The sequence below is a fragment of the Notothenia rossii genome, assembly GCF_949606895.1.
Source record: "Notothenia rossii genome assembly, chromosome: 1".
NCBI lineage: Eukaryota > Metazoa > Chordata > Actinopteri > Perciformes > Nototheniidae > Notothenia > Notothenia rossii.
The window spans coordinates 12,764,775-12,825,722 of NC_136912.1; the positions used below are offsets into that span (position 1 = coordinate 12,764,775).

Here is a 60,948-nt window from a genome sequence, read left to right on the forward strand (position 1 = left end):
TGCATTTAATATAACCACAAATGATCTGTTAGTGGATTTTATTCCGATGATGGCCGTGTTATGAGCATCTGCAGGGTTTGTATTGGAGCTGAAGGCGCTAATGTGTTCATGAACAAACTGGGTCACTGCAGGAAGACCTTGCATCCCAATATCAGGACAGCAACTTATCCGTGGGACCTCAATTATAGCTGAAAGATGTGTCTGCTGCCCTGATTCCCTCCAGAATCAGAAGCTAGGGATAGATAGGGAGTGTTTACACTTTGAAATGTTGCAGTGACATCCAAAATAGTGAATAATGAGTAAAAAAAGGATTAGGTTAAATATTTTCCACTGAAAATTATCTAAAAGTAACCTCAAACATGGAGATCTCCAGATTATCACTCAGCTGTGTAAAAGAACAGCCTCTCATAAACTTGAATTAGGAAAGGATAAAGTCAATTATTTACCCTTATGCACAGACTTAAGTACATTTTAGCAATTACATAAACCCAACAATACAAAAGACATAGGTAGACATGATGCATTGTTTCTCCCTCCATATTTGAAACCACAGATAAACACCAGTTTTTCCATTAAGTTCTTGCACCGCGTGTTTCCCAACAGCACGTCTTCTCGGCCAGAGTATAGTATCATTAGTTTCAAAATCTCAGCGTGAGTCAAGGGGACCCCGGGCTGTGACAGGGGGCTCCTGCTGCTCCAATCGTCTTTAATTTCATCTTCTGACACAGCCTGGGAGTTTCCTTGCTAAGTGGTAACGCTCGAGAGATTACCATGTTGCCACTAAACTGGGTATCAGAGCTGAGCTGTCATGAAGATATTTATTTAATCACCAACGTTTCTACAGCACATATAAATAACCAAATGGAAACATGACTGTTCACTTTAATGTTAAGTTATTATGTTTTTTTCAATTTTACATCGTGACATTCACATGTTTTGGAGATATAATGTAGAGTGCTAATGGAGAGGTGGAGCTACAGTGGATCACTAAGAAATCACTGAGGCAAAACACTGGCAGTCAGTTTGTATGCAAGGTAACCTCTGTACTTGTAAAGTGAAAATGTACATTTGTCTTCTGGCATTCAGTCTGGAGGAAAGCTTCTTTTTTTTTTAATGGGTCCTGTGATTGGAATAACATTTATTTAACAGTACATGAAAAACAGACCTAAATTCCTCTTATATAGAGGCCCTATTATGCACATTTTCAGGTTCATATTTGCATTTTGTGCCTCTACATGTGACAGGTCTCCAAGCTTTAATGTTCAAAATGTTTTCTCATACTGCCTGTGCTGCAGCACCTCTTTTCACCCTCTGTTTGAAACCAGAGCCCGGTCTGCTCTGATTGGTGAGCTGGCCGGCTCTGTTGTGATTGGTCAACCGTTGAGAGAGTTGGAGCTCTAGCTAATACAAGCGCCATGGTTACATAGTGACGTCATTATGTTACAGAAGTAAATGATAGATTCCAATGGAAGCGTTTCAGGCAGAGGGGGGAGTGTGTGGGAGAGAAACTCCCTCTGGGGGGGACTTTGGGATTTTAGCCTTTGCAGACTATTCACATACGCAAAGACATAAACCCCCCAAAAAGCATAATAGGGCCTCTATAATATAATTGACCATGCAGTCTTGTATGGGAACATCATTTTTCAGGGAACAAGCTGCTAATTATTGAACTAAACTCTCCACAATAGAGCAAATCAATACATTTTCTAAAATGTAGCCACTTCGAGCAAAGGACTAACATAATGTTGTTTTTGGTCATACAGGATTTGTTTACTATAAACAATGAATCATTCTGTTTTTGACCGACCTGCCTGTTACATTTCTGATTTACAGTGGTAAGTCAGAAATGTAACAGGCAGGTCTGTCAAAAACAGAATGATTCTGTTGTGTCTCGTCAAATGTGTTAGTTATGTTTATGTATGTTGTCTGTCATTTCCTGTTTTATTTTGTACTTACCTCGTCTTTCATTTCAGGCCCTGTTTCTTCCTCCCCCTGTGTGTTTTTCCCGCCATCATCAGCGTCTGCCCCGCCCCTGATTGTTTCCACCTGTTCCCACTCACTCCATGTTTAAATATTCCTGTCTCTCCCCTGTCCTGTGTCAGTTCGTCTTGTTTGTTTGTGCCAAGCCTCAGCTCTGAAAGGATCGCTTTCTCTCATGTCAGGTTTTGTTATTTTGTTGATTTTTGTAGGCTTACGGTTTTTCTTAAATTCTCCTTTTGTTATGCCTAGTTTTTTCCTCCTTGTGAGCGCTTTTTGTTTATTCCAGCACCTACTCTGTTAAGAGGCATTACCTGATCATTGGAATTAATAAATACTTGTTATTACATTCAAGACTTTGTCTCTGGGTCGTGCATAAGTTTGTGTCGAGGTCCTGACAGATTCATTGTTTATGGTAAACAAATCAACAGTATGCTCCATTGAGAATACACAATGTGCAGCTATGTGTCTAAGGTATGTGATAATTAAAATACCGATGGCATGGAGCACAGCCACCGAGGTGAATATTGAAAGCAAGTGTCCTCTGGTAGATAGAGCAGTGGGAGGTATCATACATGTCCATATGCCTTTCAAATCCCTCTCCAGGTCCCCCGTCTTTGAAACAAATCTCCCCCTGTGCTAACCGCCGCCTGTGGCCGAATCTAATCTGCACTTCCAAATGCGGCCCGGGCAGAAAGGCACGGTGAAAAAGCGGCTATTAAAGATTGAAACAGAAGCCAATTAAAGCTCGGGTGAAAGAATCTGGTGGCAGAAAGGGACGGAGTGGATGAGTAAAGGACAAAAAAAGCTCAGGATGAGGAGGGAGACACATCAATCCACCTGAGGCTGGATGTATTCAATATGACTCCACAGATTAGTGATGTCAGTTTGGCACACTTCCACCAGCTCTGTAGGTTGACACATGTATTAAATAAGAGTACTTAAAGAGGTCACTTTCAACATTTTCAGCATCTCTTTCTGACACAATATGTGAGCAGACAGAATGAGACATCCGTACAATGTCTCAGTATTATCAGTGTCCTCTGATCCTGGTGGATGAAAAAAGGCTTAAAGATTAGGGACTTCAGTCCACGATACTCTTTAGAGGTTGTGACAGAGGGTGTTTCTCTATGTCGAGGACGCTTGCTTTGTACCACATGTCTTCCGAGTCAATTGCTTCAGAAGTGAGGCAAGAATCCTTCCTAGCCTCGGAAAACGAAAAATTGTGGAACAGGCTAACAGGTGTGCGTCATATGCGAGGCCCCGCCTTAAATGGAGCGTGATTTCCACCAAAGATTTGGAAATTGGTCTGTGCGCAAAGCATTGTGGGGATTTTAAGACCGCAGAGTCTACACATGTGCAGCCTCGAAATTTCCCGCTACGAAGTACACCGGCCTCGGTAGAATTCCAAGTATGCTGGACATTGGAACAGTCCTTCGGCGGCACTCGATGACGTAGTATGCTTGAAATAGTGGCTCTGGAGCAGCCTTCCTCGACAATGAGAAACACCCAGTGACTACGAATACAGAGGACTTTTCTCCCATGCTATCACATCCTGATACTAACAGGAAGTGACATGCTTGTTAAGACAATAACAGCAGTCGCTTGAAATCAGCGTTTCACCGAACAGAAGAGTACATTTACTCCGAAAGGAAGTGTTCACCATAAAAAATAAAGGGTTTCTGGAAATATTCCTCAAAATATGAAGTGACTCAGTCTAAGCAAAGCTATATGAAAACGATGATATAACATTACAATGTAATCATCATGCTGTTACAGTGAACAATGGCGGCTGGAAATCCCATGACAAGAGCCCTAGTACTAACCTGGAAACTTTAATTAAATTAGATGAGCTCAGACTGAGATTGTGTTCAATTACATTTGTGTTGGGTCTGGGGATTCAAGTGACAACTACATTTTATTAGCAAATCATCTGTTGACTTTCTTTCTTTGAGGAATACATTTATTGTTTGGAGGATGGAACATCAGAAAATGGTTCATCACATTTTCCTGCTCAATTTTAAATTATCAAATGTAGTGTTTTGTAAAACAGTCTAAAAATAAAATATTACATTTACTATCATCTAATGACAAGCAACACAACCCCACATTTAAAAAAAAAAAATGGTAACCATCATTGAAAATGTGCCTAAGGATTAATCATTTGTCGAAATAGATGCTGTTTGTTTTGGGCCGATTGACTTATTGATCAAATTGTTTCAGCTCTAATTGCACCTTTGTTTGTATTCCACCTTTGTTCGAAGCACTATAAAATGTATATACATATATGACTACATATAATACAGAGTTTCCCTCTGCAGCTTTGCAAAATGGGCAAAAGACAATTCTTCTGTTCAATGCAGATAAAACTGCCCATTTCAGACCTTAGGCATTAAATTACCGATTCTCAGGCCTCTTCTCCGTCTCTGACTACGCACTGCTTCCAAATGATATGCTCATAATTGTATCTTAAATTCAGACTTACAGCAGGACAAAGCGATACATCTTGTTCTTAGAAACATGTACAAGATCTAGTCCCTGCTGTCCTTCTCTGACCTATAAAACACTTCTGCAGAAAAGTCTTCTCTGGCTGACTGAACCCTGTACATCTTCTGTTCACAACAAGAAGGCAATGCTAAATGGTGGATTTATGACTTGCATGCATATCTTGGTGTAAATCAAAAGGGAAATAGTTAGGAGCAAACTGTCCTTTGAACAGACTTCATGCCCTCGATGGGGATCACAAACTGGCTCATTAAGTTTGACATTAATTTATCAAGCGCTGTCTAAAACATACGGTACCTCTTCTCTCAGCTGCAGTCTGTCACTCTATTACCACACACACACACACACACACACACACACACACACACACACACACACACACACACACACACACACACACACACACACACACACACACACACACACACACACACACACACACACACACACACACACACACACACACACACACACACACACACACACACACAGTTATTGATGTTCTTGATTTATCTTGATTTTATTCTGTTAATTTAAGATCGACAACAATCAGGACATTGGTGCGAAATGAAGAGTATGCAAAGCTCAACTTAGTTTTGTGTTGTTTTAATAGAAAACCAAAGAAGAACAGAGATTAAACAGCGCATGTTTGCATACAGTCCCTTTTTTGCACAACATAATCACTTAATAAAGATAAATGTGCATGAAAGGAAAATACAACAATCTTATAAATATAGGGCCCGAAAGAAACACCTCAAAAACATATACCAAATGCACCAAATGCAATGAGATGTTGGTTATAGTTGCACAAATATTTAGTAATATGTCTACCCTGCGCTCCGTGCCTTTCCCTGTGAAGGTCTGCACTTCACTTTAGGTCACACAATCCTAACTTTTACATGCGTTCCTCTATTATTGCCTCTGTTAGTTAAAGTTCTCTCTTTTTATCATATCTATTTCTATAAAATAAATCTTGGGTTGTTCATAGTATATTTCTATTTTCTACCTTCTTCACAAACATCACAAATAGTTTGACTTTTTATGCTACAACAGTCCAGTCTACTTACTCACTGACTTGCTTACTCATTAATGCTCTCCCTTGGCATTGCAATCATGTAGACGGAGGACAAACATTTCAACACAGTCTCACGGCATTTCGTGTTCACCAACACGATTTTTAATCTATTGATTCGTGTTCACCAACACGATTTTCCCCTTTTTTTTCGTGTCAAACAGAACAATTTTAAAAGCAATGTAAATGATAACAAATTAGAAGGAAAAATAGATTTAAAAAAATACAGATTTCAGTATTCTGACACAGAACGATTTTGGAAGCAGTGTATTTCTCTTGGTAACAACATGTTTCGCGCCTGCACCAAATAATAACGAATTAGAAGGAAAAAAATATTTCAAAAAATACAGATTTCAGTATTATGATGCTCTGAGCCATTTCTTTTCCTCGTGCACGGCAAAAAAACTCAGACATTATACAATTTAAAATAAAAGGGATAGGGTTAGGCTTAGGGTAAGATATCGAGTAAGAATATGTTTTTATGAACCACACAGCTTCTGGTATTCCAAGACCCGACCGGACAAAAAGACGTGGTGCACACGAAACATGCTACCAATAGAAATGCATTGCTTTTAAAATCGTGCTGTGTGACACGAAAAAAATACGAAAATCGTGTTGGTGAACACTAATCAATAGATTAAATTAATTTCGTGACTATAAAACGAAACGCCGTGAGACTGGGCTGAACATTTTGACCTCTAGGAAAAAGGGAAGAGTTTGACATTTTCTACCTCTGGCGCTTCGCTACTCGAGGACGGAGGAGGAAGGGGGATTCACGCAGCAGTTTGGCCGTCTGACATTTTGCAGCATTGACCTGAAAATGTTCTGCTGCCTCCTTTTGTTCTTCTTGCCGTGGGCCGGCGAGTCCGCACCAGAGTCCGACTTCCTGATGGAGGTCTGCACCACCAGTTTCCTCTCTTGCTCCTTGATTTTGCACTGCAAGTGGCTCTGAATGGCAAAACCAAGGGATTCTGGGTCCACCGACGCCCCGTAGACCTCCCAGGTCATGCCCTGTTCATCCCAGACGACATCATGGATGCCCTTTTCCCTCAGCTCGTCCTCTTCTTTCTTCCTCTCTTGTTCCATCTTCTGTTTGCTTGACTTTGTCTCCTTCTTCGAGGCTTTACCGCTAGCTTTAGCCTTCTGTTTCGGACTTGCAGCTTTTACTTTCCTTGGTTCTGGCTTGGATGCTGTTTTTGTTGCTGTTGGCGGGGCCTGAGTTGGCTTGGTGTTAACAGCAGCCTGAGACAACGCAGCTTTGTTACTGTCAGCAGATCCAGCCTTGGAAGCACCGGCTGTCTCTTGGGTTTTTCCTGATATAAGAGAGGGAGCCTCAGCAGTGGCTGTTTTGGCTGTAGACTTCTGAACACTTGTTTCATTCTGCTCCTTGGGGTTGCTGTGTTCAATATTGATCTGATAAACTGGCTGTGTGTTGCAGAGAGCCGAGTCTTTAGGCTTTGCTCCGAGCCTTTTGTCCTGCTGCTGGGACACCGTTTCTAAAGGAAAAACCACACCGACGTTTTGGTTGGGGCACATCTCCGCCTCAACCGTGAGTCTCTCTGACCTTGGATCAGTAGGTAGAGGACTCATGCTGATCTGATGTATTCCCACACCCCCGTCGGCCTGGTAGACGACAGCCAGTCTCTGCGCTGCCTCCCTGGGGATCGCTCCATCGTTGCGAGGGACAGAGAAAGGCAGCAGGCTTGGACTTGTGGACACGGCCTTGCTGCACGTGTTTGCAACCGCCTGAACCTCCATATCATGAAGCTGCTTGACTGGGGTGGGGAACGGGGATAAAGTCATCGTTGAAGCCTCCTTGAACAGCTTGCCGAGCTGCTGCTGCCCTTCAGAGACAGATGTGTTGATCTGGGTGGCTTCCTCCGACGCATCTGCCTTCATGATTTGTGACGCCTGGGGCAGAGTGGAGGAATCCTTCTGTGAAGATGCTGGATGATGTTTATCTGAGGAGACATGAGGTTTCTTTTCTGGAGGCATGTTCTCTGGATGTGTTGAACTTGAAGTCGTATCAGTACACCTAAGCTCTGCATCCTTGTTCTTCGACGGAGGTGTAGTTGAGCAATGAGAAGCTGCAGTAGTTTCTATGCTTTGTTTAGCTTTGGGAGTCTCCTTGGGATCATCCAGCGTGGATAAGTCCTTCTGAGAAGACGCTGGTTGATGTTTATCTGAAGAGACTTGTGCTTTCTTTACTGGGGGCAAGTCCTCCTCTGGATGTGATGAACTTGAAGTCTTATCAGCACACCAAACCTCTACATCATTGCTCTTAGACGGAGGTGTAGTTGAGCAATGAGAAGCTGCAGTAGTTTCTATGCGTTGTTGAGCTTTGGGAGTCTCTTTCGGACTGACAGAGCTTTGTGAGCTGCTACACATATGATCCGGCTCTTGAAGTTTTTGTGGTACAGCTGTGTCCTTATTTTTTGGAGCTGTACTGCCCCCTTTATTATCGTGTGGTGGCTCAGATGCTGTATGCCTTAATTCACACGGGTCGTTGAGATTTGTATTACTTGAAGGTACATTTTTATTACTGTCCTCTCGTGAGGAGGATGCCAACTTTGCACATTCCTCCTCTGCTGCACTTGGCCCCTTTATTCTGCAATCATTGTTCTGCATGTCGATCTTTGAGGCTGTTAGAGCTGTGTCTGCCTTACAGATATCCTTTTTATCAGCCTGGCTAAACATTTTAATATTAGCGTTTGAATCCCTCTGGTCTCGTCCTGCTTCACCCACACTTTGGCTTGTTAGAGACAGGTCTTCAATCTGTTGATCTCCTCCTGTCACAGGTTCTGTTTTCGTCTGGTTTCCATTAGTCGGTACTGGTTTGTCTGACACAGCGCTGCAGACTGGTTCTCCTCCCTTTGAAGCAGTTTGGGGGATTTGTGTGATATCGGGAGCGGCAGTCAGAGATGAGTTATCCTGTGTGTGATCGGGAGATGTGAGGGTTGTTTTTGGACAAACCTGAGAGAGTTGGAGGTTGGGCTCGTTCGCCCAGTTGGCATTCGGCTCCTTATTGCCCAGCGTGTCTATCACAGCCAGCTGAGGCACCATCTGGACTGTCACTGTCCTTTTTGGGTTGGTTCCCATGCTGGATTCACTGTTTCAGTCTTTAAATATTGTTGTAATCCAAAGATGAAAACAGATGGGGCCTTTGTGTGAGTCCCTAAAGGAGGAAAATAGAAATTGGCTTAGTTTTGATTTTAAATGTTTGAGATAAAAAAAACGTATCAGACCAGACTCACATGGAAGTCCAGGCCAAGATTATGTAAGCATTAGGTCAAATGCAGTCCAGGTCCCTGGTCCACTAACACACATTCAAATAATCATTGTTTGAATAAAGGCAAACAATCAATGTCTCTAATTCAACTACTGCTTGGAATTCAGATGAATGTACCGTAGTGTGTTTTCCCCCTTAAAGTTGCTTGTGAACTTCAATCAAAGTATGATTCAAATGATTATATAAACCATTATAGTTTGAATGTCTTATACACTGAAATTGGAGATTTATTTTCTTGCATTTACTGCAGAAATACATGGGTTCAATTGAGACAATAAATGGACCACTGTACTGCATTCCTTGTCAATAACTCTTTTATTTGAGGCTCTTATAAGTGGTTTGCTATAAAAGCCAGCACAACACTAGTGAAAATAGCTTCAGGTTAAATTCAATTGAGGAGAAAGCCAATTGTACAACTAATACAAAACATAATTACTTGGGGTTATCCTGAAGAAGTGTGCAGAAAATCTTATCTCTCTTATCTTATTCCTAAATTCAATTAATAAATACCGATAATAATCAGTGTTACAGTACAAGGAGTGTCAGTATAACAAAGCTGACCAAAACGCTTATTTATGCTCACAGAAGGGAGTCCTGTCATCTTGTTGTTGGATCTGTTAAATTGTTCACTATACTGTGTTCTTTTATAAATTTCATAGCCCTGTTAGCATCAAGTGTAAATCAATGATTATTTGAAATGACATAAGAATTTAGAAACACCTAAAGTGTTGCTGGAAACAGTTTAACTCCTCTTTTCTCTCAGGTCACATTAAGTGAAGCATAAACAGAAAAGGTTTGAACGCTTAGAATAATGTGTATTTGATCTTATAATCAATATATTACTAAGCATTTGACTTCCACAAATCTCTTGATCCCAGACCTGATGAGTGACTTCAGCTCAGCCTGTCTCCTAAAGTGTAAAAGCATCTGAGCCACTTCAACTGATGTGCCAGCACTCAGCAAACATCTGAAGTATCCGATAGTTTGGAGTCAGTCAAAAATAATTGCAAGTTGAGCGAGCCTTCCTTTAATCTTACAAAACCATCAATAGGCTTCATACAAAAAGGAGAAAGAACCACCATTGATAATTCACTGTTCCACAGGGAGCAAGTTGGCTATCTCCATTTCAGTGACATTACTGATTTTGATCTGCATAATGTGACGCTCGTGAAAGTAAGGTTAAACCCAGCCTTGTCATTTAGGTTATTCCTATACTCACAAAAACAAGCATCGTCACAAGTCTACACTACAACACACATTATATATTTACAGATCTGGTCACATTAATGTCTAGATAACTAAATAATAACTAAAAATATCTCTTGATGTACGAAAAATAATAATTTGTAACTTGAATAAAACACCTGCTGTGCTGGGTCCTGTGCAGGTATAGCTCATTAGTGCTCTCTCACTATGCATCTGCATGTCTGTTTTCAAAGTTCAAATATTTGTGGGGAGCATAAATCCTGTGTGTTTATTCAACAGTTAAAACGCCCCGGTGTATTTAGCCTGCAGCAGTTTAGGAATAACAGAAAGTGTGTGCTGAATGTGAAATCGAGGTACATAAATTAAAGTGCTGCACACGACCACTCGGGCCAATTAAGATATATGTCATGTACTGTAGCCCACATCTAGAGTCCTGCCCAAGCCCAATATCATAGAGGCCACTGATATCTGCTGATATGATATGACCTTGCGGACAATTTCTACATCTGATACGCATGAAACCCGTGTAATGAGAAGAGGAGGGGGGCTTCTTACCTTGAGAGACGCTGTATGTCCCGCTCGCTCCTTTTGGGGGTGCGTCCGTGCCAGTGAGATGAGGCAAAACCAAAACCCTAAAAATGAATATGGAAAAGCAGCCCTGATGTCGGTGACACCAAGCCACGCCTTCCACCACGATATTAGATGTATCGATCTTCCACACCGAAGCGTAAAAATGCACCCCCCTGTCTGCCCGTGCGCAATGAGTCACCGTCCGACCGAGGGATGCTCTTGTTGCGTCGGGGGGGAAAGTGCACCCTTTTCAAAATGGACCTCTCATGGTGTGTGACTGAAGAGGTCCAGCGCAGGAGACGTGGTGCAGCAGAGTGAACCTATGAATGGATGAATGGGGGGGTGAGGGTGGAGGCAGTGCTGTATCAGCCGCAGGCATCCAGCGTCACTTGCACTTGAAATGGATTACTCTTAGATCCAGGCAGCATGGTTTTGTTGCTAAGGCAGCCTGTTATATTATATATTATAGACAGAGGATATGTTTTTTTGTGTCTTTTTGAATTATTCCTATATGAATTTGCAACTCATTCTCTTCAATCTGCGTATAAATAACATCACTTTGCACTGCAGTGAGTTTGAAAGTGTAAAGTTGTATTATGTGTAAACAGATTGAAGACACTGGACTAAGGTGATTTGAAACAAATATGTTGATGTTTTTCCTTTGTAGATGATAAAGCTTTGAAAAAGGTTTTATGAGGATAAAAATATTGCAAAAATACATTTAACTAAGATGATAAAATAAACATGTAGGTTTCAATAAATTATTCCCAAAACAAATTTTGACTTTAAATCATGTTGTAGATAAGTTTCAGTGGAATATTAATTTGAATGTCCTTTTTTAACAAACCAAAGAAAGTGTGTCACAAAAAAACGTGTTCTCTCTCTAATCACTTTCTACCATATATCCTGGAAAGTAATGGTTTCTCATCAGGTTTGCAGTGTGAGTGATTGAGACTTCATTTGACATACTCGCATTGGTTTTCTGTTTGTTTGGTCCTCCTTTCAACCATGTCATCCTGGTGGCACCCAAAGGATGAGTCCCTGTGGGTGAAGAAGAGACACACAATCAAATTCAAAATCTGATACATTTCCTTTTTAGTATTTTTCAGTTATATTTGTGATACAATAACATTGACCTTCTGTCAAGTCATCAGTGCTTTATTAACTGATATCAATATCAGCATTACTGGCTTCCTGCTTGGACTGCAGGCTACTTTGTTCCTTATTGTTTAAAAATAGCCTGGACCTGAGATAGGAGCTCCTCTTGAAATGCAGTAATTGTATGGGATAGACCTCTTGCGTTTAAAAAGCCCAGAGGGGCTGATTAGGTGAGAAGCTAGACTCTGAATTAATTACAGTGGAGGGCACCATTGGTGAGCGACTCAGGACATACTGTAGGAAATGCTGAGAGGCCAGACTTGCTGCTTCAGGCTGACGACAGCCTGTTTGGAATATAGGACACAGTTGGTGAGAAGAAATGTAATTTATTGATAAAGCAATATGTCTGCAACCATTTTGTATATGGCCAAGATATGATGATACACAATGTGCAAAACTCCCTATTAATGGAATTTGTGTGGAATACATAAAGGAAAAAATAATTGGTCTATTTTTTTGTAGACTATTAACTTAATCCTGACACAGTCAATTGGTGGATCTAGCATCATCTTGTGGTTGAATTTGGAAAGGCAAATGATTGGCTAGACTGGTTCTATTAGCTGAAACCGACTTTATATGCAGACAATAATTTCAAGACAACTACAGTGAGCTTTGGTATGTCTGAAATAGTGACTTTTAGTCAAGCTGGGGGGAAAAGCACATTTGAAAACAACAAGATTTGACCCAAATTGCTTTACACAATTGATTCAAAAGCCGTAAGAAGACATTACAAATAAGTTAAGATGATTTGACAAAATCCTTTGGGGAGCCACATTCAAAACTAAAAATAATCAAAAAAAGGTTGGGTACTTCATCAAACATTTGCAATCGTGGAACAGCTTCAATGCAGAGAACGCCAGCTGCAACAGAATAAACTGCCACCTCTATTAAGTTGCTAGGTTGACTTGAGTGAGTGTGTACTGTGTAGTATATGGAGTTCGCAGGTCAGTATTGTAAAGCTTATCACTTTGAAGCTTTAGAACAGATTGTAAGATTGTTCCTGTTAACACTCCACTTATCTGGATTTACGTTCGAGATAATGCTTGGAATACATAACATTTATATGAAAGGTTGTATGTCTCTTTAGCTTTGGTGCACACATCAGTTTGGACAGTAGATGGCGCTGAAGCGTTGTGTCACTGAAAGGCTGTCGGGTTATGGCTAGAAAGGATCCGTCTAGTGTAAATATGACGTCACGTTCTCGTTGTAATCGGAGCGGCTCGGAAACACATCTACAGCAGTAACATGATGCAACATACACATTAATGCAGCAGCAATATTAATAGAGAAACATCAGACATAATAGTAAAACACTGCAAGTGAACATTTTATTGCAACCAGGAGCTATCTTGGGACTTTTACTGCGACAACGTTGACTTGCCTGTGAATAAAAAATAAACCAGTGTTGTTGATCTACAGTGTTGTCATTCTTCTTTGAACACCAGCAAGACCGCTAACACCCTATTTCAACAATCACACTCCCTGTAATTGACATAATTAATAGATAGTTTAGCTTCTCATCATCATTTGCTGTGGCCCACTGATGTTAACGATCGTAACTGAAAGGCTGCCTGCCAAACGTAAACATTCAGCCATGTGACATTCAGCCAAACTCTCGCGAGAGTTTTACACAAGACGGATCCTTTCTAGCTAACCAGGCTGTCGTGGCGTGTGGTGTGTTCAAAGAATCCAGAAAAGTAGCATACAAGGAAAGTCGAAGTGTTTCCGCTATTTTTTACAAATGTTGCAAAACACCCGTTCCCATAAAAAGAAAACAAGTATGTCATGTTAAAATCTGAGTATACTTGCCATTAAATATCGGCAATTTCCCAACTGCGTCTAATGCTTGCGTGTGAACGGCCGTATGTCTGGGCAGAGCCTGAACGCATCAGAGCCAGACTGTTGTCAAGAGAAACGTAGCTAACATTTACTCACCAGCCCCTCAGCTAACAGCAGCAAGTGGAGACAAGTTTGGATATATATTGGTCTCTTCGGCAGAAAGGGTAAGATTAACTTCTGCCTTTTGTTCGTCATATATACTATACACTAACAACAATGCATCTGACGCAACCTAATCTAGGATAACACAGCTAACGTGTGCTAACAGTTTGGCGAATACAATGACAACCTGTTGTGTGAACCTGTCACCTGGGAGTTGTTCAGCTAGTTAGCTCAATTAGTTGATTAAAGTCACAGGTAACTAGCTCTCAGTTTGCTAACACGTAGGTGGAGTGTTTCTAAAGCGCAACTAAACCCGCCGTATGTTTGTAGCTTGACAAACGGAATAGGTTCGTTTGAATAAAGTTAGCTTTAGCACTAATGCTAGCTACCACAATGGAATTGTTTTGCCTGTTGGGCTAAAGGATAATTTCACATAATCCAGTTTTATTGTACATTATATACTTGTAGTTGTATAGATTTGAATGTTCAGTTGAATCTCAGACATGTTATCATGGACTATTACCTGGTTTGAAACGCAGAATATTTTGTCCACAACTCTGAACTGTGGCCATTGTCATGATGACACAGTCACCAGTGTGTCCCATTCATACTGAAGGCATTGTGCTAAGTCTCGTTAGGCAGTGGTGGAAAGTGCAGACACTCAAACACTGAACTTAAATACGTTTGGGAGGTAGATATAGTAGACTATTGACATTTTTACTTTCAGATGAATGATGCTTGTCAAAGTGTGCATTTTAAAGTTCAACATTTCCATTTGTATAAAAAAGTTTTAAGCTAGTAAATTATTTGATAAGTAGATTGAAACATGCCAAATGATTGATGGTTCCAATTTCTCATTTGTGAGTTTAATGTTTTCCTTTCTTGCTGTAGGCTTTAGTAAATGGTATATTTTAGTGGTTTGGACAACACAAGATATGATGACGAGTGGGAATGGATGTTTTGAAGTGTTTTTTCTATTATTTTATGACAAAGATCAATGAATAACACTACCAAAAAAGCTGCTAGTTATTCTATTCATTAGTTCAGCTCCAGCTGGACCAGGGCCTAACCACAGGTTGCAGTGACATTTAGTGCACTCTTGAACAGTTGAAGGGGTGCTACTCCGATACAGGATTTCAATTGTTCTGCTTCATTGTCATTGTTCATATTGTTCTTTCTATTCTCTGTCCATGTTATAGAAGATGCTTGGGTATATCTGGCAGTATGTCTACACGTCCTTCCTGAGATATTGGCTGAAGTGGTTCATCCGACAGGCCACAGGGACATGTGAGCTGCAGCGAATATGCTCCGGAAACAAGCCTGGGGCAACAAGGACATCCAAAGCAGGTCAGTGAATTCACTCCAAATCTTGTTTACTTTTACTGCATAGTTTTAAGTTTACTAAATTATTTTAATCTGTGTCTTGTCGTGTCTTGTTGCAGAATATTCTCTCCGCTCATCAAAGAACAAGGTAATACAATGTTGACTGTGTGTTAGATCATGTGTTACAGGGATATTTTCTTTATGTACAAAAGATTGCTCCTTGTTCATTTCCAGTATTTGTGTTTTAGGAATATATTTTATTATAAATATTTTTATTGTTTTATGCTCAAGTTGAAGTTTCCTTTTATATAGCTGAAAAACAAACTCCCCTTTTTTGCACGGACTTGATGAAAACAGCAAAACTACCGATAATCGTTTTTTGTTTTGAAAATATTACTTTGGGATCTTGAAGTTTTTTAAAATTTGGTTAGCATTATACATTGTTGGAATTGTATTAACTAAATGATGAACCCACTTTCATAACAGAAGGTTTGAATGGAACTGCCATATACATGTTTTCGAGTCTCCATTGTGATGAGTGTTTGAGTGTAAACTATTGGATGGCTGGGAATCTTTGTTGGGTTGACCTGAGGCCCTTAACAATGTTAATAGGGTCAGAATTTCAGAAACATTATATGAGCAACCCTTTTGGTGCTTTTGAGACAAACAGTGTGTGTAGGGAGCCAATAGAAAGTCGCTGGATTGGGTTTTTTGATTTTTTGTTGTTGTTGTTGATCTGGATAATAATCTCACTTAAATTGATGTCTAAGCTATGTAAGCCTACAAAGGAGTGAAAAGAATACACATCATGTTTAGCAACAGAGCTGTTAGTCATCTGGTATGCTGTTGTATGTGAACTCATGTAAAGTCATATCCTGTGCTCTTAATCAGTTCTTATCTTTCAAAACACTTGCCCAGCCTAGATGCAGCTGGATAAGCATTTTCCGACCAACAGTCCATTCAATGACGAGACAGAAGTGCTTTGTCATCTTTTACTTTGTTTTTGAGGTCGACTTTGAAAGGTTTTTTTTCTTTTCTCGTGGCTGACAGCTTAGATTATACAGCTGCCACTGTGTGGTCACTCCCCGTATGTTTTCTTCTCTGTAAACCACTCTCCTGTGCTTTCATCCCTTGTAGGTTTTAAGAGGAGCTTTGGAAGCCAGCAAGGATCAGTTAGAAAAATGTGCGGACCAAATTATGAAAGAGAAGAATGTCAAACCCCAGAAAGATCCGCTGTAAGTTCTTATCTGATACTTTCAGGTTTCTGCATCCTACTAAGTTTCATTTTGTAAACTTTTAATTATTTATTTGAACTCTCTACCTGTTTAGGTTCAAGGAAAGCCTACACATCTGTCTGTTACAGATAACAGGAAACAACAGCCTGTACGTATCTGTGGAAAACATGAGAAAGGAAGTGTTCAGCTCAGAGAACCAAGAACATGAGGCCATGCTCCTAAAGGTGTGTGTTCCTGCTTCTGGATTCAGTTCTACATATATTTATAATTAGGATAATATCTTGAACTAACATGCCCCGTCTGCATCGACGCAGTTGAGGCTTTAAAAGTTGAAACTATTTATATAATTAGAGAAAGACGGCACAATGAAACAGCATGGTTTTGATCAAAGTATAGAAAGATTTGATTATTGTTCCAACATTTTGAATACAAATGAATTTGACCTGAAATACTTAACCCCAGAATAATTTACCTCTCAGCTGTGGGACCTGCTGATGCCGACGGTCAAACTGGATTCGAGGATAACCAAACAGTGGGGAGACATCGGATTTCAGGGCGACGATCCAAAAACTGACTTCAGAGGAATGGGACTGCTAGGCCTTATCAACCTTGTGTAAGTCCCTTAAACTAATTACAATTACACATTTATTAACTTTGTAATAAATAGCAACACATCAGTATTGCCACTTACCATCTACTGTTCTCTGTAAACTATCACCTCTTTAACATTAAGACACAATAACATAAAGAAGTGTTATTGTTAGTATAACATATTTTGTCACATATACAGTTTTATAAAGGCTTCTTCTGTGCAGTCGTGCCTAACTAACCTTGTTTCAAAGCACAGTAAAAAATGATTTAAGAAAGACACACGTAACGAAAGCTGCCCAAGCACAACACATTTATTTTTAAGCTATCTATAGATGAGAGTAACACATGCGTCGCTTCCGGGCAAAAAGTACGGCCCCGCCCACTTTTGGGGAAACAAAGCTGTCACTTGAATGGCGATCGAGCCTGAAGCCACAGAGCTCTTCTGTTGCGGTCCTTTCTTCTTAGAGGAAGTACAGAAACACTGAATTCTGGATTAGTTTTAATGTTTGAGGTGCAATAAACGAAACGGCAGCTTGTTGGCATGACAAAACTATTATTTTCCGCCTCGCTCATGAGAGTAACATCTGGTGAAAATTACAGCCTCGCCTACTGATTTTAATTTAACCATATATCGAGCCCGATTGTCGATTTCCAATGATTTCATGTAATTGTTTGCCTGACTGGCCATCGTAACTGGGCTCTTTGAAGATCCAAAAATCCATGTTTTTTTACATTTCTGATCGGATTGGCAAAAAGTTCAGAATTTGTATTGACCGCCATTCAAATGACAGCGTTGTTTTCCCCCAAAAGTGGGCGGGGCCCTAATTTTCGCCCGTTAGTGACGTAGGTGTTACTCTCATCTATCAATATAAACCTGGAAGTTCAATCCTAAATCCAGCTGCAGCTCCATTTCACATTTATACCTGCCATAAAACCAACTCAAAACTGCTGCAAATGTTATTACAAATATTATTAACACAAGAGACATTAACATTTTCAACATCATTATGTGTTTCCAAATGCAAATTCAAATCATTATCTATTTTCTTTGTTTAAATTATGTACACAAGTTTCATGTTTCGAGCCATATTCTTGGAAAAAGCTGTGTTTTCGAACATTGTCTAATAATTAAACTGAGCACATGCTGTAGACGGTGAGTCTTCACAGATCCCTGTTAATGATTCATCTGTGTGGAGTCATGCATGTGTGTCCACACCTCTCAGTCTAGTAGCCTGTTCTGTAACATAATGTCATTATTCTAATAAATGGAAGCTGTGGCAGAATATTGCTCAGTGATTCAGGTGTTACAGGGTGTCCGCGGGGTCTTAAAAGCTGATAAATCAATTTAGCGAACATTAAGGCTATTAAAAATTATTAAACATTTTGTAGCTTGTTTTCAGTAAGTATATAAATAGTCCAAAGAGGTTGTATTCTACAGTCTGCCTGAATGTAATCATTGCGTAGGTGTGTAGTGTGATTCTGCGTAGTTTATTTATGCAATCCTGTTGGATTTGACGTCATCTGAACGGGACATCGCACGCTCACTGTTTGATGGCGCGCGAAGGTCCGTTTACGCCGTTTGTTAAACAACATCGTTATGGGGAAATGCAAGTTTACGTCCAAATGGTCAAAAGATAAGGAGGAAGGACAATCAATACTGTATATAATCAATGTGAGGTGAAGTGTGTCGCCAATGTAACCGGTTAGAACTCAAAGTGGCGATGAGGTCTTAAAATGTATAGAAAGGGTCTTAAAAAAGGTCTTACACTTGACTTCAGGTTTCCCGCTAATGTAGCCACAAGCAGAGATGAGGTCATCACATAGAGGTCATGAAAGATCGCTACTTTCTGACTCCACGTTCTTTAGCCCACATCTTTTCCATCACTTTTGCAATAATTATTATAATGAGTTGATTTTGTTTCAGTTTTTTCAGTGAAAACTACACAGAGGAGGCTCGTCAGGTGTTGTCTCACGCAAACCATCCTAAACTAGGGTAAGAGACATTCATACATTTATTAATATCTTTGCTTTGTTTTCAGTTTTGTGTCAAAGGCCTTATCTCTTATTTCAGGTATTCCTATGCCATTGTTGGGATCAACTTGACGGAGATGGCGTACAGCCTCCTGAAGAGCGGTGAATTGAAACCTCATTTCTACAACACGGTACCGGGCACTCCTGAGCTCCGGCAATTCCATCAGCTATACTGTGAGTACAAATACATCAAATAACTCTCCTGTTTTTCAACATCTCTGATTATTTCCATTTGCTAGAAAAAAAATACAAAATGTAATCTTTGTAAGAAGTCTCTAAAATGTGTTTTTCTTCCAGGTTATCTGGCGTATGAATTTGATAAATTCTGGGTGGCAGAAGAACCAGAAAGCATCATGCAGTTCAATCAGTACAGAGAGAAGTTCCACACCATAGTTAAGACCAATCTACAGGACCCTGATGTAAACCTCACATTGACTGCCTGCTCTAAAAACTAATGTATTAATCCAAACAAGTTTTTTGGAAATATTCCCTCACCTCTCCGTTGCCCCTGACGATATTTAAAGGAGATGAGGAAGACACAAATCTGGTAGCTCTCACAAAAACATAAATCTCCTTATAGTTGGTTTTTTGGTTCATAAGTCTTAAAATACAGCACAAATCCAACGCCTTTACCTCACAAATGTCCATTCCTGAGATGAACTCACATTTATAAATGGGAAATAAGAGCTTCTTCAGACTGTAGAGGTAACAGGGCTGTCTTCATGAGGATGTATTGCATTTTCAATCAGCGAGCAGCCAAACTCTTCCGGTAAAGACGGTTATTTAATAAATGGTGATTAACTGCCATATTTGTAGCTTTCTTTTTTGTATTCAAGTAAACAAGAAAGTTTGTTCTCACAGTTGTCCCACTCAGGAAGTGGGTTCGTATGTCCTAAATTGGTGCATGTTTTAATGTTAATGGCATCTGTATTCTATAATATAGGTCAATTCAAAATGGTTGTTTTCAAAACTGCATTTTTGTTTTGCTGTGACTTTCTTTTGAGGAAAGTATGTAATAGTTAAAACATCTGACTCAAAGTTAATAAATACATGTTGTAATGTTTTAAAATGTATTTCGTGTGATGAAAGAAGTTATTAAGCAAGCACAGGGTCTGTAAAACAACACATATATATTTAAGGTTCACATAAACCTGTTGGACATGTTATGATGATGCTCTGGTGTAAGCTGCCTAAAATATATAATTAACAGATTCAGATTTACTTAACCCGCCTATTGTCTTCGTTTCCCCCCCTTACTTTGGTGTGCACGGTCAAATTTGACCGGTCCTGTTTTAACTGCTATCACATTAACACAGAAACCATTAATCATCACCACATTTCATTTAACACCCTTTCAAACTATAAATATTGTATCAGACTACTGGTATACATGAAAAACTGCAGTAAATATACAAAGAATAGACACTGAACATGTATTGCATGTGCCAGGTGTGATTGACATGGGGGGGATTGGGCACATAAGGGGGGGGGGGATTGGGCACATAAGGGGGGGGGGGGGGGATTGGGCACATAAGGGGGGGGGGAAGTGTGTGTGTGTGTGTGTGTGTGTGTGTGTGTGTGTGTGTGTGTGTGTGTGTGTGTGTGTGTGTGTGTGTGTGTGTGTGTGTGTGTGTGTGTGTGTGTGTGTGTGTGTGTGTGTGTGTGTGTGTGTGTGTGTGTGTGTGTGTTACTAATTCCATTTCTTTAAGGTGGTAATTTTTGACCGGGAACACAATGGGTGTTAAAAAGTTGACTAAATCATCCAAAATGCAATGAAAGTGGTGATCGGCAATGTTATATGTTCAAATGTCTACTGTGAAGGATATCATAAAGCCTTAATGCAATCGAATGTAAAACAAAAAAGTTATGATTGATGAAAGTAGTAAATCGGTCAGATTTGACCCGAAGACAACAAGGGGGTTTTAAAGTGTAAACTTCTTAAAGGGGAGTTACCCTTGAGCCCCATTTAATTTCAAATGGGTTAATTAGGAAAATTATAAATATAAAGATGGAACTGCATTTTGTTTATACATCAGTTCAACATGAAGTCAAATATTCCTTTTTCAACAAAGGATTTTCTTCTTTGTCACCAAAAGACAAAAAGAATAAAAAAAATAAAAAATGCAATTTCTTCATCGAGGTTCCAAGTCATTTCCCGAATTTCAAACTTTTCACAGGAATCTCAATTTCCTTCCTCGTACCGCTTCTTCGTGACCATCATAGCTCTCTTGATTTGCTCGAATGTGACAAACATTACTACGTTCCACGATCCCAGCCTCAGAAATGAGGGCACAAATCTACAGAAAACAAATGAAAAAGAAAATGCAGGTGTTACAAGAGAAAAAAGACAGAAGTTAGTACAAATAAAGAGCATTAAATCAAGTAAGAGGTATGTAGAACTAGTATCCGCGTGAAAACTTTTAAAGAATGAACTATGGTTGGCCTATAACTAAACTTGCGAGGTAATAAAAGTCAAATATAAGGTCAAATAGGTCCACAAATGCAACACTTCTTATAACATTTTCTATTCAATGACCTCAAGTGTTCCTGAATATTCCTCAACCAATGATATGAGTGTGAGACAGGGGAAACTCACCCTTTATAGAAAGCCGACGGCCCCTCTTTAGTCATCATGATCCAGGAACAGTTGATGGCGCTTTTGTATAGGCCTGGAGGTGAGTTCATATATCTGGTTTTCACCACATCCACAGGGGAAGCGATCACTGTGGTGACAAAGCCGGCACCAAACGCAGAAACAAAGTGGCAGGGCAGATTATCTGTGGAGAGAGAGAGATAGTGAGCAAGACAATAAAGAGTGTGAATGAGAGGCCTTTGTTCTGAGCGGAGCAATACAGAAACTCAACTCAGCAGATTATATAACCTTTGTGAATGGGCACTATGAATGATTGAGATAAGTGTGATTTGAACTACTGTATTTACTGCGCTGTGAAGGGAAAATACACCATGTCCTGTATCAGCCCCGTTATCAGCTGTGAGAGAGGGTGTGTTGTGTCTTAGCCAATCGGCTGCCTCTGAGTAGTGTGTGTGTATTGAAGAGTAACTGGTTACATGAAACTGTTATGTCACCTTTTATTTCAGGCAATTTACAATAAGTGCTACAATTATTAGGAGCTTTTTCTGAATACTTTTTCGTTGGCTAATGTAATGCAGAATCAAACTTTATTTGTTATGGTCTGATTCTGATCTGAATTTAAGATAAATTGAAAAACGTGATACAAAGTTTGACAGTATTGAGATTTACAAAGTGTAAAAATAGACTTTTCAGCTTTATTTGCAAGTTTTTATTATAAAAAGTAATGAAGTGTAAATTGTATTACGTTAATGAAGTAATAACAAGTATTGCATTACTTACTACATAGGATTAGGGGTTTACAGGTGTAACTTTGAATCTGTTAGCTATTAAAGTGCTAACCTTCAGGACACTGCACATGCATGTCTCTGTCGCTCACCTGACAGCAGGTTGTGTTTGAGGATGGCCTCTTTGATCAGGTCATATGTAACCAGCTCCGTGCAGTTCACTAACGCATTTCTGGTGATGTTGGGTAGTGTGCCTGCGAAAACAGAAAGGTATTGTTTGTTTAATTCTTTATTCACACACACACACATATATTTTTAAAAGGACAGTATATACTTTGCAAGGGAATGTGAACATCTTTTCATGAAGCATATTACCTTAATGTAAGATACACAAATTGTATGTATACATGTAATTTTAGACGAGGTAAAAACCACAGACATTGTTAAGGTATTCACAACGATACATCCCATTGACATCCATCCGTTAGACATGTACTGTATATTATGGAGTAGTAATATTTATAACACACACACAAACACACAAGCATCAAGAACACACATTTCTTATAAATGCTAAGAGACATCATCATCGTCAAAATAAGGTCATTACATCAACAACATTGTTTGAACCTAAGCTTATACTGACAGTTTACATGTATAGGTAAACTATAAATATGCGTTATTTTTTACTATCCTTACTAAAACTTCACCTTTCCAGAGTCCCCGCATGCCCTCGTTCTTGAAGATGTGTTTGTAGGCCTGCATGGTGCCCGTGTAGCGCCGGGCCACGCCGTCCAGGTTCATCTGCGCCTGGAACCGAACCTTCACCACATCGGTGGGTTGAGCAAACGACACCGCCATGGCGCCTGTGGTGCAGCCGGCCAGGATCCGCACTAAAATACTGGCCTCTGGAGAGGGATGGAGAGGAACAAGAGGTGAAATGTAAATTAATGTACTATATGACTGTAATTAAGTAGTTATTTATTTTGTTAAAACATTTGGGACCTCTGCTGTTAATAAACTGAGTCCTAATTCTCAATTTAAACATCAATGAATTGCTATAAACTCTTATCGGTGTGATGATTGTGACATTACTAATTAAGAATATATAGTTTTACTTTTTGTGAAGAAAGACAGATTCACATATAACAGGTCATTTTTACATCACATTTACACTTTATATTATATATGAAAACTCTTTTTTGAAACTGTTGGACCTCTGTTTTGGTCAAAGTGTTCATTAGTTACATTAATCACTTTTCAGCATTATCATAGGTTCTAAAAACTAATTGAGGTTCACTGAATTATTTGGTGTTACATCATGACATCAATACTATCTGGACAGCACAATGTATGACCTCTGAACTTCCTGAGGGGTCACTGGCTTTGTTTTCTTTCAAAGAACACTCTTTGGAAATTGATCCTGGTTTGCTTCTTGGGGTTTTCCCTTTCCTTAAATGTGTTATATATGTTTTTGTGCATGTGAATGGTCTGCCAAGGCTAAAATCCCAAAGTCCAGAGGGAGTTTCTCTCCCACTCACTCCCCCCCTGCCTGAAATGCTTCACTATGTAACAATCAAACATTTCCCAAATTGGGATCAAACAAGTTCTACCTTATCTTAATCACACTTCTATTGGCTTGCGTCCCAGCACATTAAACATGGTATAAGCGGTTGACCAATCACAACAGAGCCAGCCAGCTAACCAATCAGAGCAGACTGGGCTCTGGTTTCAGACAGAGGGTGAAAAGAGGTGCTGCAGCTCAGGCAGTATGAGAAAAATAAAGAGCTTTTTGAACATTAAAACATGGAGGCACAAATACAAATATGAACCTGAAAATGAGCATAAGATGATGTTTAAAAGAAAACCTGCATGTTCTTTAAATTAACCACTTACGGTCTGTGCCACCAGTGTAGAAGTTTTTGACGTTGTCGTAGAGGCCGATCCTGATGGAGGCGAAGCAGGTCTGCCTCTGCAGCCCGGCTACCAGCCCGTTGTACAGAGACCGCGGCCCCTCGGTCCGGACCATGGTGCTGATCGTCCCGAACACCCCTCTGTAGCGGATCCCCTCCACTCCCTTCTTCTCTCCCTGAATCTGGGGTCACAGATTCAGATTTCACTCAAGGCTTAAACCAGAATATTTAGGCTAAACAGTGCAGCAACTCAACAGTGTTGATGAGTGCAATAGATATATTCATCAAGTCAAGCGGCTCTGTCAATAACAGCAAATATGCAGAGGTGGAAGCACTCGAACCTTTAACTGAAGTAAAAGTTATAATACCAGTGTGTAGAAATACTCTGTAACAAGCAATTCAAAGCACAATAATATTAGCATAAATATATTTATATAAATCCTTTTGATTTTGATATTATAATTTTGCAACTGGTAAGTGTGGTGATAACTTTTAATTCCTTTTTTGTTTACTGCCAGATATCTTAATCCATAATATAACATCAAAATGCATTAGTGTACTGAGTTAAAATTACTTTTTTTCCAAATTGTAGTGGAGTATGAAGAATCATAAAATATAAAAACTAAAGTAAATTACAAGTACCTCACTAATCTAATTAAATAAGGTACTTTTGTAAATGAATATTACGCTACTGCCAAAATCAAACTATTTTCCAAAGTATCACAGAGCAAAATAAGAAGCTGTGGATCATTATCACACAGGTAGTATCAGATGCATTGCATGACATGTGGGGAAAACTTTACATTACATGTCATTTTTTAGACGCTTTTATCCAAAGTGACATACATTCATTACTGTGGCCAATCCCCCCAGGAACAATTTGGGGTGAAGTGTCTTGCCCAGGGACACAACGACATACTGACTGCAGTGGGACTCAAACTTTCTACCCCCTGATTTGAAGTCCAGCACACTATCCACTGAGCCACAGCCTAACATGTTGCTAAAATTCTCTTTGCCAGTGTCTGTGAACAGATACCTGCAGTCTGACTTTGGCCGTGTCCAGAGGGAACGTGATCAGGTCGGCCACACAGGCTGCAGCCCCGGCACTCGCCATCTTCACCCCCAGTGGAGGAGGAACATCCGAGGGTTTGAGTCCCACCATGTTTCCTAACACTGGGGTTACAGAAGGAATGCACACATGCACAATTAAAGCAGATTACTAAGGAGTAAAACACCATGCAAACATTGACCTCGTACATGAATCATTCATATTTCCAAATGAAAGGTTGCTGAATCTTTTATGATTGATGATAAAAACATAAAAAATACCTTGTTTGGTTTAAATGTAAGGTTCCTTTTGATCCTCAGTATTTGGTTACCGGGCAGGATTTGATTGGCCAGATTATAATCCATAAAGGGTGCCGCTCTGCAGAAATTGAAGATGCATCTTCAGCTCTGTATTTATATATCATCTGCCCGGCTTTTTTATGACATCGCCAGAGAGGCGTTACTGAGGCGTTACTGTGTACTCCTATACACACCGGTCAAATCAAAGTCCACCGACTGTCAGAAAGTCAATGTTCAATTTACCGCAGGAACCTTTCAGAAAAACAACTGTTTTACTTCCCCCTGTTCTGGAACTTTAACACCAGTACCTTTTATACAAACTGAGGTTTATCTGTTATAGTTTGTGATATTATTGTCTTGCCTTTCGAATAGGGTCAATGCCTTGTTAATATTTAAAATACGCCTCCAGGGTTTTAAACATCTGCACACATTGCCTCTTTGCATTTTGTTGTTTTTTTTCTGCTGCTTTTATTTATTGTGCAAAAAACAAAATTCAGTACAGTATGTTTTTTTTTTATTCTGTCGTGTATCTGTCACTACATATTAAGTAATTATTGACGTTATTAGAACAAGTATCTGCTCTAAACAACCGTCATAATATGCCCTCGGATGACAGCCAATGACAGAATAGCCGACAGAGAAAGTATTTGAAGCTGATTGGCTAAAAGTCTTTATAGCCTCACATCACGTTACCCTTTCACTTTTGTAGAAGCATTATAGTATCGTAAAGTATTTGCTTATTTCTTGCTTAATAAACACATGATATCCTCTTGTTCATTTATGATTTCCTAATAACAGATACTCTTTTATTTTTGTTAAAGAGGACACCAGTTTGTTTTAAAGGGTTGTGGGGAGACTAGTGACGTGCACTGGCGTCTGAAGTTCACCACGGATCAGATAAAGACTTTGCGTCACACAGAGTTCAATCACTCAGTAGGTTTGGCAGTGAAGGAGCCCGTTTCATAATACCTTGCCCTCAAACTAACCCCTGCAGCTTCTCAAATAGCAAGGAATTCTGGGAAAATGTCAGTCAATGCTGCCGTTTTACTATGCTTTTATTTTTATTTTATACAACTAGTTAATGCAACCGTGATTCAATTAATGCTTCACTCAAAGGTTGTACATTTCAACGGTTTTCTACAAATTTGTACTAGAGATGTAATTGTAACAGTCTGATAATTTTGTATGCTGTATTTATTTATCTGTTGAGTATTATCACATTACATTGAGAAGTGTTTCCAATATGTTGCCCATGTTGACTATACCAATGAGCTAGATATAACAGAAAGTCACCCCTTAGGATATTGGAATACAGATTAAAAGCCACATGAAGTGAAGTCTTAAATGTTGATTCAATAACCATCTTCAGTCATTTCAACAACTGAAGATTATAACCTTCATGGAGGTAGGATTTTTGCAGTCCTGTTGTATAAGACTGAATTCAATGTATGTAAGTGTACTGAATAAATGGTAGGCTAAGTTCATAATGACACTTTTTGTTTTAAAGAAACATAACAATGCTGAACATTCAGGAATTAATACGTTTATGGTTGAAAGCACATACTAGGCCAGAATTAAGCTTCCAATTTTCCCCATACATTTTTCTAATGCCTCTTTCCCTATTAATGTAATCAGTAACTATTAGATTAATATCTCAAAGGCCACCAGTGATAAAAGCAATACTCGATCTATCCTGTTCTAATAAAACGTCATTTCTGATGAATTAAACATTTACAGTGTACAGTTATGTCAGAGGGGAAGCCTCCGTTCAATCTGCAGAAGGTCCAGTTTGACGTGTGCCAACTTTGCTGTGATTGGTTAACCTGAGACACAACCCCCGTGACACACACACACACACACACACACACACACACACACACACACACACACACCTTTATCTCAGTGTATGTAGTGTGACTGCCCGTTTCCCTTTCCGAACTTGAGTAAATGTAATGAGTTGGTACATCATATATATACATATATATACACACACACAACTTTGCACTGTGGCTTTTATAACACCTGAATTTTCGCTTTGTGGATTATTAAATGTTTATCATATCTTGAGCTGGAAGTGCATGTGCTTTTACAATGAACATGTAAAGAGATCCTTTAAAACCCATTTGCACCTAAACAGTATAATAATGTGAGAACGGAAAAAGTTATGGTTGGTTTAAAGCAGGGGTGTCAAACTCAAATACACAGTGGGCCAAAATAAAAAAATGGGAACTAGTCGAGGGCCGGACTGGTTCAATGTTTATTGCAGAACTTATTGAAATGAACTTATTGCACATATTAAACCTGGAACTAACAAAGCTTAAATTATTGCCTATAAAAACAACATTAAAAATTAAATAGTCAGTAAATCCACCACGGGCCTCGAGTTTGACACATGTGGTTTAAAGTCATGAAATCCGGTATCAACATTCTTTTGGCAAGTATCAACCATTCCAAATTTGAGATTTTTAGATCACCCTTTTAACAATATTCAAATCAAGATTTTGGAAAAAGGCTTAAATAATTGTAAAAGAATCATATACAATATTAAACATCTTAGTATAAAATGTCTATGTGTTTGTATCTTTAATATGCAACTCAAAAGTTAATTCAAAGTAAATCTAGTGGATTGTCCACCTTGTTTTAATTTAAGGCTGAAAACGGCTGCCATGGAAACAGAAAAGTCATTTTATTAATTGTAGCGCCCTTTTGCATGATGACGGTAGTAAAAAAAAACAGGTCGTTGCTTTTGGCTCGCCATTTAGTTTCAGCTTTAGCCCCAGCTATCAGTTACACTTGTAAATATGTGCCATTAAATATTTGACACATGATAATTCAATGTATTTATCTCTGGAGTCATATTCTATGGGTAAAACTCAGGTATTTTGTAAATGAAGCTTCTTCTGCATGTACTGTGTATAGCAACATATCAAGGAGGTCTCACCTGGTTGAGCTTGGGGAGATCTTTTGTGTTTTCCTTTCATTTCTTCATACAGCGGGAATCCAAATGAATTAACCCTGAGTCCTGAGTTAACCATCAAAGTCACTTTACGCTTCCATCCTCCTTTAACAAAATACTTCACATTCATCCAGTTTGTGTGGGGGGGGGGGGGGGGGCGCAACTTCCAACAGGAGTCATTTTGGGGGGCTCTTGGGAAAAAAGGTTGGGAACCCCTGGTCTATACCAACATATCAAGGAGGTCTCACCTGATTCAGCTTGGAGAGATCTTTTGTGTTTTCCAGTTTAGATTTTGTCTCCTGGTTCCACAGTTTCAGGTAATGGCGACATTCAGGAGTGTTCAGTTTCTTCACTCGGAGATGTACAACAAATGTTTTATTTACTCTTAAATTTGATTTAAAAAAGGCATGAAGGTGAACATTACACTTATACATATGTACCATTGAATAATTAAAGAAGCAATTTGAGGTTTTATCAATATCAGGCTAAACGTGTTCAAATAAAAACACATGATAATTCAATGTATTTATCTCTGGAATCATATTTTATGGGTAAAACTCATGTCTTATGTAAATGAGTGATTGGTAGCATGAAGGATCTTCCACTAGATGGCAGTACTGGTCTGTGTGCTGGGTCGTAACCATGGTCGTAACGTATAACTCTCTGATGAAGTCAATAAAAAGTCTTGAGGCGTTGAACTGTGCAGCATCAAATCATACCGTAACTTTAATAAGATGGAGTGATACAATGCATCCTCATCCAGAGTAAAACCACCAGGACAGTTCAAATAAAAAAAACATATTTACATAAAAACAAGTTGAAAACAGCAACGTAAAAATGTACAGAGCACAAAGGTTAAAACAGGTTCTTTAAAAAAAGGCCTTAATATCTTAGTGGATCACATTATGTCGTAAACATAAAGAAAGTGCAGCTTTTTCATTCAACAGCATTTTTTGTGTCTAAAGACACACAGAATCCTTAAATATCCGGTGTTAGTCATTTTCTTTTGGTTCGATATTACCAATAAATAACTGGAGAAAACCCATCGAAGTAATTAATGGGAATATTATTTTAGGGAGTGAATGTTTAGGGATGTCGTATATTGTGTGTGTGAAAAGTAAATAGCTTCAATCAACAGCTTAAGTGAGACATTATTCATGAAAATTCAGTATATCGTTGAATTTTCACAGCTTTTGTTTTGCATTTTACCATATAGTCATTTGAAGAGAAACAAAAAATCGTTTCATGATTAACAGCAAATGTAAAGTAATGCAGCGACAGTTTGACCAGATATAATGTTAGGGTGTTCGTATGTAGACTATCAATATCCCGTTTCTGTGGACATGTACATCTACGTAGCCTAAGAGTACTAGAGTAACTAGAGATTACAATATCAACACTTATGCATAATGTCTTATAAAGTACAGCTACTACATAGACATCGATTTCATTTGAGCAAACCTTAATATTAATGTCCCTTCGCTCTCCGCTGGACAGAATCTAGTGATTGTTATAATAAAAGTCTTTCACATTTCGTATAATACATCGCTAAGAGCCCGTTCTGGTCACATTCATTCAACTATCATACACTGACCTTCATTGTCCTCTGAAACTCACCGAGACTTTTTATACACAATGACCATGTTTCCCTTTTAAAAAGTCTGTGTGTGGAATCTCAGCCAGAGAGCGAGATATCATAGTCACTTGAAGACAGCGAGCGTCCCACTTTACGCACATTTTTGGCGTTAGTTATACGAGCCGCCACCTCCACCGGCTTCTCGAAATAAATCACCAGGGCCTGCTCAGTGAGAACAGAGGCCAGGAACTGCTCAAACGTGATGGTCCAGTCTTTATCGATGCTGGTGCTGTGAGGCATCCCTCTGTCGTAGGCACCCCCGATGTGAGGAGCGCTCCCCCTCTCCCCCACGGGGTCGCTGCGCACTAGCACCGTGTCGTCTGCTATGTCCTCGCACTGCAGCTTCTCGTCCAGCTCGTGGGAGCCCGCGCTCAGCACCGAGTAAGACGACATCGAGGTGTCATCTTTGGTCTCGTCATCAGAGATCAGCATGGCGGAGGAAGTGCCCGTGTCTTTGGGGGACGAGTCCTCCAGCTTGATGTCTTGCATTGGAGGCAGCTGCTCACTCCCTTCCTCCTGCTGCTTCTCATCCTCACAGGGGCTTTGCTTGCTCTCTACACCTTCAGGGGCAAAATCATCATCCTGGACTCGCTGCTGGAACTCAGGCTCGGCCTCTTGGTTTGTTTTGGGCTCTGTGGCGTCTCTGGTACACACATCTGGCTCTGGTTTACCCTCCATGTTGTGATCCTTCCTGCCAGGAGAGAAGAGCTTCCCCACCTCTCCCATCTCCAGCAGCAGGCTGGTGACGGTGGCGGTGGCGTGGTACAGCTCCTGCTCCGCAGCGTCCTCACTGAACATGCTGTAGAGGGTCTTGCACAGCTCGATAAACTGGCTCTGGAGGAAATAAAACACAAGAGGTCAGTTTTAACAAGTGTTAGCAACTTTCTTCTGCATGTACTGTCTATACCAGTGGTTCCCAACCTGGGGGGCGCAAAAGATCGCAGGGGGGCGCCAGGCCTCAGATGATTTGAGGCCAAATATGATATTTAGACTTTAAAAAAAAAAAAAATTGTATACATATAATTGTAACGCAATACATGATTGTCACTAAAAGCCTTGTCTCTACATTACAATAAAATATAAAAAATAATTGATTAATTCATTAGAATAACAATTCAAGTTAGTAGCTAATAAAGGCATAAAAAGACAGAAATGTAAAATTCTTTCTTTAATAGAAATGTTTCTTCTGCCCGTAAAGTGTCCAAACCGGGCTTTTCTGGATAAGCGCATTTTAAAAACATAGTCATTGTCCATGCCGGTTTCAGATGGATTATTTGTCACAGTTGCTCCGATCAGATCGGTCTCCTCCATTTTGTAGATTATTTACGACTTTTGAATCCACATAAACACATCGGCAAAATCCGGCTTACTTTGAGCATGTGTTTTAAACAGTTTAATCCCTTTGTGAATTGGTTCCACTTGCACCGTGCTTTAATTTCTTCATACAGCGGGAATCCAAATGAATGAATCCTGAGTCCAATAACCATCAGTCACTCCAACAGTGCTCCTTAATTACGCTTTCATCCTCCTTTAACACAATACTTCACATTAATCTAGTTTTTGACAGTAGTTGTAGCATTTTTGAGACTTTTAAACTTTAATTACCGCTGTTGCGCACGCCCCCTCCTCCCCCCTTGTGTGTGGGGGGGGGGGGGGGGGGGGGGGCGCAACTTCCAACAGGAGTCATTTGGGGGGGCTCTTGGGGAAAAAGGTTGGGAACCCCTGGTCTATACCAACATATAAAGGAGGTCTCACCTGGTTCAGCTTGGGGAGATCCTTTGTGTTTTCCAGTTTAGATTTTGTCTCCTGGTTCCACAGTTTCAGGTAATTGCGACATTCGGGAGTTTTCAGTTTCTTCACTGCGAGATGAACACAAAAATGTTTTATTTACTCTTAAAATTTGATTTTAAAAAAGCATGAAAGTGCAACTAATGCCTGCTGGTTTCTGTATCAGGATTACAGAACTGGCTATTTAACGTGTAGAACTTAACCAAATACCTAATGCTGTTCTCTGGATGCATACCTTCATCCACATGTTTTATTTAAAAATTCTGGAAGAAAGAGTTTTATTTTTCCATTGAATTGCTGACTTTATGAATAATCTTTAGTCCATGAAAATCACACCCATATTTTGAACCAATCACATTTAGCCTCAAAACAGTTCATTTAAAACGTGCATGGTTTTCCATTTGACTATAACTAATGATCAGTTTAGACAAATCAAGATTATGTTGTGTGTTAGATCTATAGATTCAGACTTTCATATTACTCACCTTTTTCAGTCTTAAATGTAACTCTGACAAAACCATCATCCTTCTCACTGCTGCTCTTTGAGTCGTGACCTGAAGAGAGCAAACATCAACATTTGTTTAATCAAAAAAGTTGAAAATGACCAAAATAACTACATTCATCAACTCAAAAACGTAAATAATAAAATTAAATTACTGAACAAAGATTAGTGTTCATACCTGAGTTTGTTAACCAAGTATTTAAATTATGAAATTCATAAACACACTTTCAATTCCTTTTCAAAAATCACTGTTAAACATTTTTGTTTTGCTTTTGTTCAAATCATTGTTTTTGTCAACATGCAAGTTCCTCATACAGTAGTTCATACTGACTCTAGATCAGATTATCCAATTCCAATAACTAGACTGAACTTTTAGTGGCTATCTTTTAACATTATCTATATTTTTAAAACAAGCCCATTGTATTACACATGTTCTTGCTTCGAAACTACATACAGCAGGTTTTTAAACCACAAAGTTTGCATAAGGTTGACTTTTCTACCCCCGCGACAGGACTTGCTGGTTTATCAAGAGACAATAGGTGAACTCACTGCCAGAGTAGTAGGAGTATTGAAGAAATTATAAGGTTGGAACTGGATTTAAAGAGACACTATATATTGTACTCTAGGTTTTCATTTGTCATTTGATTTCATTGATGGTACAATTGTGTTTTTTAATTGAATTAGATATATTTTACCTGTGAAAAGGGAAAAGAAAAAGAGTTAACTCAGGATATTGAAGAGATTAAAATAGGAAAAACCTATAAATAATATTTAGTAGACCGGTCTAAAATAAAATAAAACATTTTTATTTTGTTCATCCTGTATGGATACCATTTACTAAGTCACAGAAATCAGAAAACAAGGGAAAGGTGAAATACTTCCCTCTGATTATACTGCAGAAAATATTCATTGTCTATGTTTAATGTTTTGTCTATTTGTCTATTTCGCCAGTAAATTGCCAGCTGCTCTATTCAAACCACCTGGTCTCTGGTCTAATTACTTACCTGTCTATCCACTCTAGTAGAACCCAGAATCCTTCTAGTCAGATAGCATAGCCCAAGATAAGAAGTGTTACAAATTGGCGACAATTCAACAGTTTAACATCAGCACCTTCTGAAAGCTGGATTGCCCAAACAGCAGCTTTCAGATCAGTGTTTGAGGCGGTTTCTCCCCCGTGGTGTGTGTGGTTTCGAGATTAAATCCAACCACCCGTTCCCCAGTTAATCATATGACATCTCCATGACCACAAACACAGATTTCACTCGTGCAAATATCACAATGGCAGTCTCATGTCTTCAATAGCAACATCGTCAGGAGTAACCACACAACAGATGACTTGGGGGAAATCTCGGATTGCTAAATAAATGAAATGATTATTTTTAAATGCATGAAGGGTATATTTACTATGGACTTTGGTTTAAAGCTGTTTTAAATGGTATTTTGTTGTTCCATTAATTGCTTTAGTCATTTCCCTATCTTCTCAGTGAGCAATTAATTTATTCACCTTATGATCTTTTCTTTTTTTATTATCTTTTCTTTTTAATGACTGTTTTTAAATGTCTTTGTCTGACTGCAGTGTTTCCCCTATATACAAATAGTGGCGGCGCAGCGCCGCTGCTGAAATATGAGCGCCGCTGCTAGGGGGCGCCAGCCAGGTACCAAAAAAAAAAAAAAAAAAAAAATATATATATATATATATTTTTTTTTTACTTTTTTTTTTTTTCTTAAAATAATAATAAGTGGTGACCCTTTTTCATTTTTGATTGTTTGTGATGTGGATTTGTAGTATTTGTGTTACTGTATGTTCAATAAAGGTGTGTGTTTGCTAAATGTTGAGACATCGCCACTGTATGTACTAGGCAGGGCCCATTTCTGGCCTAGGGCGCCAGATCTGGGGGGCGGTGCGCTGGTAGCTCCCCCATACCCCCCTAGAGGATGTGACGTCCACCCCCTAATTCCAACATGTTCATACAATACTGAATACATTTGAAGCCATTTTGACATCTATTACCTATGTTAATAAGTTTCTGTTTTTGCAGTGTATTTGTCTTTTGTAGAGATTTGTCATTTATTCTTTACAAATAAAATGTCGCCTAAAATCTCACCTAGGGCAGCAAATTGTCTAGAACCGGCCCTGGTACTAGGCCTCAAGAGCCTTTCTTGTGCTGACACATAGAAACAAATTGGCGGGGCGCACTTTGCACGCGCACACACAAAAATATTCCACGCGCTCCGCGCTCACATTATGCTGGGCCCACGTGCCTTAGCACCGCTGCTATGACTCCATCCTAGGGGAAACACTGGACTGTCTTTCATTTTTGTAAAGCACCTTGAATTGCCTTGTGTTGAAAGGTGCTATATAAATAAACTTTTATTTTTACATTATAAGGTTTGACATGTTGTTTGTATTGATAATGCGTACAGTTATATCATTGAGGTTCACATGCTTTTAGTGCTGATGTAAAGGATGCAAACAGAAAGTAGATGTTAGGTTCCTACCGATGGATGTTTCTGGAGCGATGTCTTCAAAGAAGTACTGCGTCGCCTCAAACGCAGAGTCAGGCTCCTCGCGAGGGATTTCTGGGAGAAAATGATCAGGAACATTTTAATTGCTAAACCTTTTGCTAACCACTCTGTCATTTTATACCAACTTAGATTTAATTAAAACTTCTTCAATCATTCCTATACAATTGTATTTTAAAATTACGTGATCTTAAGTTTGTCAAAATGTAACTAAAAGTCATTCAGTCGAGGACATTAAACCATTTAAAAAGTGTTTCTTTCTGTCGGCTTTCTTATTTTAAAAAGCATGCATACAAAACTAATCTTGAGAAATGAGTTGCCCTGTTGAGTGAGAAAAAGAGCATTTTTCTTTATCCACACTTTCCAAGCAGACCCTCTTTTCTGTACAGCTAATAATTCTGCTCCACTGAAATTAAATCTGTAGTGTCAACAAACTTTGATGCAAACTCACCAGGAATGACGTGCAGCTTGTAGAGGAGCTTCAGCTTCTCTGTGAGCTCCCCGTAACACAAGATGCCTAAAATCACAACAACAAGCTTTAGAGAGCAGACACACCTGAACTACTTTCATATCTGACACATCAGCGTGGGCAATGCTGCCTTATATTAAAATCACCACTATAACTTTCAACACATGCACTGTGTTACAAATCACTACTTAAAAAATAATATTTACACAAAAAACCTCATTCTACATACCCAGTACTACTTTACAGCTGGCCCTAGGCTCTGGAACACTCTGCCCCTCCATGTGAGGTCGGCCCAGAGCCTAGGGGGTTTTAAATCTACTCTTAAAACTCACTTCTTCTCTCTGGCCTTTTAGTCAGAGCGGAGCACAACTGCTGACTTTTCCCTGTGCTTTTTATATATCTGTTGTCATTGATTGTCTTTTATTGTGATTGTAGTATTTATTTCATGTACAGCACTTTGGCCCGACCAAAAATCGCTTTTAAATGTTTTTTATAAATAAACTTTGATTTGATTTGATTTACAATAAAATGTTGAACATTTAGCCAAAAGTACGCATGATAAAGAGTTGTAAAGTAAAAACAGATTTCTTTGTTGATAGAATCTATTACTTCAGGGAGGTTTGTTTTTCCCATGCTGAACCTTTAGTCTTTATATTAATGTACACAAGTTAGAAAAAAACCAAGGCATCATAAAAAGTAATGGTGTTACCGTTCATACAAAATGTCATAGTAAAGTATGTTTTACAAAAAAGTACGTCATGAAAAAGTCAGAATATCGCCATAACTAATATCATAAGATTGTATGTTGTCGACCAGTGCTTCTCAAAGTGTGGTCCGCGGACCATTGGTGGTCCGTGAGCACCCCTAGTGGTCCGTGAGTCTATTGGTAAAATTTCACATTTGAAATAAATAAATACATTTGAGTTTTGCAGAAATTTCTCCGCAATGGAGCGAGCTTAAGTTTCACTCTCAATTGCATGATATAGCCCAGCGCAACACCTTCATCACATGTTGGCACTTCTCTGTACCATTTTCAGGCGATTTGTAATCTGTTCTAGAAAAACGATGTGATTTTGGATATTTGTGGAGTTAGGTGGTCCGCGAGTGTTTTTTTATTGGTTAAGTGGTCCTTGGTATGAAAAAGTTTGTGAAACACTGTTGTAGACAAATGTTATACATGTCATTCTTTATTTTTATTTTAGTATGCGATTATGGAAGTTATGATGGGTAATACAAAAAAATCTCCATAAAAAAAATCTGAGGATAGTATGTCAAAATAATTCGTAGTATAGCATGTTTTGATAAAGCCATGATAAAAGTAATAGTATAGCCTGTCTTAAAAAAATGTCAGACGATAGTTTTCAATGTAATGTAATCGTGCACACCCTCGCTGTACTTACCCAGGCCGCTGATGAACTCCCGGAAGTTGATGAGTGCGTCTCCGTTCTGGTCGAGCAGGCGGAAGAAGCGCAGGGCCAAGGGGTCGGAGTGCGCCCCGTTGGCCCAGGGGAACAGCAGGTTGAACAGCCCCCTGAACTGCTCCACGTCCATGCGGTACTGCTCCAGGTACGGCAGGCTGGGGTCGTGGCGCTCCGTGGGGTTGCTGCTGCCGCCCCAGTAACAGCTGGTCAGGTGCTCCGCCTGGAGAGAGGAAAAGCAAGTGAGGAATGTTAGGAGAAAAGAAAACTGGGGAAGCTCCTTTTATCTACAATGCTCACTAACTGTGGAACACACCACCAAACAATATTAGGATGTAAATTCAGTAGACATTTTCACTTTTCATTTTCATTTCAGTAGACAAGGACAGCTGAAACTTAAAACTTAAAAGGATGGAGAGAAACACTTTTTTGGAAAACTATGAGAATGAAGAGAGGTGATTGAAGATGATACATGATTGTATATGTATGTACAAATGTAAATGTAAGTAGGAATAACTTGCATAATGATTTAAAGGACAATCATTGATCAAGTAAGGGTTGGGAATTAATAAGCATTTGCTTCCTCCTACTCCCTTTCGGACACATATGATTTTTTATTATTAATATGAAGACTTTTTTTTGTTGAATATATAAATATTATCATGAATGTGGATAAATACTGTATTTTAACAATACAGTATTCTGTTTTTCACATTTTTTATTTTTTTTTCGGTTTGAAATAAAGATTGAAATGAAAAAAAATGAAACATTTTTTTCACCTGGCTTTTAATTACCAATATCCCCCTACTATTTGTCTTAGTCGCTTTATTAGACGAGTATGTAAGCGGTCACTCACCTTAAAGAGCACATAGAGCTCCTCCAGCTCGTCAATGCTGAAGGCAGTCTCTGTTACAATGGTCCTGACCTGAAACATAATGTAATGACATTAAGTATAAATAGTAGAGAGGGCGTGAAGAGAGTATCTAATTATAACAAGAATGTCGTTTATTAGGTTTCAAAACACAAATCTAATTTAGCCGGCAGAACTTAGAGAATTTTTAGTTGCACATCTGCACACACGGTTAAGCAAGATGATAGTAGTAAATAAACCTCCTAGACTTTTACAGACATTTGTCCAGATCCATTAAAAAAAAGCGGAACATTCGGTTGGTTCTTACCACGTTGCGTTTAGTTGTATCTTCAATGGTTTGGATGACCCTCAGTCTCTGTTTGAAACGCATCTGTTCAATCACATCTGCACGGATTGAACCGAAGTTCTGACACAAAGAAAGACAAATAATTAAACCAGGTGTGGCATTATTCAAAGTTATCACAGTGAAAGGACAGCTGGAGACACATTGGTGATTGTGAAGAGACATCTGGGAAACTTTTGAAAATGTATGTAAACTTAGGTTAAACTCGTATAAACTGAAAGCATACTGCATGTTATTAATGCTTCCCTTAGAAAGAACATTATATTAGGAAGCACTTAATTTAATAAATGTCAGATTTGTACCATTTCCCTGCACGTCTCTAGACAGAGCACAGTGGAGGACACAGTTTTCCACACACCATCATCATCATCATCATTCTTCATCATCCTGCTTAAATACCTCGTAGGAGCTGCGGACCAGTTTGAAGATGTCGACATCTGGATGTGGATCTCCATTGTCTGTCAGTAGGGAGTGCAGGTGGGGGATGGGAGGGAGGGTGCTGTCCTTATTGGTCACACTGTCCAAGTATCTACAATAAATAATAGATTTACCAACATCAATATCATCTTTAAGGCTTCTGTGATGAAATAAAAGATAAACAGTGGCATTTTATGGTTTAGGAGATAATTGAGGATATCCTTAAATACTAAAAAACAGTTTTTTTTGTAATCTTTGGGCGTTTCTCAATCTCGAGGATACTGGCTTCCAAGCCAATATTTCAAGGATGCTATGTCATCAAGTGGCGGAGCAGGACCGTTTCAATATCCAGCATACTTGGAATTCCACCGAGGCTGCGTCCTTAGTTTGGGGGAAATTTCGAGGCTGCACATGGATAGACTTCGCGTCCTTAAAATCCCCACAATGCTTTGCGCACGGACCAATTTCAAAAATCCTTGTGGAGAATGGCTGAACTGACGCAGCACACATCTAAATGTAAGTATGTAATGGCGTAGAACATGTGTTGGTAAATATGTCACTTTGTTACATTTGTTATCACAAAAATGTGTTCCGTGAAAGTAAAGCAAGTTCATAATTAGATAGACATCGTGAGGTATTTATTTTCGGTACAGTTTATGTTGAAACCGTTAGAGAGAGTGGCACACTTGTTAGCCTGTTCCATTCTTCTTCGTTTTACGAAGCCGTGGCTTGGAAGCATACTTGCTTCGTTTCTGAAGGAAGTGATTTGGAAGTACGCGACTACCAAGCCAGCATCCTCGAGATTGAGAAACGGCCACAGTCTCTTCTCACCTGCCGAGAACAGTCATGGCCTCTCCATCGTCCTTGCAGCTGAGCAGCTGGTGGATGTTGGCGTGCAGCACGGAGAGCGCCAGCTGAAAGATGACCTTGATGCCATCGTAGAAGAAGCAGTCCACCACCACCACGGCGCTTTCAAACGGCATGACGGACAGGAAGAGGGTGAGGAACCAGGAGAGAGAGATGGTGGAGATGACCCCGAGGTCCTGCATGCAGTCGTACAGCTGAGGGACGTACTCACGGGCCAGCTCCTCGAACACCCCCTGATCCACCAGGGCTCCTGGGGAACACATGGTCAGGAAAAAGGCGTTTATTTAGTTAAAGTATAGAAAAGAACAAATGCAATGGGCCGAGAGCTTTGTTAACTTCTGTGCAAACTTATGGACCATTTGTTGAGTCTAGAAACTTCAAAATCTGCCACACACCAATATCACCGTAAATGCACATTTGCTATTCAAAATGGAAAGTTTAAAATGCATAGAAGCAGTACATAAGGTATAGCAATTGAGATAATACATATATACATTTATATAAACACACATACATACATACTGGGGCCTTTTATACACAATAATCATTAGTATAATCTCATTCTGTCATGTTTCAGAAATACTGTACACACACACATTTACAATTGAATTATCTTAATAATTCACATGGAGAACAGGTGAAAAACAGTGAATGTTAAACAAATCAAAAACAGTCTAACACTTTAAAATACATAAGTACACACTGACCTACAACCCTGGTGTTGTAGTAGTCTGGCAGCATCCTCTCACAGAGCGCCACCAGCAGCCAGAAAGCCTCCTCTTCTTTGGCGTAGAGCAGCAGCACAGAGGTCACAATATTCATAGCCTGTGGTGTCGAAGGAGAGAAGAATATCAATTAGAGTACTGTCAAGGGCCGCAAGGTTCCTGTATGTCAAAATCTAAAAACAGGCGTGTGTACCTGACAGTATCCGATGTTGGGGTTTCTGAAAGCGTAGGCCGTGAGGACCCTGCGCAGCGCGGCGATGCCCATCTCGTTCTGAAAGGCCGGGTGTTCGGGCAGCGAGCGGTGCAGGTCCCTCTCGATCTCCTCTGTCGCCAGGTTGTATTTCCCCATCGACTTCTCCACCAGGTCTTCGTAGTATCCGGGGTGGGTGGCCATCTCGTTGATCGTCCCTGGAGATTTAATTCGAGTCATTCAGAGCTTTTCCAGGAAGTTCAACAGATATTACAAGTTGGTAACATTTAAGGCTGTCAGAACATATTTGGATCCCATGAGATGTGTGAGTCTTCGTGTTATCATTGGTTTTTGATGTCTCAATGTTGGAAGTAAGTGTTTTTCACAACTAGTAGTAATAATAATAAAAAAAATAATACCATATCAATATATACATCTACCATTTACAAGTGAAGCATTACAAACTAAGAGTAAACACAAGTTAGAATTAAATTCAAATCAGAGAAAATATAAAAAGTCAGTTAGTTAAGCATGGTAGAAGCTATTGTATAGTATGTCATAAACATTTCACAATTTGTTATGCAATTAAAACAATTATTTCGGCATGAACGCAATTATGCACTTACACCTATTATGCACTTGACCTAAATGTCAGCTGCGGCCGATGAACAGAGACCTATGGAGGAGCGTGTCACAGCTAAAATGGACTGAGGGAATATGTTAGTGCTGCAACACCAAGGTGCTGGTAATTGGTATTTAGATGCTTTACAGATCTGATGCTGGTTAGCTGTACTTTTCTTTAGTTCTGTGATTAACTTTAAAGTAAATGTAGAGGACGTCTCTTCACATTAGTCATTGTTCCAGGCTTCTCTCAGTTGTCAACATACTTCAGATAGTAACCTGCTCAGAAGCTCACCAAACTGGTTTTACATAGTTTAGTATAAACAAAACTAATTTCAAAAGATGGAAGTAAGGTTAACTAAGGTCACCATAATGCAGCTATGACAACAGCCAGGTGAGCAATAAGTGGGTCACTGGAGAGAGAGGAGCTCTGTTCAGGTGAGGAAGAGTAGCTGCTGCTGCATGACTCTGCCTGTACTCAGGTATGTGTGAGGTTGAACACCTGAATAAACAACCTGTTGTGGAATGACAGTCACAAGGTCCTCTGTAGAGTCTGCAGAGGTTTAATCTTCAATGGCTTTGGTTTAAATGCCGTGTTCAAGCCCTCATGAAAAAAAATACCTGCATCTTTTCTTTTTATGTCTATATATTTTTTCTATGATATTTCTATTCTACACTAAAAGCAGCTGTAACATAAACCTGATGCCTCCCGGGGATGAATAAAGTAGATTTGATTCTGATTTAAAGCAAAAACAATCTGAGAGAGAATAAATATTTGCTTGTCTACTTGTCTTGTTTTAAATAAATATTTTGTTTATTTTTAGATCCGGCCTAAGGCTAGTATCGGCACTATGTGTTGGAAAAATGAAAACATTCTTGAATAACCCAATATTTCTATTGAAACTGTGAAATAAATACAGTGGAAAATTTATCTTTACTATGCAAAACAGGCATAGCCGTAGGAGTATCAATATCTCACATTTTAATATTAGTAATTGTTTCTTACACAGCGTAATTGTGTCTATGGATAGGAGACACCCGAGTAAAATATGTTTCATGTGATGTTATGATCAGGTGTGAGCATGTAGTATGCAGGGTGTGGTCTCCCCAGTTGCTGTGTATGAATCATTTTACAGCTTTCTGTATACACTGTGTGTTGTGTTGCTCTGCATGTTTGCTCACCAGAGAAGAGCAGCCAGAGCTCTCCTCTCATGCTCTCAGGAATCCCCTTGAGGACCAGCTCCTTGGTCTTCTCCGTGCGGTACATACACACTCCCTGCCCGTACTCTGTGAAGTGGTTCTTCCACGCCTGCTCCTTCAGGAACTCCTTCGCCTGCAAAGAGGGAAACAGCCTTATAAAGATGCAGGAGCAAAATAAGTAAAATCTGTAAACAGTACGTATTTTAATATAAGAATAGTAAGATAGCTTTCTTGTTATATTGAATAATGCAGATTCACATTGCCAGTCAATTTAGCTAAAGGAAAGTTATGACTTTATTCATACATAGTCTTACAGGAACAATATTCTTGCAATGTTAATTTGAGCTGCAATCCTCCATGCAGCTAAAAATATGTGCAGTATAATAATGGCAATTATGGAAAGACAAGTAATGTATTCACTAGTCTGCAAATAGCTTTTAATGGGAGCAGATCAATTCAGAGTGTCATTAACACCATCTTTGGACCCTCTATAAATAGTTCTACAACCATTAACCAGTTTTTAGGAAATGCCTCAAGACCCACCTGTTCCACACCGCATTTTACTGACTGTCCACTTTATTTATTTTTAAACCTTTTATGCTCTTAACCTTTTATTTTTTATATTGACATAGCTTATCTAATATGCTCCTTTAGATATCGTCTTACTTATTTTTCCTTATAGCTTTGTGAAGCACCTTGAGATGACGTTTGTCTTTAAAGTGTGCTATATAAATTAAATGTATTATTATTATTAAGAGAAAAAGAAGTAAACATGGATATTAAATCTCACAGAAAAGTTCAAAGACTATGGGCTCCAGATGGGTGTCAGTGGGAAAAGAAAACAACATATTAAATAATTACTGAAGGCATCCGTTGTCGTGCCTTTAACTATACTTGACAGAGAGTGCTTTTAACTCACCAGCTTGGGGTTGAACTCCTCAGGTGAGCGGCGGCGGTACATGGTCATGAGAGCTTGAGTGGCTGTGGGCACGCTGCTGTCGTTCAGGTTGAACGTGCGCTCGCCTTCTGAGCTCACACTGTTCTGCGGGCTGCTGGAGAGCAGGGACCCATGCTGGGAGTAAACCTGGGGGGGGGGGCGGTCATCATGTTTAACGGTTGGAGCTTTTAATGGACACAGTCCCCACCACATTTTAAACTAGGTCTGAAAAACGGAATTGTTGTACCTCGTCATCGGAGCTGGTCAGGCTGCCGGTGAACTCTCTCTCCAGGTAGATCTTGGAGGTGGTCTGCTGCAGGAAGTCAGAAATCCTCTGGACCAGGAAGTCCCGGTCCTTCAGATTAGCAAACAGGAATGTCATTCTGTTCTTGGTGCTGATGGAGAGCGGGCTGGGCAGCACGTTGGAGCTGTCTGCCTTCTCCACGATGGTCACCTGGAGGAACATTCACAATCTCAGTTAATACAAAGTAATACATGAGAAGCAGACACATCCATGAAATATGTCAGAAACAGGTGCTCTCATTTTGTAAACATATTGTACTGAAAACAAAATCGCACATTTTTGATGACTAAATCTAGACCACTTATAAAAAAACGTTATAATTAAGGAGTACTTGACACAAATGGTCAATTTGGGGTTGCATTTCTGCATTTGACCCATCCTAGTGTTAGGAGCAGTGGACTGCCATTATGAACAGCATTACTTTGTGTTCATCAATTTACAGTCATAATTCCCCACAAGACAACATTACCAAACACATTCATGGTTCAGGTCCTACCTGACAGACCGTAGCTTTTCAGTGCAGCTGGGTGCCTTCTCCTCTGCCAAAGCCCCTCTTACCTGTGGGGTTCCCCAAGGCTCGATTCTGGGCCCCATCCATTTCTACTTTACATACTGCCCCTGGGTTCAATCCTTACAAAACACAATGTCCTCTTCCATTGTTATGCAGATGATGTACAAATCTATCTGCCGCTCAATTCCAATGCAAACTCTTTACAGATATTGATGGACTGCTTGACAGAGGTCAAATCTTGGCTGAGCCAAAATGTCCTCAACCTAAACGAGAGTAAGACTGAGGTCATCTTTTTTGGACCCCAACCTCCAGCCTCCCTTGTTGATAATCTGGGCTCCCTCAAAAAAAACATCCTCCCCTCTGTCAAGAACCTTGGAGTGACCTTCGATAGCACTTTTAAATTTGACAAACAGGTCAGCAGCGTAGTTAAAACCTGCTTTTTTAAAATACGACTACTGGTTAAGACCAAGTCGTTTTTATCTTTTAAAGACTTGGAAAGGGTTATCAACGCCTTTGTAACCACAAGGTTGGATTACTGCAACGGTCTGAATGTGGATATGGACCAGGCCTCAATTAGACGCCTGCAGCTAGTGCAGAACGCCGCTGCACGTCTTCTTACTGGCCATAAAAAGTGTGACCACATTACCCCAATTCTGCCCTCATTGCACTGGCTTCCGAATTGATTTTAAAACTCCTTTCATTTGTTTTTAAAGCACTAAATGGGCTGGCTCTGGCCTATATAGCTGAACTCCTCCAGCGCTACACCCCAGCCAGAGCCTTAAGGTCTGCTGACCAGCTACTGCTGGTAGTGCCCCAGACCAGGCTCAAAACCCGAGGGCACCGAGCCTTCGCAGCAGCTGGTCCCAGGCTCTGGAATACTCTGCCCCTCCATATGAGGTCGGCCCAGACTCTAGGGGTTTTTAAACAAAACTAAAGACTCACTTCTTCTCCCTGGCATTCTAGTCCGAGCAAAGTATGACTACGGACAATTCCCTGTGTTGGATTTTTATATTTGTTGTGGTAATTTATTGTCTTCTGTTCTTTGCGAATGTAGTAATGTGTTATTTATTATTTGCATGTACAGCACTTTGGTCTCGACCAAAAATCGTTTTAAAATGTGCTTTATAAATAAAACCTGATTTGATTTGATTTGATTCACATGTCATCTTAGCGGTTTACTTCTGATGGCTGCTGTTTTTATTGAGATGCTGAAAAAAACAACATTATCTTTGCCAGTTAATGTCACTGTTATTATTACATCTCCCACATTGCAAGCTGTACATAAAACACACTGAGATGTCAGACAGAAGCACTCGCCTCTCGTAGGGGAATGATGAGGCTGCACAGTGTCTCCTCCTTGCTGGTGAAGCAGATGTAGTTGGTGGAAACGAACATCTGTCCCAGGATGTGCATCTTGTTGAAGGGCGTCCACAGGGTGCAGTCTGTGTGTCCGTCCAGCTTCTCGTCTTTGGGCAGACGGAAGAGCGCTCGGTAACGTTCACTCTTCGCTCTCGCATCCAAATCCCTGCAGGATGGAAAATTCAGAGTCATACTGTTGAGCTGAGAGATTTTTGTTAATGTAAAATATAACAGTGTTGGGAAAATACTGAATGTTCCTTCTATATCAGAGTAGAACATGATAACAGAGGCCCTACGTAGCTGTGTATGTAGCCGGGTGTATGACTACATGGATGACGCTCATGAGACACTGTGTTGAATTTATGATAGCTTATGTTCGTAAGAATGGCCTGATCACACAGCCCCCTCGAGAGATAGACATATGACTGTTATGTTTATTGCTAACGCAGGCCTTAGCTAATCTTAACTAATGTCAGAATACTGCTTTGAACCATGTATTCTTCCATCTTGTTGACTGTAACACCCTCTCTTATATATATATATATATATATATAAGCATTTCAAGGACTCTACTACAGTTACTCTTTTGTCCCATGCAACCTCGTGTATGTGATGACTACTTCCATTCTTGCAAGGATAATGAAGACATGTATCCTGATTATTGAAGATCAAGCCAGTGACGAGTGATATTCTTCTAACAAACAGCATGGGTTGAACCTGAATAATCATCTTTGCATTAACATGGTTCTAACAACTATTAGCAATGTTACACAAGTAAAAATTGCAATACATAGAAATACAAAAAAGTCCCATATTACATTTTCATTTTAGTTAAAAAAATAAAATGGGTTGACCAAGTAAAATCTGAATCTCAAGAAAGTTCTTCAATGCTTGCAGAGACCCTTCAACAGTATACCGTTTATTTCCTATATGCATGTTTTGCTTTTGCAGTTAAACCTTAAGACCTCAACCTGCAACAGTGCTTTGGATGTTCATCCTCTGTGCCTTTAAGATAACCAGCTGCTCTACCCACCACAACACATTAATGTTCAATCGATTGTATGTCATAAAACATGCTAACACTTTAATTATTGATGGACCGCTCAGCATCGGTTATTTCTCACCTCTTGAGAGCTGACACCTTGGTGGGGGATTTCTTCTTGAGCTTGGGCAGCGAGCGGTCCTGCTCAAAGCCTTTGTTGTCCAGCAGCTGCCGCATGGCGATGTTTGCCAGCTGCTCTGCCAGCTTGAAGGTCTCGTTGATGTTCAGGAAGACGGAGAAGACGTGCGCGCTGAGGCGGGTGCTCACTTTGATCCCGTCGGGCAGCAGGAGGGTGGCGCTCTTCTCCAGCTGGGTGATATCTGCCCAACGCATCACCAGTTTGGCTGAAAATAAGGAAAACACATGAAGGAAAACAACATTTGACTGTTGCCCTCAGGGTATTGGTCAAGACTTGCAAAAAAGGTATTAGCTTGAATAGCGTGCAAGAAAATTAAGATTAGACACAGTTTGACATGTAGTTAGACCTGTATGGTTAGATATTAGTCTGCAAGAACTAAATGCAACATAAACTGTAATAATAGTTTGAGGTCTCAAAAGAATGAAGCCTTAAAGAAAAGAAAAGGTCAGGTCTGAGATTGTGGCTCCAAAGTAAACCTGTCTTAGGGGACAGAAGCAAAGCAGCGTTGTTGAAATAATTTTTTGTTTTCATCTCATCTTGCCCTTTAATTACACAATGTTGGCATCGTTGCCAAAAATAAGCATAAGCAGATTGCTGTTTTGTACCTCCGCCAAATCCCAAATAAGTTGATGCATTTTAATATCTTTAAAACACTTTTGGCTACTTGTTAAAACAAACAAAAACAAATAAAAACATGGAATTGGTGGCCAGAAAAACCAAAGATGATTATCTGAATTGTACCTCAAAAGTAAAAGGTCAACCTAGATACCCCATAATGCTACTCAAAATAATCTTTAATTCGAATGTGTTTATTAACACACTATTTACTCAGACATAATAAGTTATTCTAACCATTACATGTGAACTAAAATGTTAAATACTGGAAACAATTATTATTTAAATATGTACCTCTAAGATTTAGTACATAGAGGTCAGTTGAAGGTGGGGTAAGTTTGAGAAACCGGCTCGAGATACACTTTTTGTTATATTCCATGGAATGCTCTTAACATCCCGATAGCAATGAATATCTGAAGTGCTTTGACAATAAATCCATTAAAAAATGTCATCTGTGGAAGCCGTAGTACTGTAAAAAGCACGGCGGATTTTTTCCGGCTGTGTATTTTCAAATTCTAGCGCACTCGAGCTGGTTTCTCCAAAATTACCTACCCCACCTTTAAATATCGTGTTGCCTTACAGGTATTGTCTTGCCAATAAAACAATATAATAGATACAAATAGACAGACAGCAGACACACACATACTAAATAACTGCGTGTTCAGAGTCGAGCTCTAACCTTCTTTTCCCAGCAGGTACGAGTAGAAGCAGAGGTGGTTGATGCTGAGGTAGAGCCAGCCCTGTCGCGGCACTTTCCCCTTCCAGTAGCTGCAGGAGTAATAGTTGACCAGCTTCTCCTCCTCTGGCATCCCGAACAGTTTACGAAACTTAGCGCTCGCCTCCTTGAACTTGTCCGTGTCGTCGTCCTCTTTGACGTCGTGGTTCTTGTTGTACTCAGCAATGATGCCCTGAAGATGGACAGAGACAGAAAGATGTAATGAGCTGGAGGGACGAGAAACAATAGAGTTGGTATTTGAAGAAAAGCAGCAGAAGTTTAAGTGATTGACATTTCAAAATTCCACATAGTTTAATGTAGCTAGCACAGGCTGCTACAGTTTGAATCAGGGGTAACCACACTTTTTCAGCTTGGGATCTACTTTTAAAAAGACCAAGCCCAAATGATCTACCTACAGGGCCGCCCCTGCACCATCTGTGTCGTGAGCGGTGCTAGTGGACTAAACGGCAGATAAACTGTGGCTAATTACACTAATAAGCGCATAATAGTGCGCCGCATTTGCACTTTAGATGAGGAGGTGAGGCCCCTTCATAACTGCATGAACCCGTATGGCACAATACAACTCAGACTGGCTTACCTGTACGTCAATCAAGTGGCAAATGCCATAGAAAGGATGGATGATAGGCTAACTTTAAAAAAATAAATAAAAATGTTTTCCTTTTTTCAATGCCATGCGATCTACCCACACTACCTTTGTGATCGACCGGTCGATAGCGATCTGGTTTAAATACTTCATGGATCCATGCCAGCAGTAAACTGGCAAACCATTTTTTCATGGGTAGATTTTTTTTATTGTCTGATTCCTTCTCGTCTTGTACCACTTTTTTTACTATAAAATATAAAACATTATAGGAATGCATGATATGGGAACAACATGATATGCAAGACAAAATGTACATTTATGTTAAGCAGGGTTCCCACAATTTCTTAAAATAAAAATTCAATCACTTCGAAAGACTCTCACAAAGACTTGGACCCAACATCGCACAGTTTGAGGATCATGATTATTCACCAATAAAATTCAAACCCAAAAAAAACAAAAGTTGTAAGGTATGCCATAAAAGGTCATTTAGGCTTTGTTAACTATAGTCACAAAAATAAATCACAGTGTCCACTTAGTTTCACACAGAATATCTGATATCTATACCTAAACCAACATCTTGATGGGAACAGAGTGAGCAGGTACCTGGACTTTTCCTTTGACAAAGGTGGTAATGTCGTTCTCATTCTCAAAGATGGAGAGCGTCTGCAGCAGGTTGTTCTCCAGCCACTCCCAGTGCTCCGTGATCTCTTTACGAGACGTTCCTGCAGGAGAGGGGGAGAGAGTGAGTGAGAGTGAGAGTGAGAGTGAGAGTGAGAGTGAGAATAATGGTAGCAATGGGTTACACTTAAACACCAAACACCTTTCAAGATCTTTCCTTTCGCAAAGTATCTTTCCCACATGTTTTTTCTCTCTCTTTCTTTTCATTTTCTGGTTATATTATTATTTCAGCCAATTAAATACCAGTAAATTACCATGTTAAATGTCTACATTAAAATTGAAACACGTTTATATACACTTAAATGCTATTTTTTCGATATCAATTCTGATCGTAGTATAATATAATATTTGAGATCTTTGACCAAGAAACATTGAAATTGGATAACTCACTTTCTTTACAAGCTAAACTTTCTGCCCTCCAGCTTACTCTGTTTTCTCGTACCTTGACAGTATCAATTGTCTGTAATAATAATAATGAATTAGTGGAAACAAATTAAATATGGGAAAATCACAATGGAAAATATTAAAGGGTATTTTGTATACTCTAACAATAAGTTCGGAGACCTTTTTTTAACTCGATGATGGGACGTCTAAAGCATCAGTGTTAGTCAAATGTCAAGTGCAAAGTTTCAAAAATAAACACACATGTATTTCCTTAAACAACAACACTACATTGTTATCAGTGAGGTCAAAACTGATTTTTTTGGCTGCAGGAGAAAGTGATCGCAGTAATGGCTGCAGCCCCTGAGGACCATTATCCCTCAGCACAGCAAACAGGCCTTCAGTGAGTGCAAATTCACTGAATTATCCCCGTCTGCCAGACCGCTCCACTCTCCTCCATCTCTGGGAGAAAGAATTAAGGACTGGGAGAGGGGAGAGGGGAGAGGGGGAGGATTTTTGCCATTTTGAAGCCAGGCTAGTCTTAAGGCCTCCATTTCAGAAAGATAGGGCGAACAGATACACAGTTCATATGAACATTTGGTAGGGGAGAGCTGAATTAAAAACATGGTGGCAAACATACCAAAAGTTAATCTCATCTCTGCAAATGTCTCAGTAGTGACCCATCTTCATTTAAAACAGAAACATCTTTATCTTATCATGTATTCAGTTCAGCCACAGGCCGTTTCTCAATGTCGAGTAAACCTGCTGCAGAGCCACTATTTCAAGTATACTACGTAATCGAGTGGCGCCAAAGGACTTTTTAAAATGCATGTTATATGCCCAGCATTCGGCGTCACTCGATGACGTATACTTGAAATAGTGGCTCTGCAGCATGTATACTCGACTTTGAGAAACGGCCACAGACTCATCCCTCCACGACACAGCACCAAGTGCCTCGGACAGTCCTTTGTGCCTGTAGCTACCAGGCTGCACAACAAGGGGTCAATAATGTGAACAATCACTGGACATAAATTCACACTGTTTCCACACACCCATTTCAATATATGTATACATGTCCATTTTCATTTCTATTTTTGTATTATTCATTTCTTATTTCATAGTTTCTCATTATTATTTTGTATCTTTGATCTTATTTTTGATTGTATTAATCTGTGCTATCCTGTTTGTTCACCCTTACCCTGTTGCCGTTTGAACAACTGAATTTCCCCACGGGGATTACTAAAGGTCCATCTTATCATCCTGATTTATATTATGCATTTCCAATTAGTTTAGTTGCATTTTATTGCCACTAAAGTCCCACATTAATGCAAATAAAGTGATGTGATAAAGCAATGCTGGTTAAAGCTTCTTAAATGCGATTATTTGCCGGTTTTCTTTGTCTTGTCTGACAGTAAACTGCTTTCTTTTTTAGGTTTCAGGCTATTGGTCAGGGAAAACAAGCATTTTGAGTGTGTCAACTCCAGGAAAAACTGCTGCCAAGTAAACTATTGGTTGATTGAGTGACTAAGTAATCAGCAAGTTTATTCATAAAGTAAATAACTGTTATTTGCAGCCATGGATTTGTGTTGGAAATGTGAATCCCCTCATCACACAGACAGCTTGGATGATTTCATATTCAATGATAGCTTAAAAAATGATAACAAGAAGAGTGCTGCTTCTTATCAGTGTGGAGTGTGGTGGCTGTTCTGCATGATGAATGCGTCTGACTGGAGATAATAAGTCAAGCTTTTCATACACAGATTATGCAGATTGCATTATTGTGAGACACTAGCAGATGGCGTGAAATCCAAATAAAAGAACCCATCAAGTGATTAGCAGAAAAACACAAAATCCACTCGTATTTGAGCATTGATCCCTGCACCTGATCCTGTAATCCTGCCCTTTAAAGCCACTGGGGCATGATGTAATGCTTGGCATCCAGCCGCTGACATGGGAAAAGGCAGGATGTTGGAGCATTATGGGTAGTGTGGTGGCTGGGGGAGGGATGTAAAAACACACAGGGGTCTATGCTCGAATGACCCTACGAGTGTTCCTGCATTTTAACTTGCACCATTGTGTCAAGTGCAGAGGGGGAAGAAGTACTCAGATATTGTAGTCGGGTAAAAGCAGTGTAGAAAAACCTGCATTATTGTTTTACTCAGTTAAAAAGTGCAAAAGTATACTTTAAAAACATACTTTAAAAGTACCAACTCAAAAAGTACTTCTTATGTACACTGGCCATCTCTTTAGAAAATTATATATTATGCGACTAGATTTTGATGAGTGATGCATTAATGTGTTAAAGACTCAAATTGTGCAGCTGGTAAAGTTTGAGGTAAATGTAATGATTTATTTTACTGCCAGGTAGGATCAGATGTGAAAATACATAATTCATTAGTTAATTTATATTTTGTATGAGTTTAAAGTACTACATTTCTCACAAATTGCAGTGGAGTAAAAGAAGCAGTAAGATTCAATCAAAAATATTACTTAGGTAAAATAATTGAGTATAAATACTTGGTTACTTTCCAACACTGGTCAACTGCACTGTTGTCTTACACTATCTTATGTTTCTTTTATGGTCTTGTATGAGCCTTGGACTTATTTCCAATAATTGCACTGTGGAGCATATGATAATAATGGAGGTGTGTGGCGCAGTGGGTTGTGCGTTTGTGTTCGGATCAGGGCAGCACAGGTACAAACCCCACTGCAGTCAGCATGTCGTTGTGTCCCTGAGACACTTCACCCCAAATTGCTCCTGTGGTGATTGTCCACAGTATTGAGTATGTAAGTCGCTTTGGATGAAAGTGTCTAACAAGTGACATGTAATGTAATGTAATAATGACTTGAATTTGAAATCCATAATAAAATATGCAGAATTAAGCTTATAAAAAGGTAAATCAGAAAACGGAATTGTCAAGGTATACTTATGCATTAACCCCAAGTCTAACATTGAGCCAACATTAAGAAAAAGGGCACGTACCATGAGCGATGATCCAGTAAATCAGAGAGTCGGGGGTCTGGTAGAGGATCCTGTACGGGGCCATGCGAGCGCTGGAGTCCAAAACCACATCCAGGGTCCCGACCAGCAAACCTGCAAGAGACCAAAAATCTTGATATTACAGAGAAAAAACGTAATAGAAACACATGTTGACCTAAAAACATGTTCAGCTGTGAAACAAACAAAAGCCTTTACAGACATAATACAACCATAAACCATCATCTGAAATTAATCCCATGATTGGAGCACATGTCATCCTGTTGTTGTCGTCGTCAATGCCATAAATTCAAATGCATTTGTTTACTGCTGAGGAGTGTTAGACAGATTCCCTTTACATGTTTCACTATGTGTTCAAATTAAATGTGATTTATTCTTTGAAGCCAACTAATACATGACTTTATCTGAGGTATTTTTCCAAAGCCATGAACAATAAGTGCAATCAACAATAAGGATACAACGGCAAGAATCCCACTAGTACATTAGCCATAACACCATTTGAAGTGCTACATACAGAAATGAGGAGGTTTTGTTTTTAGTTGATTTTATTGGCCAAGTCGAAACAGATGGGTTTTCAATCTGCAATGTAAGATGTGTAGGCTTTCTGCTCACCTCATATGAAAGCACTGGTGTGAAACTAAACCGGGTAAAAGTCACCTGAGAAAAGGCTGAATAGGCTAATCAAATGGAAAAATTAAGAGCCATGACACATCTGGTTTTAAAAGATATCAGTGTTTCTTTGTATGGAAAATTGCTTCCAGAAAGGACAACATGAGGCCGGTCCCAAATCGGGGGAAAATCAATTAAACAGCTTGCATAATAAATACATGCTGCTAATTTTCCTATAATGCCAAAAGGATTTGGAGGATTTTCTTTATTGTGGAAGGTGCTGCTGGCTCATTATGAGATTAGAAGCCGTTCAGCCTTTACTAATATTACTTGATTATTAATGACTCGCATGCAAACCAGAGTTTCACAACCTGGAAACCAAAGAAGCTTTTCTTAATAATGGATCAACTTAAAAATATATATTTTTTTATATAAAGATCCTAATTAGAAAGCTGTACAACAATGACTTGACATTTACAAATCTACAGTGGGCTAATTTGCTATTTGGATATTATTTTCTGAGCTGTAGATTCTCTCCCAGGTTCAGAATAGGTAGACATTGAACTGAGACGGGTTATTTGTGTTCAGCCGCTCATCAGAACAAACAGCGTGAGTCACACAGAGAGAAGATGAGGGGGAGGAAGGGGAGAGAAGTGAGCGAAGCTGATGTGTTAAGGACAGACAGAAATAATAAAACAAGTATATCTGTGGGCTCTAAACTCACTGACCCTCCATCGTTTAAAGACCTTGGACTGCATCAAGTCCTTTCTTCACAAATCTTTAACTTCCTCAATTACATTACTCTTCATCAGTACCTCACAACTTTTTGTCGCAATTAAATAAAGCAATAAAAAGCTGCCAGACAATTAAATCAATTAAACTGACCGACATGGATCGTCATGCCAGATGTCACATGTCAGAGCCCCGTCATGAGAACTACCATGAATACAATAATGACATACTCTCTTGTGTTTGAAGTCAATAAGCTCAAATGGAGTCTTAATGACACTGAGACAACTGAGATAAGTAAGCATGACACTCAGGTTAAGTGTCTTGGTGACAAACAAACATCTGTGTCAAAACAACTTCCCCGTGTGAAAAGTCACAAGGTTATAAAACAGTCATAACTTAAAAGCACTTTCCCACACATTGACCTCAGAGAAGCTTGTATTGTGCAGTTAGCCTTAGATCTCAAAATGAAAAACAAGTAATACAGCGAGTGAAAGTGTGCGTTGCGCTTTCGGAAAGCACTATGGTGTAAAATACATGAAAAGCTGCTAAATGTGACTTTTGTTCTTTAGCATGTAATGCATTGTGCAGCCTGCGACGTGTGAGTTGAGGTTTAACGCAGGAAACTTGGGGGTTAAAAATAAGAAAAAAAGAGATCACTGAAGGTGTGCGAGCACCTTGTCTTTCCTCGTCAGTAAGACTGAGGAAAGTGAAACAGACAGATGTTTCCTAGCCAGTGTGGATTGAACATGAGTTGTTATTTATTTACACATAACTTGCCTCTGTCTGTGGTATTACACTGAAGGCCATGTGACTGTAAAGGAAGAGCTGTGAGTAGGAACAAATGGAAATAATTTCCTCCCACATGCTGAGTGAGTGGGTGCACACAACACAACACAAAGACAGCTGTAATGGTTACATGTTCCGCCTGTTATTTCTGAGGGGTGGAAAAACAAGCCTATACAGAACAAATCATGTGATGCAGTTCCTTATTGTTGGAGCAAAACAAAATCAGCCTCTCTGAAATCATAACTGTTTCTCAATCAGTGAAACAGCAGCAGACCAAACAATATGAAAAAAACGACCCATTTTGTTTTATTTTTATCCTCTTCTATATCCTCTTAAAGCAAAAAACAGCTTGATGTGGTAGCTGCTGGTGTGGGATGTTTGCATTGAGCAAACAAAAGAAAAACAATCTCCCTGACACTTTAATGCCCTAGCAATGTATCCGCTACAGTTCTCTATCTTATAGACGGTTCGGCCACACGAGGCCGACAGGGAAACGCGAATAACGATAACGGGCCCCAAGGTGGGTAGATCTGAGGGTGCAGCGCTCTGGGAGGCCATGGGGCTCCGTACGCCCTATATACGATCATTTCCTGATAAAAATCCTGCTGGGTTGTCGGGAGAGGGTGTTGAAAAGAGAGGCTCCGTGTATTATTCTTATATAATTATATAGAGTCGTTATTCATTTGTTTTAAAGCTCAATAAATAACAAAGAAGACCTTTGACCGGCACTTTTATAATTTTGTCCGGAAGATTTAAACTTTAACGAACTTGTTGACCGGCGAACAACATTTTTAACGGAAACTCTGCCGCATGGTTCCCTCGTCCCTTGGAAGAGGCGGATAGGTGGTTGTTTTTCATCTGCTGGTGGACTACCGGAGAGATTTACAGCAGGAGCACACGCTTGCCTCAGGGAGGGAGAAAGGAGGTTCTGGCCCCTGCCTCTCCCCACCTCTGCTGCTAAATCCACGCACAGAATGAACAGAAGGGCAACCATGGCAACCATGCATGCTCGTGAAGTCTTCTTAGCTGCCTTTGGTGTATTTTGTGGCGGAAGTACAGCGCCACTTACAGCGTCTCCAGCGGTCTTGTGTGGACGGACACGTTTCTGGTGCCTATTGCGTGTTGACGGAAGACTTTTTTGATATCGAATTTGGTTTGTTTTCGTTTCCGTGTGGCTAGGACCTAAATCAATGCTGCTTCAGATAACAGAAACCTGAGAGAAGTGTGAATCATCACCATCACATTCAAGTCACATTGCTGCTACATAATGCAATGATATGTATTTTTACAGCTTCTCATTTACTTCTACATATTGAAAGAAGAAACCAGTCAAAGCAGCTGTGTGGCCTATAGGGACGGGGTCAGTATCTGACACACTTACAGCCAAACATAAAGAGATTACCAGCCGGATTGTGAAATATGGTTTTGTAAAATTACTCAAATGATTGGGTAGTTTTATGCGCAAGTGTCTAGTTGTGTAACTACTGACACGATGGCCTGATTCTGAGGTTATTTACAGTCTGATGAATGCAGGTTTTGTTCTGCGTTATTCTTTTTGCCTTCTCTCTGATGAATAATGATGGCGTCTACATATAGACAACAAAGGATGCAAGACGTCCTTTCAAATGTCCCTCCAGCTCTGCACAGTCGCACAAAACACGGCATGCAAACTCGTTCATTAGATAAGACTGTAAGTGACGGTTAAAAGCATGTAGCTTATTGGGTTTAATGCGTGTTATTCAAATAACATTTAACAGAAAATGGAGTGGGTACATCTTCTAATGTAGGCCTACTTTCAGCTTTGTTGAAAGGTCAAATATCCCTGAGGAGTTTTCTTGTAAACAAACTCATTTGCAGTAAGTACCCATTTGTGCATGTGTCTCCTTTTCTAGAAATCAAAACCCCTTTTGTAATTGTTACCACTTTAAAAAGGGGAACTATTATGCTTTTGAGGATTCCCTTTCCTGTAGGGTGTTAAAGGTTTTTGTAAATGTAAATGGTCTGCAAAGGCCAAAATCCAAAAGGGAGTTTCTCTTCACACACTCCCCCCCGGCCTGAAACGCCTCGACAAGTCGACAAGCTAACCAATCGGAGTAGACTGGGCTCTGGTTTCAGACAGAGGGTCAAAAGAGGTGCTGCAGCACAGGCCGTATGATAAAAATTAAGCTATTTTTTTAACATTAAAGCCAGTCACAGAAGCACACAATACAATTATGAAACTTGAAAATAAGCACAAAGGGGGCCCTTTAACAGTTTCCACAGGGCTAAAGGAGGCAACAAAGTGGAGTCTTAATGACACTGAAACTAATGAGATAATTGTGCATGACACTCTGGTTAAGTCCCTTTGTGACAAACAAACATCTGTTGTATGGGAAGACAATTTCCCCCTGTTCAAAAGAAAATCCCAAGGTTCAAAAATAGTCATAACCAAAAAATTCTACACTTGCCCACACATTGACCTCGGAGAAGGCTTTAATGTGCAGTTAGCCTTGTGTCACAAAATAGTTTAAGTAGAAAACACCGAAGGGATGCAGCGAATGAGAGTACCCGATGCTCATACTTGATGCCTTGTGGTTAGAAATTCATGACAAGCTGCTAATTTACAACTACTGTTCTACAACATGTAATGCATGGTGCAGCCTACCACGAGTTGAGGTTAACGCAGGAAACTTGGGGGTAACGCACAACAAAGGAGACCACTGAAGGTGTGTGACCACCTCGATTCTGTTTATCAGACCGATGTAGCTGTAACAAATGTGCAGAGTGCAAAACAAATATAAATATGATTTCTTTATAGTTTTAAACCTGTATTGTTTATGTTTGATAGCTTCAAATCTTCTTCTCCTTCCCTGCACTGCCGGCAAACTGCTGCTGCTTCTATTGCCACATTTCTGCTGCCAGTTGATCAGTTATAGTTATGGGTGTCATGTCACTTATGCAACAAAAATAAACAAAACTGGGACCTGTGTGAAAACATTGTTAAAGCTCTACTGTACAAGATCTCCACAGGAAGCTTTAAATAACAGCAGCACTGCTAATACTCTAAATGCTAAATATTATCAACTGATACAAACCCCATTAATCTAGATTAATTACATGCTTTTGATTCTTTAAGGAAATCCATAACAGTCAAGGGCTCTACATGCTCCTCAAGATTAATCCTGTATAATGATAACTCAGATAAATGAGGTTAACTATTACTTTAAATATGTAGTTAAAGGTATTTGGAGACGTATCATTCATACAATATTGTCTCTTTGACTTCTCAGACCCTTACTAATTAATGTTTGTGCTAATAATTTATATTTTCAGTTCATCTCTGGAGGAACTGTATTAATACTGTTCATGCAGCTACAGTACTAATGTTCACATGTGAAGCCAAGTGAATTTTGTCTCTGGCAGCTCCAACATCATAAGCCCAGCCAAGTTAAACATGTGTACAGTATTTGTGCCCATCCCTGTAATATGCTGCGTCCTGGTGCAGCCGAATGGTTTCCCCTCCCCCTGGACGCAGTGGGCAGTGTCAGTGTCAGTGTCACTGGGTGCCGAGCGCCAACTTGCACACAGCACGGTGTCAGCATGGTGAGCATTTACATAACAATGATGACGTCATCCCCAAGTCTTTATAAATCACACTAAGGTTAGGAAATATGACAGTACTTGGAGACGAGAATCAACTATTCGGTTTACTTTATACCCCCAATGCTATCCCTTTAAAATCTGTAGCTGCATTTGCTTTATACCAATCCTTGATTTAAAAGACTTTTGCAATATGATGAATATTCAGTGGTTTACAACCCGAGCCAGGGCCTCCAAAAGGTTTATCTAGGCGGTCAAAGATAAAAGGTAGGATGAAAATGGACAAAGGAGTCCAAAATAAGTGAAAACTCTTTGATTGAAACGCACTCAATTCTCTTCTTAGTAACACTGTTTCTTGTTGTAAGGACTACTTCAGTATTGAAAGTAGGAAAAAAGTGTCTCACAATTATTTAATCTAGGTGGCATTTTGGTCAGCATTATTAGGACACAAGCACCGATATGACAGACATTCAGAATTATTATACACAAAATGACATAATAATATTAAACGATATAATATTATATTTGTATCTACATTGCCCACTCCTGACTCAGAGTGGTCCTCAGTGGTAGGGATGTTACTCCCATCATATAGTTACTGGTGGTATAATCGTCACTTACTGACACATTGAGAAACTCTCAGCAGGGAACAGACGCTAAACTGATAAACACGGATCAATCTATGGTAATGGCAGCATTGCCTCTTCAGATTTAAATCAAAATGCCTTCAAACAATCCTAATTGACACAAAGTGGAACATTTAACTGCATATGGAAAGGAATTGTTTTAACCTAAAACTGGATTACCATAGGCAGTTTTCCTAAAGGACATCACCACTGTTTAGCAATTGGTTTGAAAAATGAATTGTCCTTTATTTTGGAACAAGGGCCTTAAATGTTGTCCTGCTTGATGACTGGTCTTGAGGACATGTAGCATAACCACCTTCAATTTTATTTATTTTAAACAAAGAACAATCCTATATGAAACCATTGTTTAAACAATCTACAAAACAGGTCATGTAGGGCCATGTCATAGTTCAGTGTTGTAAATAACACACAGATTGAAGAATAAGGTTTTAGAGGGGCCCATAATCTCCAGTAATCCTTCCAATGGTTACATTATAGTCAATGTTAGAATCAGGACCAAAACAATCCCATAAAGGTTTTCAGGTTCTTTAACAAGTATGATACATTAATATCTCAAAGATGCTAAAATAAAGCACACCTCTTAAACATGGGGAAGTGCAATACTTTGTGGGGAAATACACAATTAAAAAAGGTCAAAACATGAGCCAACATTTAAAATTCAGAGAAACCAGGACAGTGGGCTGTTCAACTGTGAACCTCAACCAGTCATTTCCAAAACCTGAACTTCCTCCTTCTCCTTTTCCTCTCCTGCTGCTGCTGCTGCTGCTGCTTGACCCATTTTTGATAGAATAAGTAAGAGAGAGAGAGAGGAGGAGGAGTGAGAGAAGGAGGAAGGGGAATGATTCAGCATGAACAAGCAAAACAGACACGGTCTTAAATATATTCACTGTTGTTGAGACTCCACGGCTATTAGCACAAGAACACTCGTTTGCATTGTTGTAATGGCTGACATCCATTTATCTTGCAGGGACAGTTTGTGACAATATAGTGTACCATTATTTATGTGGTGGACTTTGATGGCAGCAATCTTGTTTTATCAAGGTTTATCCTTAAATTAACACCTGAGAATAATTAAACATTTAACTCTTCACATCCAGGTGAAAGGCCACCTGTGACAGCTGATTGGTCATGTGATCCACCTCACGTTGCCCTGTGCATGAGTTTCCTCATAACAAACATTTCACTTGACACCAAATCCCCATTTCATGATCTGAATTTAAAATATAAATAGTTTTTTGGCTGTTGATCCATGACAGTAGGCTTTAATAACAGGACTCACCAGCCAGTCCTCCGCCTCCATTCCCGTGGCCCTTCCGTTTCTGGAGTATGAAATATGGATTGGCTCTCTCGGTGATCCACAATGCGCCCGCCAGTAACACATCTTCGGGAATGACCCACATTATGCTCCTGTGTTTTTAAGGGAACATTGAACACACAGGTTTGCAGACGGAGACCAATCAAAAATGGTCCGATGCTTGGTACTGTCCAGCAGGGATTGTTAAATAATTAAAACACTGATGTAGGCCTGAGATTCTCCGCCTCGACCCTTGAAAATGTCTCTCCTGCTGGATGTCCGAGCGGCAGAAAGACGCGCATCCAAGTGTTGCTATAATTAAACCCTCCAGGCTCCGATAGGCCTGCAATATGGAGGTCCACCAGCAAATGTCGAGCTCCTTCTGCAGCACCAGCCTCTCGTGTGCAACCCTGCCTCTTAAATAAATGAATATCTCTGCGGTTTCCTAGGTAAGGTTGTCTCGGTTTGTTGCCGCAAAGCGCAGCGCAGTGTGATCAGTCTTTGTTGTCCATGTTCCGAGGCAGGTGCGATAGCGAGGTTAGCGTGGATGTTTGGCAGAGAAGACCTCGTTACAGCCGATTAAAATAAACAGTAAACAGTCTGTTAGCTCTCCCAGCAGCGAGGCCAGTGAAGCAGAAAGGAGAGACTTTGTGAGTGAACCCGCAAACAGCAGCACTTTTCTTCTGCTTCTCCGCCTCCTCCTCCTCTGCTGCACGCAAAATAAAGCAAGCACGTCACCCACTGGCCAGCGCGCGACGTCAGCGTGCAGGAGGTGAGGCACGTGAGCAAATAATGAGGTAATGAATTAGTTAAAACTTTAATAAACTAGAACTATCCATTTTGATTTAAACATTTATGAATTTGGATTTCGTTTTAAGATAAAACATAGTGGATAGAGTGGATTGTTTACTTGTTGTCTGCCCACTATTTTTTATTTTCACTATCATGTCACTAAGTGCGTGGGCTACTGTAATAAATGTGGTGGTTGGAAACACCTTTCATGCCACATAAATATT

General features: G+C 39.7%; 4 protein-coding genes across 4 annotated transcripts; 1 reads left to right on the forward strand and 3 right to left on the reverse strand.

Moving 5' to 3' along the window:
* Positions 1–5,039: 5,039 nt before the first annotated feature.
* On the reverse strand, positions 5,040–10,930 carry gprin3b (GPRIN family member 3b). The gene is made up of 2 exons (XM_079655701.1): positions 10,605–10,930; positions 5,040–8,729 (listed from the first exon to the last, which is right to left on the reverse strand). Exon 2 carries the CDS (start codon positions 8,651–8,653, stop codon positions 6,299–6,301), a length of 2,355 nt encoding a protein of 784 aa, XP_079511827.1. The 5' UTR covers positions 8,654–8,729; positions 10,605–10,930; the 3' UTR covers positions 5,040–6,298.
* A 2,694-nt stretch (positions 10,931–13,624) lies between these two features.
* On the forward strand, positions 13,625–19,971 carry elmod2 (ELMO/CED-12 domain containing 2). The gene is made up of 9 exons (XM_079682468.1): positions 13,625–13,780; positions 14,918–15,065; positions 15,161–15,189; positions 16,179–16,276; positions 16,371–16,500; positions 16,756–16,889; positions 18,792–18,860; positions 18,939–19,072; positions 19,196–19,971. The coding sequence occupies exons 2-9, from the start codon at positions 14,921–14,923 to the stop codon at positions 19,351–19,353; spliced, it is 897 nt and encodes a 298-aa protein (XP_079538594.1). The 5' UTR covers positions 13,625–13,780; positions 14,918–14,920; the 3' UTR covers positions 19,354–19,971.
* A 930-nt stretch (positions 19,972–20,901) lies between these two features.
* ucp1 (uncoupling protein 1) lies at positions 20,902–25,618 on the reverse strand. Its single transcript, XM_079682454.1, has 7 exons — positions 25,459–25,618; positions 25,166–25,302; positions 24,113–24,311; positions 22,927–23,124; positions 22,369–22,470; positions 21,495–21,675; positions 20,902–21,195 (listed from the first exon to the last, which is right to left on the reverse strand). Exons 2-7 carry the CDS (start codon positions 25,289–25,291, stop codon positions 21,081–21,083), a joined length of 921 nt encoding a protein of 306 aa, XP_079538580.1. The 5' UTR covers positions 25,292–25,302; positions 25,459–25,618; the 3' UTR covers positions 20,902–21,080.
* Positions 25,619–29,125: 3,507 nt separating this feature from the next.
* tbc1d9 (TBC1 domain family, member 9 (with GRAM domain)) lies at positions 29,126–60,666 on the reverse strand. The gene is made up of 21 exons (XM_079693106.1): positions 59,918–60,666; positions 52,271–52,381; positions 48,832–48,950; positions 47,589–47,817; positions 46,238–46,499; positions 45,072–45,279; positions 43,187–43,393; positions 42,922–43,086; positions 41,985–42,135; positions 40,185–40,399; positions 39,974–40,091; positions 39,231–39,516; positions 38,382–38,511; positions 37,947–38,045; positions 37,625–37,693; positions 36,751–36,991; positions 35,333–35,398; positions 34,858–34,938; positions 32,342–32,410; positions 31,824–31,927; positions 29,126–30,902 (listed from the first exon to the last, which is right to left on the reverse strand). The coding sequence occupies exons 1-21, from the start codon at positions 60,036–60,038 to the stop codon at positions 30,108–30,110; spliced, it is 3,846 nt and encodes a 1,281-aa protein (XP_079549232.1). The 5' UTR covers positions 60,039–60,666; the 3' UTR covers positions 29,126–30,107.
* Positions 60,667–60,948: the final 282 nt, after the last annotated feature.

Bases quoted from the DNA above. Each gene is read 5' to 3' on its own strand.
- ucp1 (XM_079682454.1), bottom strand. From the start codon at position 25,291: ATGGTGGGACTCAAACCCTCGGATGTTCCTCCTCCACTGGGGGTGAAG. The intron at 24,312-25,165 runs GTATCTGTTCAC...CTGTGACCCCAG, and splicing joins CGGCCAAAGTCAGACTGCAG to ATTCAGGGAGAGAAGAAGGG. The intron at 21,196-21,494 runs GTGAGTTTCCCC...TGTTTTCTGTAG, and splicing joins CCGTCGGCTTTCTATAAAGG to ATTTGTGCCCTCATTTCTGA.
- gprin3b (XM_079655701.1), bottom strand. From the start codon at position 8,653: ATGGGAACCAACCCAAAAAGGACAGTGACAGTCCAGATGGTGCCTCAG.
- elmod2 (XM_079682468.1), top strand. From the start codon at position 14,921: ATGCTTGGGTATATCTGGCAGTATGTCTACACGTCCTTCCTGAGATAT. The intron at 16,277-16,370 runs GTAAGTTCTTAT...CTACCTGTTTAG, and splicing joins AAACCCCAGAAAGATCCGCT to GTTCAAGGAAAGCCTACACA. The intron at 18,861-18,938 runs GTAAGAGACATT...CTCTTATTTCAG, and splicing joins GCAAACCATCCTAAACTAGG to GTATTCCTATGCCATTGTTG.
- tbc1d9 (XM_079693106.1), bottom strand. From the start codon at position 60,038: ATGTGGGTCATTCCCGAAGATGTGTTACTGGCGGGCGCATTGTGGATC. The intron at 43,394-45,071 runs GCGAGTGCTTCT...ATGTTCCTCCAG, and splicing joins TCATCATTCCCCTACGAGAG to GTGACCATCGTGGAGAAGGC. The intron at 30,903-31,823 runs GTGAGACCTCCT...TATTTCCTCCAG, and splicing joins ATCTCCCCAAGCTGAACCAG to AGCCAGTTTATCGAGCTGTG.